Genomic DNA, 72,089 nt, shown 5'->3' on the forward strand with positions numbered 1-72,089 from the left:
ATAGAGATCCTCTTCATCCTAGGACATGCCAAGTTGCCACATTTCTCCCATTTGAGCTTCCAATCGCTTGCCTTCAGTGCACTTGGAGGAGGTCTTCCTAGATTACCATCCTGCAATTCATGATTTTTTGGAAGATACCTAACATGTCCTTGGTAGACATTCTTTCGTAATGCTTTTGAGTATCTTGAATCAAGTCGAGGACCACATAGAGGACATGCATTATAACCCGATATAGACAAACTTGAGCATTCTCCATAGCCAGGCCAATCATGCATTGTCCACATGAGAATACCTTGCACAGTTGCAAGTCTTTGGCCACTCTGCTTTGACATGTCCTTCACTTCAATTCCGTTCCACAAGGTGCGTAACTCATCAATAAGTGGTGCCAAATATACATCCATGTTCTTCACCTTGTACTTTCCTGGAACTATTAATGAGAGCAACAAATGACCTTTCTTTATTGCTTGTAAGATTCCTCCCCAGCCTCGTAAAATGTCCAGCATATTCCCCCTATAATCAATTCCCTCTTCAGAAATATAAGAGATCTCGTCTCTGCCTGTTTTGACATAGAGAGAGAAAATATTCTAGAGAGAGAATATTTAGATTTTGAATATTTTTGGATAGAAAAATATCTCATCTTATTAAAGTAAGTTCCCCTGAAATAGAAATTCAAAAAGAACTTTCCAATGTGCAATTGAAATTAATTGAAAATGGGTATGAAGGACCTTAGCCTAAGGGCCTAGATTTTTAGAAATTTTTGGATTATGGTCCAATTAAGGTTCCTTTGGGGCCAATAGGATCAATCCATGTGTGGGGAGGAGATAAATCCAATTTTGTAAAAGAAGATACCCAAAAATGAGTAAATGCTTACATAAGATGAAGAGTTGAAAATGTACAAGGTTTATTAGTAAGAAACTATGAGTAATATTAAAAATATGAGATATTTTGGATATAATGATTCTATTTTGACACCTATGGAAGGAAGGAAAGTCCCTTCAATTCTCACATAAGATGAAGAGTTGAAAATATACAAGGTTTATTAGTAAAAAACTATGAGTAATATCCAAATATGAGATATTTTGAGTATAATGATTCCATTTTTGAAACATATGTAAGGAAGGGGAGGGCCTTCAATGAGGCTCCTACTTCACATGGACAAATTGAGTTTTTTATCATCAAAAATTGAGATATTTTATCTCTCCTCTCTCCTCATTCAAGTCTAGTTCCAAAAAGTTAGCTTAACTGACCGAAAAATGGTCAAAAATTGACCAAACTGACTTGAAAAATTTTAGAATCAGTTTGTTTGGTTAGGAGCTCAGTTTTTCCTATAAATAGAACCTCCCCCTTGTTGAAAATATATAGTGTTTAAGGCATTGTTACTCTATTTCACCCAAGCTAAGAACTATGAATTTATTAATAATTCATTAGTTTTTGACATTTTCCTCTTCCAAAGATTGGTTGGCCACTCTTGTCCAAACAAGAGTTGAACCCTCAAATCAAGCCAAAGGAAAGCTTTCAAAGTCATTAGTAAGTTGGTGATTCTTCTTTTCACTTATTTTATGATTTTTATGACTTTAATGGTTCTTATGTTTTATGTCTTCTCTAAAAATGTTATACCTCATTACAAAAAGGTATTTCCCTCTCTTTTCTAACAAAACCAACCATTCTCTATCCTAGGTGAATGGTTAATTGATTAATGTCAAGTTTTTATAATGATTATTTTATTATAAAAGTGTTACTTTTAGCATAATTGAATTTCATGCATAGAGGTATGCATAAAAGATGAATATTTTATTATAAAAATGTTACTTTTAGCATAATTGAATTTCATGCGTAGAGGTATGCATAAAAGATGAATATTTTATTATAAAAGTGTTACTTTTAGCATAATTGAATTTCATGCGTAGAGGTATGCATAAAAGATGAATATTTTATTATAAAAGTGTTACTTTTAGCATAATTGAATTTCATGCATAGAGATATGCATAAAAGATGAATATTTTATTATAAAAGTGTTACTTTTAGCATAATTGAATTTCATGCATAGAGGTATGCATAAAAGATGAATATTTTATTATAAAAGTGTTACTTTTAGCATATTGAATTTCATGCATAGAGGTTGAAAAAAAATAATTATTTTATTATAAAATTGTAATTAAAAATGATTATTTTATTATAAAAATGTTACTTTTATCATATTGAATTTCGTGCATAGAGGTGAAAAAAATAAATAAATTATTATTTTATTATAAAAATATTACAAAAAAAATGATTATTTTATTGTAAAAGTGTTACTTTTATCACATTTGAATTTTATGCATAAGAAGATGCATAAAAGATTGATTTTAATTCAAAAGTGTCATTCTCATCTAAATTGAATTTATGCATAGGAAGATGCATAGAAGATTGATTTTAATTCAAAAGTGTTATTCTCATCTAAATTGAATTTATGCATAGGAAGATGCATAAAAGATTGAATTTGAATTCAAAGTGTCATTTTCATTTAAAATGAATTTATGCATAGGAAGATGCATAAAAGATTGATTTTATTTCGAAAGTGTTAGTCTCCTTAAATGGAATTTATGCATAATTAGATGCGTAAAGAAATCTTATATCAATATAAGAATTCCCTTGTATTCTATAAATAGATATGGGAAGGGATAGGATGTGATAAGAGATGTGTGAGATGTGATAAGATGTATATGAGATGAGTTAGGATATGACAAGATGAGTTAGGATGTGATAAGATGTATATGAGAAGGGTTAGGATGTGATAAGATGAGTTAGGATGTGATAAGACGTGTATGAGATGTGATGAGATGTGATAAGATGAATATGAGATGAGTTAGGATGTGATAAGATGTATATGAGATGAGTTGGGATGTGATAAGATGTATATGAGAAGAGTTAGGATGTGATAAGAGGTGTATGAGATGTGATGAGATGTGATAAGATGCATATGAGATGAGTTAGGATGTGATAAGATGCATATGAGATGAGTTAGGATGTGATAAGATGTATATGAGAAGAGTTAAGATGTGATAAGATGAGTTAGGATGTGATAAGAGGTGTATGAGATGTGATGAGATGTGATAAGATACATATGAGATGAGTTAGGATGTGATAAGATGAGTTAAGATGTGATAAGATGTGTATGGGATGAGATAAGAAGTGTATGTGATGGGATAAGATATATATGGGTTGTGATAGGGCGAGAATGGATGTGATGTAAAAGAATAGATGTGAAGGCGTATGGGGTTATATGAATGGAAATGTGGAAATGGATGTATGCATGTAGATGTAGATGTATGGATATGAATGAGAATGTGGATGTGGATATATACATGGAGATGTGGATGTATGCATGTAGATGTAGATGTATAGATGTGAATGAGAATGTGGATGTGGATGTATGCATGTAGATATAAATGTATGGATGTGAATGTGAATGTAGATGTGGATGTATACATGGAGATGTGGATGTATGCATATAGATATAGATGTATGGATGTGAATGAGAATGTAGATGTGGATGTATACATACAGATGTGGATGTATGCATGTAGATGTAGATGTATGAATGTGAATGAGAATGTGGATGTGGATGTATACATGGAGATGTGGATGTATGCATGTAGATGTAGATGTATAGATGTGAATGAGAATGTAGATGTGGATGTATACATGGAGATATGGATGTATACATGTAGATGTAGATGTATGGATGTGAATGTGAATGTGGATGTGGATGTATGCATGGAGATGTAAATATATGGATGAGATGTGGATGTGGATGTGAATGTATGGATGTGAATATGAATGGGGATGTGGATGTATGCATGGAGATGTGGATGTATGCATGTAGATGTAGATGTGTGAATGCGGATGTGGATGTATGTATGTGGATGTGGGATTGGATGTATGATGTGGATGTACGAACATGGAGGTGTATGTAGAATACTAAATGTGAATGTGTATTATAAAATAATGTGTTATCGATATGAGTGAATGGATAAGAATGAGTACACATATGAATGGAAAATGGAATAAGTAATGTGGACTGAGGAGGGATAATGTGGAAAGACGAGAGTCGATATAGAAACTGTATTTTGTGACCTGTTTGTAAATGGTTGTTTTATGTCAAGAATGCTGGGGAAGCATTTTGACCGTCTTGTGGATTAAGGTCATGGAGACCTAACTATTGAAGTTGCAACTGCTGACGGAGAGAATGGAGGACGTCTCGCGTAGCAAGGTCGGTCGAGGTCTTGACCAGCCTCGGTTCAATTTAAATGGTGAGCTTCCGATACGGTGGATGAGGGACCAAGGAAGCGGCCTATGAGTGAAGCGCTAGGTCACCTGCGAAGGATCCTAGAGGGTGCTGACCATCCGGTGCTTGGGCTCTGGGTCACCGAAGATACCCACACGTGCGTCGTGGAAGATATTGGAACAAGGAATAAGAGTTGTTTTCTGAAACCGGGCATGGATCTGGTTGATTGACCTTGCTGGTCCTCAACGGATGAGTCCATGGCTCTTTTATATGGATCTGTGGGTTGATCTTGCTGATCTTCCACGGAGATTCCATTCTATTATATGAATATATTGCCGGTTACTATGAGCTAGGAACTATGGAAAAGGCCCCTAAGTGAACAGGTGGTGAGCGTTCTGGTTGCCAATGATGCCATACTCCCCACCCTCCCTTAAATCTAAGTTGGGGTTAGGAAATTAAGAGGGGCTACCCCTAATGTATCACCTTAAGTGCCTTCTTCTAGAAAACATCTCTCTCTCTCTCTCTCTCTCTCTCTCTCTCATATAGCAAATTAATATGTAAAAAATCATTATATAATAATGGTTATAGACTTTTTTTCAAGTTGAAGATTAGTTTTTTAAAAGAGAAATACATTGAAAATTAGGTTTTTTATTTTACTAAGTGTTGTTATTCAAATGATTTCTATATATCATAGACAATATTGTACGATTATGTAGATAGCTACAGACACAGTTAACTTTGAGAGAGAGATTCAAAGTATTTTTTACTATATGTAGTAGAGAATATTGCACTATTATGTGGACACCTAAAGATACCCACATTTCGTTTTGTGTGTGTGTATGTGTGTGTAAGAGAGAGAGAGAGAGAGAGAGAGAGAGAGAGAGAGAGAGAGAGAGAGAAATAGATTTGGAGCATTTTTTAGAATACCTATAAGGTAAAACTTCATAAATTTCATCATCAACACCTCGGTCATAATATTTTAAAACAAAATGCTTCTTTACACTTTATAACTAAGCACTTTTATCTCCAACAATCTTTATATAAAAAGTGATGTTCATTAGTATGTCATTAGGTGTGGTGCGTGCCACGTCTATGGCCATGTATCCTACACCTTGAACCTCTTCTGTCAAAACCGCTTGCGCCCCCTCGGCCTCGCGTGTGACTTCGGCAGCATCGCACAGCTCGTCACCCATGATCCCAGTAAGTGCCCTGTTGTTTATATGACGTACATTATTTCTCTCTCATAATTTCATTAGTTTCTTACCATCATGCTCACTTGTTGCAGGCCACGGACAATGCCACTTCCCATCATGCTCACCTGTTGTTTATATGACGTACATTATTTCTCTCTCATAATTTCATTAGTTTCTTACCATCATGCTCACTTGTTGCAGGCCACGGACAATGCCACTTCCCTGTAGGTCCGGGTCCAGGACGCGTTTGAAACCGTGGCCATGAATTTATCACCAAACAATGATCTATCTATCTGATTTTGCCTTGTAGATGGAAGTTTTTTTTTGCCATTGTTAATCTACCATAGTACAGGCCTTTCTCGTTCTTTATCTCACTAGGGACTTTTAACACATTCTTATATAGCAAAAAAAAATCATTTTGCTAGATAGTTTACTAGAAAAAATGAACATATCTAGTTAAATTTAGGATTTAGGAAAAGTGAAACACTTTCTAATTCTTCATTCTAGGAAAGCTATATAGCACATAAACTAGCGAAAAATCCCTATTTAGTAAACTATGCAATAAAAATGCTATATAGCAAAAGTCATGAAAGCATTCACTATATAGTAATCGATCTAGGAAAACTTTCCTATATAGTAATCTATATAGAAACATATTGCTATATAGTAATCAATAATAAAAAAATACTATATAGTGATTTATCTAGTTAAATATTACTATATAGTAATTTATCTAATAAAATATTACTATATAGCAAATTAAAATGTAAAAAATCATTATATAATAAATCTACTCAATAAATTTATAAAAAATTAATTAAAAGGTGATAATTGGACCTCCTTGAGTATGGCATGCAATATTAAGCAACTCTGTATAGGTTCTAGTATTTGAATGACCACCAACATCTTCCATTGGTGATTAAGAGAGGTGTAAGAGTGGTCAAAGGGTGCACTTTCCCCCCCAAAAAGGGGGGGAGGGCAATTTTACAATTTTCGAACCTCCATAACTTCTACATACAAGCACAGATTTGAGCGGAGATTACAGATCTGTGATCTATGCATCAAGAGCTTTCCATAGATATGTTACATGATATGGTTTTATCCGCTAGATTTTAAATTCCATTTTCTGCCCAAAATTCAAATTCGAATAAAGTAGCCGTTTTGAAGCTTCAAATTAGAAAGCATTTCTTCTTAAGAGAAAAGGTTTGACTCCCTTAAGCTGCCAAATAAAAGGGCCCAAGAAGACTCCATTGAGGTCCTAATGACACTTTTATTATACTACATCGAGATTTAATCTAGGAATTGTTAGGTTACTAACCTATTGATAGTGTTGAGGTAGTACGATGGTATCTTTCTCATCATTCCAAATGAGAGAACCCATTTGGATATTTCTTCACGGTTGTTTGAGCACCTCTATATATCACCCTGAACCATTCGACATCAAAGATGAATAGACTAAACTCTCTAAATCCAACGTCAAGAATATCATGAATAGTTCCATAATACTCAAGAATGTCCTCGATGACATTGGTATCATGTCTACTAGCTTGACTTTCTTGCTCAAAAGTTGCCATCACCCCATGATCAAATGTGTTTCTATTATAATCCACATGATCCATGCGAAAGTGCCCTCCCTCTGACCATATTGCATTGTATAGATTATACTAACATTAAACAAAAGTCTATGACATTTAGTATAGTGCATTAAACAAGGTATATACGTGAGATAGAGATGAAGAATATACTTATTTGAGGGTCACATCCTCTTGCATTCTCATGCTCTTCTCTTGCCATCATCTCTCCATTTTGTGATGCCATCGATATTTGCATACGAAGCCATTCTATATTGATCACATTTGACAGAGGTTCCAAGGTAGGTGGGAATGGCAAGTGCCTATTTGTTCTTCTCTGAAAGCACTTCTCTCATCCTTTCGTCTATTTTTGATTGCATCCTTATATCTCCCAATCCACTTTTCCATGATGGGAATATTTACAATGCAAAATGTATTCACCTTGTGGTGTAATGCTTCATCTAGTCTTTGTTTCCTTCCTTTTTCGTGAGGCACAGTAGTGATTAGTTGATCATCCTCCTCATTGCTCCACAATTGTGGCATGGAAGAATCTATGCGAGATGTTTTGAGATATACACAAAAGATTTTTGCATCAACCATCCCTCTGCCATGCTTCCTTCTGGCCTTGCTTTTTGTCTCCCAAATTCATTTAAGCTTTTTAAGAACCTTTCAAGGAAAAACATCTATTGAACATGAACAACACCACACAACGCCACTTCATCAACCAAATGCACCATAAGATGTAATTGGCTAGTGAGAATTGTTCTAGGAAAGTTGTCCTCGACCATACACACTGACTCAATAGCATTGAGACGAGCCATCTCAATGGATGTAGGATCTATCTCCTTTAAGGATATGTACCTACATACATGGCAATTATGTGTACTATCTACCAATACATAGCTTGTGAGTACATGATAATTCCAAATAAGCAATATAACTTAGTGAATTGAAGAGAAGATTCATACCACACCAAGATTCCCATTTTGTAAATAGCCTCTCTTACCTTCTTGTCTCCACAACCAACTATAGCAATTGGAAGAATAAACTATGCATATAAAAAAATGGAAGTTAGTATATGATTTTACAAAGTATGTACCACAAAGAGATTCAAATGAATAAGCGAATATTTATATACCTATAATATCTTGTGCCAATGATGTGTCTTGAGGCCATATAATTGTTCCTCTCCTTTCTTTTTGGTCTTTTTGAAGGCACTCTTCAATGAATGCATTACTCCCATTTGTGTACAAAAAGAGGCAATCACACTTTTCACCTTATTGTGCTCCCTTTTGGTTAATCCCCATGGTGCCTTTGGTAGGACTATTTTTCCACTCACTTTAAAATAGCCATGCACTTTGAAAACGTCCAATGTTTTATAAGTCATCCCTTGCACCCTTTATACCTCTTCTACAAATTAAATGGTCCTAAATATTTGTTGCCACATTCTTGAAAATATGCATGGAATCTAAGAGATTATTGATCTTCATGTCACACCAATATGGAAGTCGAAATAAGATTGAGTGTCTATACATCCCATTTGGTGGTGGATTGGGAGTGCTTCTCCATGCCTCAAACCAATCTCTACCTATCATCATAGGTGGTGAGACATCATGTGGCACAAACTTGGTGGTGGATTGGGAGTGCTTCTCCATGCCTCAAACGAATCTCTACCTATCATCATAGGTGGTGAGACATCATGTGGCACAAACTTGGGATGTGAAGGAGGGAGAAATCCATGATGTTTGTCATACACCACATTCTTAATTGTAGAGGGTCTTTCTGAAAGAAGTGATGGTCCTCAAATTGGACATGCATGATGTCTGGAGGTTGCCAAACCTAATTTGAAATTGAGATGATTGAGATAGAGATAGAAACTTAAAGTTTAAAGGCTAAAGCCTTATGCATATAAGGTTGAAGTAGGTTTTTGAGCACTCCAAGAACCCGGGATACTCATGCATCATCCAAAGCAAAACTTGTTTCACCTCTGCCTCATGCTTATTTATTGGCCTTGAAACGTCATGGACTTTAATACCTCGCCATAGCGTCTCAAGCTCCTCAATCAAAGGCTTGAGATACACATCCATGTTTTCCATCTTATACTTGTCTCACACAAGGAGAGCAAGCGTGATATGACCTTTCTTGATTGCCACCCATGGAGGGAGGTTGTAATTACAATAGAACAAGTACACCATTATATGGACTTGAAGCCAGATGGTTTAACACCATCCGTGCCAAAGCCATGAGGTAAGTGATAACGCGCATTATTAAAATCTAGCCATTGATGATCCCCATGTTTCCATGCCAGTGAATCAACTACAATTCTCATGATGCCATTGGTCGAGCAATGAGTAGCATGCCATGTCATGAGTTCTACAATCCCCTTATATTTAACCATGTATTGGATGCGAGGAATGATAAGAAAGTGTCTAAAAAACTTTCAGGTAACTTTATCTCCTTAAATCATCTTTATAGTGGCTCTCTCCACATTGTAGACATTGTGTTGAATCTTTATTAACCCCTCTAAAAAGCATGCAACATTGGGACATGCATGTATTTTTCTCTAATCCATACCTAGCATAGAGAGCATTTTATGACAACCATGTCATGAGTTCGGTTATAGATTTTGAGGGGGAAGAATCTTCTTGAGAAACCTACAACATAACATAAGAAATCATCTATCAAAATATTAGCAATGAGATTATATAGAACATGAAACATTTTCTATTTGAGAGAATAGAATGAGGCGATCTTACTCAAGAAGACTTGTGACACTTCCATCACTCCATCTACAAGCTGTTTTGCAAGTTCAATAGCTACATGTTTTCTCCCAGTGTGGAGTACGAACATCCCTCATACAAAGGGGTGATTGCCTCTCTATGTAAGGTTTCCTCCTCTTGTGACATTGGAGCTTGCTCACTATCATCTATGACCTCCCATCCAAAGAAGTCATTCACCATGTCATCCATGATGAGATTCTCTTCCTCCTCATGTGGCAATGGTGGAGGCACTTCATTCATTGGTTGGAGAAGATGACTCTTAGCCATGCTTTCCAGCTTACACAATCTACCCGATGTCACCAAATGGTGTGGCATGCTACCTAGCACTCTCCTATGGTTCTCCTCCATGTCATTATCTACACTTGGTCGTGGCACTTCTTCATGAAGAGCATATGTCTGGATATGCTCATTTGGTATACGACATTGTCGTATATATTGGACCTTGCATTAATCACACACACACATCAAATGTTTTCTCTCAACCATGCCTCTCAGAAGCAACTTCTGGTCCTTGATGATCGCTCTCAAACATCTTCAACCTAGCCAAAACTGATTTAGGGTTCATACAAAACACACAACAACATCCAAAACTGTAAACAAAAAATTATCCAGGGTTTCGTTGCTACAGAGCGACCACAACAATGAAAATCCATTGCGTAGCAGCAAAAATTCACTGCTCCAGCAATGAAATTTTGGTGCACAGAGTAGCGACCTGCAGACTGTGACTCTCGCCAAAATTGCCGCGAATGGGTGTCAATACTTACATACTTCCTCTATCCTCTGCATATGCACAGCCTATCCCTGCATATGCACAGCCTATCCCTGCATATACATACTTCCTCTATCCTCTGCATATGCACAGCCTATCCCTGCAACCCGACTATTCCTCCCACCACACCTCTTCTCTCAATTATTTTGCATCAATCAAGTCTCCCTCTCCAAGGTAAGCACTTTCTTGCTTTCTTCAAGCTTTCATGGTTTTTTTCAATGTTTGGCTTCTTGCAAGCTTTCATGGAAAGCTTGGACATAGCTCAAGGTGAGCTTTTCTTCCCCTTCCTCTCTCTTTCCTTTCCCTTTCTCCCTTCCCCTCTCTTTCCTCTCCCTTGCCCTAACCCTAGCCTACTTTATAGATCTCTAATAGAGAGCTTTGATGGAGAGCTCTCCATCAAAGCTTCCTATTACGCATTCTATGCATAGAGCTAGGGTTTAGGCTTAACATAAACTAATTTTTTCATTCACTTGTGTATTAAGAGTAGGGTTTAGGATACTCACCTATTTTTGCTCTTGTTCTTTTTTCTTACTAATGTGTTAATGAGAGGACAAAGGTTTTTATTTATTATATTTCTTTTTTGTAGGTTTATTCAAGTGAGCAAAGGTTTGCGCATAGCCTCTCATACGGTAAGCCCTCTTTCTTCATTTTTTCTTATGCTTCTTGTCTTTGTGTTTTTGCACCCTTGGGTGTCGGGGATTAGGGTAAGGTCAATAGGAAATAAGCTTTATGCATAGCCTTATGCATAGGCTATGCATAGGCCTCTTGCAATAGGCTATGCATATGCCTTATGCATAAGCCCTATGCAATAGCCTTATGAATAGCCTTTTGCATAGGGCTCATGACAAAAGCTTCTGCTCTTGACTAGCAATTTGATTTGTTCACCAATAGGAACGTAATCAAATGCAAGCATGTCTTTTCTTGGAGCACCACAAATTTTACACTTCTCACAATAAGTTCCACAATTGCACTCTTGAGTTTCTTTTTATTGCCTTCTCCACTACAATTACAGTTCACACCATTTCCAATATTTTTTAATTAATGAAGTTTTGTTGTAAAAAGTTAGGGTTCTCAATCAAGGACTAAAGCTCGATCACAAGGGGTGTAGATCTTAATAACATCATCTCAAGGAGTACAAGCCATGGGATTCCAAGGAGTAGCCATGCATAGACCTGCAACAAAAGGAGGGATAGCAACACAACACCAAAGGAGGAGGTGCTTAAGCTCATACATTAGGGATATCCCCTCTTAATGTCCTTACCCCAACTTAGATTTAAGGGATGATGGGGAGGGGAGAGAAGGGAAGGGAAGCATAGGAAGGATATGGTGGGTGGTGCAATTGCAAGGCCTTGTTAATATTAGGTAAACCTTGCTAGCCCTAGGAGAGCTACACACTCATAGTATCTTAGTTCTGCAACAACTGAAACCTTGAACATTTTCCCCTATGCATAATAAATAGCTTAAGAAAACCATACTCCATGATGCAATGTTCCCAATTTTGATAACAAGTTCAAAACTCACATATGTTTTCAAAGGTTAACATTATTTACCTTTAAATTCATGACATTCGAATTTATTTCAAAGGTCTTAAAGAGCCCTTCAATAATCATCCCCCTCTCTCACTCTCACTCTCACTCTCACTCCCTCTCCCTCTCCCTCCCCTTCTCTCCATCTCCCTCTTTTTTCACTCACAACATTTAAAAAAATATTCCTTTTCTTTCTTAGTCACACACTCTCTCTCTCTCTCTCTCACACACACACACACACATTCATGAGTGGGGAAAAATGGTTGGGTCATCAACTTGAGATTAAGTCTTGTGTTTGAATATTACTCCTATTAGCTAGATTGATTTAGTCCCTTGGGATTGTTCCAATGATGTTAAAAACATTCTTCTTCTTTGGTCAAGGATCTTGACTTGAGCATTTGTGTGCACAAAGTGGAAGGAAAGAAAATCTATGTCTCTCTCTAAATATCTTCACCACTTCATGCATGCAAATAGAAGTGGAGCACATGCCTTGCAAGATAGAGGTGTGTACCTTTCAATATTTGGATATAGTCCTTTTGTATATGCTTTTTTTATATGGTTCTCTTCTTTGAAACATAGTAGTAATGACACATCACATAATATGCAATGCTTTGGTAGATATGTAATGCCAAAGCTGGTGCACTTGTAATAGCTTTGCATCCATTTTTCACCCTACCCTTCATTACAATGCTCAAGATTCGTGAGACAGGCTTGGTGTAGCTCCCTCAAGAGCTCGAGTGATTGGGCTCATTGACCTAGCTATATCTTTTTGTGGCAAGCCATCCCCCTTGTGCTACGGATGCAAGAAAGGAGCAGATTATGGTTAACCTGAGTGTAGGAGCAAAAGTTTCTTGAAAGTCAAAACCTTTAACTTGTGTAAAAGGTTTGGCAATGTTCAGTCACTTAGTTCCAATTACATTATGCCTAAGAGGATGATCTACAAGGTCCCAAGTGTGGTTTTTTTAGGATGGAGTCATATTCTATGTTTTTAGCAATTCTCTTTCAAATCCTCTTGTGTGCTTCAATAAAGGTGGTAGACTCTCGAAGCTTGAGTTCCTCTCTCATGAGCAAAATTGAAAACTGAGGCTCTATATCCTCATCTCCTCATCCCAAAGCAATGAGTTGAACTCTCAAATGTGAGAGTAGTAGGGTTGACACAAACATTCAAAGACATAACAAAACTATCATACTTTAGTGGCAATATCCTTAGATAACAAATGCGAGTGATATCTGCAAAGCATAGTCATGTTGATTGTAACCATATGGTAAAAAAGAACTTTGGTGAGAAATGCCTCTACTATTTCATTGTCATCAAGCTTCTTTTTTTGAAGCTACTTTTTGAGATTGTGAATCCATAAGGGATTTTTTGGTTCTGTATTGGCTTTGAAACTAGGTCCATGCCAAAAAGATTGGGAAAGGAGAGAGATCTTGATCTCTTGTAAGAACACCGACACTCACACAACAATGGATCACACACACAAAGATGGAAGGTTGAAATCTTCTTTTTCTTCTTACTTTCATAAGAAGGCTACAAAAGATAAGTGAAAACCCAACATAAGTACTAGAGTAATATGTACAAGGGTTTGATACTATAAGGGTTTTTTCAAATACCCATTTAACACACGTGATATATAAAATTTCTTAGGGGTGAACTCCCCGAGGTTGGGTGCTTGACATCTCAACACTCCTCCTTAAGCTCAACTCTATCTCCAAGACTCCAAGCATAGTGAAAAATCTGTGAAGCTTCTCTGCTCCTAAGTCCTTGGCGAGAATGTCAGCTACCTGCTCCTCTATGTTAACAGATATGAGATGAACATCTCTTGCCAATACCTTCTCTCTGATAAAGTGATAATCGACCTAGACTATATGTTTGGTCTGTGCATGAAACACTAGACTCTTGTCCAACTCTATGCTACTAAGATTATCACTCACGAGTCTTATTACATGTTTCAACCCATAGTAGTAGTCTCTCTTCATGGTAGCCTTTAAAACAAATCTCACCCAATAGTGCTCTATCTTCCTCACCCTAGTTTTGTTCAATCTTTCTCATCACAAAATGTGTTGCTCTTCCTTAGCTAATGTAGTTAAGATTGGGAAAGTTTACTTGAATGTTTTATGCACTCAGCTTTAAAACATAGTGAGTGACAAGGAAGCGTAGGCCTAACATAGTGAGAAATATTTGAATTAAGATTATCTAACTAGTCCTGATAATATATTTATAATATTTTTGTGACACACACAGACATGATAATAATCATCCTCACAAATGGAATCTAACTAGTTCATTCGCTCATCTTTCTCATCATTTCCATTCTTAAATGAGTGCCAAATGCCATTAAAAGCACTATTCTTATTAAGCTCTCAACTTTTTAAGCTTTCACATTAAGGGTTAGAGAACACAAAAATGGAAATCAAAATAATTCTTAAGTTCTATTGTGATGAATTGTTGCCAAAATATATCTTGAATTCCATGCGATCTTCTAGATCTTTTTGGTAGCTCTCTCTAATAAATGTGTTAAGCACTTTCAAATTTGATGACAAACTTATTATCAAGGCGATAATCAAAGCATCACATCTATACCCACACTGTATATGCAAGAACTCTAGGCACATTCATAACTAGTATAACGTGAAAATTTATTGTGGCCCAAATTTATGGAGATAAGAAGAGCCTAGGATTTGCAAATTGAGAAAGTAAATTCTATTAATCAAAATGAATCAAATATTGTGGGTCCATTGCATTTAATAAAACAATTCTTTTTTCAAATTAAAAGTTTGATCAGACATTAAAAAAATTCTCCTTGAAGAGGAAATATTACAGGTATGTTTCACTTCTTAAAGTTTGCACGTTGAAGTGATATATCATTGCTTCATTGTATCTTTGGCACTATAGGTTTTTGTCTTTGAGTGTAAGCATGACACACTTGTTAATTTACCATCCATGAAAGGTTATATTCTATCATCAAAGTGAACCCACAAGTCATGGCTGGTTATGCGTGAGATAGAAAAAACCTAAATAAAATTGGAAAGGCTTTTGCATGAATTTCCTTAGATAAAAGAGAGATGCTATGTAGTAATTTTACAAGGCACTTTATGCATTTATGCCTCAATGTTGATGATCCAAGATACATTGGTTGTCTTGTTGCTCACTTCTCTAATGCCAACATGGTTAGTTATTCGATCTTTAAAGTGTAGATCTTGGGGTTTTCTTGCATTTGTTAGGTGTGTATCCTTTCTTATAATAAAATCACTCAACATTTTTATTCTCTTTAGAAGAGTAAGAGTAGTTACCCTTGTTCTTTGTGCTAGCAGACTCCTCATCCACATATCATCATCCCAAAGCAATGACCTAAACTCTTCTTCATTCACATCTCCTCATCCCAAAGTAAGAGGAGCCAAGCGTGACATCAATATTCGAACATGTAACAAAACTATCATATTTAGGTGGTAATACCCATAGATAGCAATGAGCAAAACTCAAAGAAGTCCTATTAATATAAAAAATTGATTTTGGATATGAATGCCTCTAGTGCTTCACCTTCATTTTACTTTTTTGTGGTTAAGCTTATCCTATAGATTTTTGAATCCTTAAGGAATTTTTTATTTGGTGTTGACTCTATAATATCCTTTCTTCTAGTCCAAATTCCAATCACTATGCTATTATTTATGTTGCTCAACATAGAAAAATTGGGCTGCCGGGGAGCAAAATAGAATTTCACTACTAGGTAGCAACATTTAGCTACTACACCTGTAGTTTTGTTGCTACACTATTATGAAAATTTTCAAAGAGTTATTAAAGATTGATATTAGGTTATATGTAACATACATACAGAAAATGATGATAGTTTTTAAAAAAACATCCTTCGGAACCATTAAATCCATGTTTAAAAAACAAAAAGAAAGATAGTTCAAAACTTTTAAAGGGAGATATTTATATAAACAATGTCAAGATCATGAACCTATCCCATCTTGTAATAGATTCATTTGTGTTGCTTCATCAACCTCTATATCTAATGGAAGCTCAATAAAAAGTTTGGGTCCCATATCAATATAACTATCATTATCAAATAAAGCATTGCCATGATCAATAGGTGACACATCATATTCTTTAGATTAATGTTCCTGATTCTCTTCATCGTCCTCCTCAATTTCTTTCTTCATTTTAATCATCGTCTTCTTCCAATGACTTGATTTGAGGTAGTACTTGAATTTTAAGAATGCATTGGTGGAATGAATTTTAAGAAACCCATTTAGGTGTTTATGCATGGTTGCTTGAGACCCTATATATATCATCTTGAACCATTTGACATCAAAGATGAATAGACTAAATGCTCTAAAGCTAACATCAAGAATATCATGAGTAGTTCCATAATACTCAAGATTGTCCTCTTTGTATATCATCATGCTACAACAAATGAACAGCATGACTACCTAAAGTACCATGCAAATTACAAAGGATCTATAAATGGACAAAATTATTCATGTGGATATAAGTGTGGCTATGTATGTGGCTACAACAATGCATATATCTGCGCATACAATCCCGTGTACAGTAATACATATAGGCACGTCTATAGTCGCACATATAGCGGCTTCTACATAAGTGCATATAGTCTTCTCTACAACATCACATACAATTGTGTTCACAAAAATGCGTATAGCCGTGCGCGTCTATAGCTGCAGTTTTCTCAAAAAAAAACTCAGACAGAATGGGTGAGATATGTGGGCGAGACATGTCCCCCACATATCTCACCCATTTTGTCCCCATTTTTTAAAAATCATAATTTTTTTAACAAACACTTAAAACACATAAATAATTACAAAACAACAATGTCATGGTTTTTATTGCTTTTAAAGTATATACAAAGGAGCTCGACTTGAGCATTTGTGTGCACAAAGTGGAAGGAAATAAAATCTCTCTCGCTCTAAATCTCTCCACCAGTTCATGTATGTAGATAGAATCAGAGTGTAAGCCTTGCAAGATAGAGGTGTTTACCTTTCAATATGTGGATAGTCCTTCTGTATTTGCTTTTTTTAAAATGGTGCAATTCTTTGAAACATAGTAGTCATGACATTACACATGATATGCAATGCTTTAGTAGATATCTAATGCCAAAGATGGTGCACTCTTAATAGCCTTATGTCCATGTTTCACCCTACCCTTCATTACAAAGCTTAATATTCGATATGGGCTTGGTGCAACTCCCTCAAGAGCTTGGAGATTGGGCTCATTGATCTGGCTATGTCACTCTAGCAATTCATCCTCTTTGTGCTACCAATGCAAGAATTCAGTAGATTATGGTAAACTTGAATGTAGGAGGAAATGTTTCTTGAAATTTAAAACGTTTAACTTTTGCAAAACATTTGGCGATGTTCAATGACTTAGAACCAATTACCTTACCCCTTAGAGGATGATCTACAAGGTCCCAAGTGTGGTTTTAGGATGTAGTCATATTTTGTTTTCATGCCAATTCACTTTAAATCCTCTTTTGTGCTTTAATAAAGGTGGTAGGCTCTGAAGCCTCTCTCATGAGACAAGGCTCTATAACCTCATCTCCTTATCCCAAAGCAATGAGTTGAACTCCCAAGTGTGAGAGGAGTAGGCCTAACAACAACATTCAAAGAAGTAAAAAAACTATCATACTTTAGTGTCAATACCCATAGACAAAAAATGGCAAGGGAGATTTGCAGAGAGCATACTCATGCTGATTACAACCACATGGTAACATAGATTTTTATTGAGAAATGCCTCTACTATTTCACCTTCATCAAGTTTCTTTTGTTAAAGCTCACCTTTTCATGAGATAAAAGGATAGGCTTGACCTTGAACTTCCAAAGCGGATACCTAAGGACATTTAGCTTTTGATCAATAGCAAAGGGCAGTGGAGAAGGTTAAGTAGAAAAGTGAGAGGAGGATGCTGGGAATTTGAAAGCATTTTAGATCTTTTAATATCGATATAAGACAACAAGATTTTTTATGGAGCCTCAGCTAGAAAGGATTTTGCAAAATATTTGATGATTGACATAGCTTTTACAAAATCTGTGACTAATGATATAGCATTGGAGGTTAATGTAGGCTTTGCATTCTTGACCAAATAGTTAAGTGTTTTAATAATATTCTAAATTTTTTATTTATAAGTTCTGCTTCATCCATTGTTGGGGACAATCAGAGGAGTTTGGCAAAGACTTGATTTTATTTCTTAATGGTCTTACGTTCTTGTGCTAACGCTATGGACTCATTATTTTTTTTTCTCATGAATATATAAGATTTATTAAACAGACATTATTCACGTATAAACAAATACTTGAATAATGAATAATGCAATTTAGGTCATCTCATCGATCTTACTTCACTACTCTGTGAACCCTTTGTAGTATGTGACATCTCTCTATCTAGAGTCTACCTAAATTGTGAAGCTACTTGCCAAAGCCCAGTGTGGGAAGATGCCATCAATTTGTATGATTTAGTAATATTCACCATCTCTTTTGCATTCAATTATTTGTCTTAAAATAAGATTCTCTCATCTATGTGAGCATTGAAGTTTTATTTTTCTTTTGTAAACATCATATATAAAGAGTATTGAGTCACAAGTGCAGAATTGGTTTTATTTGAAATAATTTAATTTTTTTGAATCTAATATTTTTGCTTAGTATAATGTACTCAAGAATGCTAAGTTTATAGGTGACCAAATGGCTTGAAAATAAAGACTCTACAAAGCAATCAAAGATACCATTCAAAGAACTATAAGGAGGGATCAATTTACTTTTTATCACAATCAAGCTAGAGGTTAGGTAGTATGGTCCAAGGAATTAATTAATTCCATTTAATTTATGAATGGTGATCGAATACAATTGTTCACAATTCTAAGACGCTATGTTGGATCAACCCAGAAAACATCACTAAAGAGGTTGGTTGGTTTTTTCTCACAAGGAGGGAACATTTGGCGATGATCAGTGACAGATCCAATTACCTTACACCTTAGAGGATGATCTACAAGGTCCCAAGTGTGGTTTTTGAGGATGTAGTCATATTTTTTTTCATGGCAATTCACTTCAAATCCTCTTGTGTGCTTTAATAAAGGTGGTAGGCTCTTAAGCCTCTCTCATGAGACAAGGCTCTATATCATCATCTCCTCATCCCAAAGCAATGAGTTGAACTCCCAAGTGTGAGAGGAGTAGGCCAACATTCAAAGAAGTAAAAAAACTATCATACTTTAGTGTCAATACCCTTAGACAAAAAATGGCAAGCGAGATTTGCAGAGAGTATACTCATGCTCATTACAACCAAATGGTAACATAGAATTTTGGTGAGAGATGCCTCTTCTATTTCACCTTCATCAAGTTTCTTTTGTTAAAGCTCACCTTTTCATGAGATAAAAGGATAGGCTTGACCTTGAACTTCCAAAGCGGATACCTAAGGACATTTAGCTTTTGATCAATAGCAAATGGTGGTGGGAAAGGTCATGTAGAAAAGTTAGGGCAGGATGCTGGGATTTTGGAAGCATTTTAGATCTTTTAACATCGATATAAGACAACAAGATTTTTTGTGGAGGCTCGGTTGGAAAGGCTTCTACAAAATATTTGATGATTGATATAGCTTTTACAGAATCTGTGACCAATGATATAGCATTGGAGGTTAATGTAGGCTTTGCATTCTTGACCAGATAGTTAAGTGGTTTAATAATATTCTAAAATTTTTGATTTATGAGGTCTGCTTCATCCATTGTTGGGGACAATCAGAGGAGTTTGGCAAAGACTTGATTTTATTTCTTAATGGTCTTACCTTCTTGGACTAACGCCATGGACTCATTAATTTTTTTTCTCATGAATATATAAGATTTATTAAACAGACATTATTCACGTATAAACAAATACTTGAATAATGAATAATGCAATTTAGGTCATCTCATCGATCTTACTTCACTACTCTGTGAACCCTTTGTAGTATGTGACATCTCTCTATCTAGAGTCTACCTAAATTGTGAAGCTACTTGCCAAAGCCCACCAGTGTGGGAAGATGCCATCAATTTGTATGATTTAGTAATATTCACCATCTCTTTTGCATTCAATTCTTTGTCTTAAAATAAGATTCCCTCATCTAAATTGTGAAGCTACTTGTTGCCAAAGCCCAGTGTGGGAAGATGCCATCAATTTGTATGATTTAGTAATATTCACCATCTCCTTTGCATTGAATTCTTTGTCTTAAAATAAGATTCGCTCATCTAAATTGTGAAGCTACTTGCCAAAGCCCAGTGTGGGAAGATGCCATCAATTTGTATGATTTAGTAATATTCACCATCTCTTTTGCATTCAATTCTTTGTCTTTAAATAAGATTCGCTCATCTATATAAGCAATGAAGTTTTAATTTTCTTTCGTTAACATCATATATAAAGAGTATTGAGTCATAAGTGCAAAATTGGTTTTAGTTGAAAAAATGAAATTGTTTTGAATCTAATATTTTTGCCTAGTATAATGTATTCAAGAATGCTAAGTTTATAGGTGACCAAATGGCTTGAAAATAAAGAATGTACAAAGCAATCAAAGATACCATTCAAAGAACCTATCATGAGGGATCTATTTACTTTTTATCACAATGAAGCTAGAGGTTAGGTAGTATGGTCCAAGGAGTTAATTAATTCCATTTAAATTATGAATGGTGATGGAAAACAATGGTTCACAATTCTAAGACCTTACGTTGGATCAACAAAGAAAACTTCATTAAAGATGTTGGTTAGTTTTTGCTCACAAGGAGGGAAATTTTCGTGGTTCAATTCATGGAGTTTTTTTTTACAAAATGTTGGGGTGCTCAACTAAGGATCGAAGCTCGATCACAAGGGGTGTAGATCTCAAGAAGTACAAGCCACAGGATTGCAAGAAGTAGCAAACGAATAGACCTACAACAAAAGGAGGGGTATCAACACAACACAAAAGACTAAAGAACTGAGTGCAACTTTTGCTCCCAATCAATACTATGTCCCTCAACAATCTTTGTGAGTGCTCTGCAGAGAATCTTGTTAGTACTCTCAGCTTGACCATTGGTCTGGGGATGATAGTGTGGTGCAAAACATATGTGAATTACCATAAATTCTTGAAGTAAAAACTCTATGACCTCATTCACAAAGTGCACATCTTGATCACTAACGATTTCAATAGGTAAGCCATAGCATGTAAACATGTACTCATACAAGAACTTGGCTGTGGTTCTGGCATCATTTTTGACTGTAGCCTTTGCCTCTACCCATTTGGTCAAATAGTCAGTTGCCGACTATAATATATTCGGCATGCCTGTGAGACGAGTGTTAGGCAAAATTTTGTAAAGGTGTTTTGGGCTTCTGTACATATGGAATGCATGGCATACAAAAAAACTTTGCCCTGAATGCCCTGGCAGATGTACAGAGTGGGTGGTTTGGTAGTAAGCTAGTACATGCATGCTTTTTTTGGGAGCAGGTGCTTGAGATTTGAAGTTTTTTTATTTGTAGCACTGTGTATGGCTACCAGTGGGAAACGGCCTTATGATAGGTGGTGCTCTTGGTGGACATGTATACCAAGTGTGAGACAATAACTATGGTCGCCGGTCATAGCAAAAGATTCTTGGGCTAAAACTAGAAAGCACATGGATGCCTCTTGGCGGCTGGTAAAAGGATGAGCGTGCACACCAAAAAAGAAAGGGAAGCATAGAGAGAAGGTGCTTCAGGAAGATTTAGAGTGAGGGTATCCCACCGCCTGCAGTGACCATGCTGGTTTTCTTTTATGGTGTAGCTAACAGAGAACCTGTAGCAAAAAGAACCTGTGGCGGCTCTGCAGGAAAGGATGAACGTGATAGCGCAGCTCATGTACATGATCGCTGCAGTAGTTAAGGGCCAGGGTGATCTTGGTTGGGTAGTGATGGCGGTGGCTGGTGGCGCAGGAGATGGTTGCCTTCAGTTGAGGTGCAGCGCAGAGAACGTGTGGGTCGACCTACAGGCAGAGAAGTAGAGAAGGAGACTAGTGTCAACAATAGCAGCTTCGCCAATCTTCAAGAGAGACCTTAGCCAGTTTGGTTTGTGGGAGTTTTCGAGGTGTTTCTTGTTTATATTGTTGCTGTTTGCTCTGCTACTGCAGACTGGTGGCTGGCGATGACAGACATAGCCTTTTCGTGTGTGTACCGTGTTGGGGTTGTTGCTTCTGCTAACGAGGAGTTCAGAGGTATTGCTTTGGTTTTGCTTTATCACTGGCGGTGGCTGGTGGCGAAGGTGAGAGAGAGTATTGCTGCCATAACCAGGGTTTGTGTGTTTGGTGCTGTTGCTGATAGCGCACCAGATGGTTATCTCTTTGAGGTGCAGCTAAAAGGGTACATGTGGCGGATCAAATATGAAGGATGACTGTTGTTTTGTTGCCATGGATTGGGTTGCAAAGGTATGGCTCTCATATATAAGGGAGTGATGGCGATGGCTGGTGATGGAGAGATGTGTGCAGAGTTCATGTGTGGATTGTTTCGTTGGGTTACTGCCCCCTGGTGTCTCAGCCGAGGGGTGTGTGTTTTGTTGGTTTGCTGTGGCAGGTATCTGAGGCCAGCTCGAGGGCTGAGGTGATGATGTTTTGAGAAAAGGTGAGAGAGGGATTAGCCAAGATGAATGGGGGATAGCCTTGTGAGTATACATCTTGTGTGTTATTTTGAAAGTGTCGTGTATGTGAGATGGTTGTGTGAGGAAAAGCTTCTATGTCGGAAGAAGCTTGTATGAAATGTTGACTGGGAATTCAAGGATGAATGATACTGGTGATGTATCTGGCTATGGTTGTGTGTTGGTATCCTGTGTGTGTTAATTTGCAGGAGAAGGCATGATTGATGTGTTTGGTGGTGTAGTCCACGGGTTTACACGCTCACAGCACACTTTGTGCCAACCTTCGATTACCTCATCATGCACACGGTGGAAGTGTATGTGTTGCTGAGAATTTTTTTTTCCTATGGTGCCCCTGCTTTGTGCTATCTTTCTGGTGTGGGTGGTGTGGTGAATTGTGTGAGAAGTGTTCTAGCCAGTGTGCTGCTGGTGCCCCTAGCTCGTGGTGTTTTCCAAGGCTATTGGATGGACAGCTCTATAGAGGCAGGTGATTCCGTATCCGAAATTTCCGACAGCTTTTTGGTGCCCCCACTGAGGAGAGCTCAGGTATTTTTCTTCGTCTACAAGGGTGTATGCCCTAGGAGTTGAAGGTTTCAGGGAAGGTTTTTTTTTGGGATTTGAGGTGAAGCTTGGAGATCAAAATGATGTCGTACCCAGAGTTTTTTGGTAGTCCTAATGAAGATGTAGCAAATTTTCTTGAAAGAATGGAGGTTGCGTGCATAAGCAACCACATCAACGAGCCGGTATAGGTATTGCAGTTGCTGAATATATGTTTAAAGGGAGATGCGAGGGCATGGTTCAAAACTTTTGAAGAGTCGTTAAGGGATGCTGAGCCATGCATTCCAATGACCGAGGATGGATTGAAGACTGCATTGTTGAACAGGTTCAAGAAGGTTGAGGATGCAGACAGAGTCTGGCATGAAGTGCAGGGGTTGATACAGGGCGAATTGGAGCCAATTGATGATTATGTAAAGAAATTCTCTTTGCTATGGGAGACCTTGTGCAGGGCTTTGGGGGAGGATCAAGTACCTCTAGACATGATGAAGAAAGATCATTTTATTGCAGGATTGAAGGGAGGCATTCGCTGGAAGGTTGAATTAAAGAAGCCCAAATCTTATGAGGATGCTGTGGGAGATTGCCAAATCAAAGGATTGGAAGTTGCAACGGATGAACTAGCTGGGGATGGTTCCAGTGGCAGTGAGGCCTGAAATTAGAAGGGTAGAAGCAGTACTGATGAGAACCATGCTGGAAAGAGTGCAACCGACAGAAGCTCAAGTGAATAATGCCACACCACAAGGGACAAAGGTAGCACCCACAACTGTTACAGCTTCTGATGAAGGGCTTCAACAACAGGACATGAGGCAAATAGTTGATTGTATGAAGAATCTGAGTCTAAAAATGATAGGGAACACAGGTGGTGGTGGACGTGGTTGAGGTAGAGGTTATAATCAGGAAGGGGTTGAAGGTCAGACAAACTATGGAAGTGGCCATGGTTTTGGCAGGGGTAGACGGTTTATTCCTACATGTTGGAATTGTGGTGAATTGGGGCATATAAGTCCTGAGACTGTGACAAGCCGCCGCGAATGGGGGGTGATATGTATCCCTTACCCTCTCAGATTTTCAATAGGGAAAATGATTATGGAATTGAAATTAAAGGTGAAGCAGGGACCAGTGGGTTGACAAATGAGTAGAAGGGTAAAACAAAGGTGGGAATGTGATCACCCTTGAGAAGAAGAAGGAGACAGAAGCTGATGTAATGCCTTTGGGGAAACGGATGCCACAGGAAAGGGAAGGTAGGGATGCTGCAGGGCCTAGCAACAAGAAGAAAGGTAAAGTGAAGGAAGGAGGGGATGTAAAGGTCAAGCGGAAGAGCGGAAGTCTCATAGGAAGTTTCAAGTGACTGATTTTCCACTGGGGGTTGGGCAAGATAGCTACAATTTGTAGGAGGACATGGCTGGAAGGAAAGCTAATATTACTTTTGGTAGAGTTAGCTCCCAAATTGAAACGTCAATGGAAAAGACTTGTGAACCCGAGAGAGAAGGACCCTGCCAGAGGGATAGTGACTATTTTATCAGTTGAGGAGTTACCTGATATATGTCCTGTGGTGGATGTATGGCACAAAGGGAAGAATCTGGGAGAAGCATATATAGATGGTGGTGCACAAATTTGTGTAATCACACTAGCAGCTGTGGAGAGGCTTGGTCTTCACATTACTGAAGCGTCTAGTTTCCGTATTCGGTTGGCCAATCACCAGAAGGTCAAATGCTTAGGTGTGATCAAGAAGTTAGAACTGCATGCTTTTGATGTAAAGGCGCTTGTGGACTGTCATGTTATGCTGGCAGGAATGGGTGCATTCCCCATCATTTGGGAAGACCATGACTAAGAGCGGTGAAGGCTGTTCAAGATTGGAGGAAAGGGGTCATTACTCTGTATGACAGACGAGGGGATAAAAAGCAGTTTAATATGGATAATCAGAAGCCTGTTGATGATGAAGGGGAAAATGAAGCTGATTGGAGTGTTGATGATACGACTAGTAGCACCACTACTAGTGAGGGAACAGAGGACACTTCATCCAGTGAGGAGGATGCAGAGATGGCTGCCCTGGTTATTGATAAGGAAGTGTTTGGTGATAAGGTTGCCCAACAAGAAGAGGCCATACAGGAAGAATGCGAAGTAGCAGCAGCAGCAGCAGAGCGAGATTGATTTTATGACAGAGGATGCCCTTGAAGAGTATATGTTTTTTGAGGCAGATTTTCCTCAAGATCCTGATGTACTTCCTTTGGATGCTATGGTTAAGGTACAAGTGAATCATGGGCAAATGCATGCATGTGATGTGAAAGAGTATGCTTTTGAGTCTTTAGATGATGAACCTTTATGGGATGAGTGGGATATAGAAAGTTTGCAGGATGATGAGCCTGAGTTGGAATTGGATGATCAGATGTGCATTAATGTTAAGAAAGCCACGAGAAGAATTGATGCTATGAAAGAGGAGCAACACCAGAAGACTATAAATGATGTTGATGCTATGGATGAGATTATGGATGCTGTGATAGATGAATTTCTTATTGGCCTTGATAAAGGTGAGCATACAGGAATTGAGGTGGATGCTTTGGCAATGGTGCCTTTTAAAGGGGAGTTTTTTGTGCCTGTAGTGGTTGGCTTTGATGGTGATGTTTCTTATGTTAATGGACAAGAGAGTGCTTTGGGGCAACAGGTTATAGAGTCTTGTTCTTTGGGATATGCACAGCAGGTCTTTTTTGATGAAGTTTTTATCAGTTATTACCCTCAGCAGGAGTTACTTCACTGGTTCTCTAATATTAGCATTGATCATATCAGTGATTATGGAATTGAAATGAGACAGGATGCTATGTATGTCAAGAGCTTTGTTTCTAAAAGTTCTTATATTATGTTGTGGGATGTGGGATGCCAAACTACGTCTTGGGAAGATGACAGTGTTTTTTTGAACACATGGAATAGAGATGTTTTGGTTACCTTGTATGATGCTCAAAGGATTGACAACGGGAAACGTGGTCGTATGCTTTTTGCTGCTGATCATAAATGATTCAGTAGGCTAGGGGTTGGGCAAAGTATGTTAGGCAAAATTTTGTAAAGGTGTTTTGGGCTTGTGTACATATGGGATGCATGGCATACAAAAAAACTTTGCCCTGAATGCCCTAGCAGATGTACAGAGTGGGTGGTTTGTGTTGGAGATGGAGGCGATAGCAAGAGAGAGATGAGAGAGAAGCACACAAGACACAAGATTGAATCCCCAAAGTGTGTTCAATACACACGAGAGATTGGTCCTATATAGAGGAGACCCATCTATATATAGAGCACATCTATATATATAGTTCCAACACCCCCGCTCAAATAAGGGTCTCTAACTATGGATGAAAAAACCCTTGGGGGCTCAAGGGAAAAACCCACAGCTCTATATACACCTACCATTATATTAAATTATTTCAAGTTACAAAAGAATTGTTTAAAGGAGCTACATCACTCCCAAATATACAATGGTGGCCACAAAGGGTCACTTGAAAGATATAAAACATCTTGAAAGAATTTGTGTCATCGGCTTGAGTTCAACTTTTCTGTGAGTCATCAATTGAATATGACTTCTGCTTGTTATGACCTAGAATCATCGGCTTGAGTTCAACTTTTCTGTGAGTCATCAATTGAATACGACTTCTGCTTGTTATGACCTAGAAGCATCATAAACGCAAAACAAAGAATCCACGTAAAGTGTTATGGAAAGATTATGAATGTGAAATGCAATCACAATGTCGTAAGAGACGGTTCGCAACGCCGCTCCCAAGACAACATAGATACAAACGGTATGTAGATACGGACATAAATTGCAGAAACAACTAAATGATTTATAGCTACAACTAAATGAGAAAATAGATTCACTCATTGTCTTTGATATGTCTTTGTATTCTCTTTAAATTCAGGCAACATAGTTTGTAATCTCATTGTCTTTGTGATATGTCTTTACCTTCTCTTCAGATCTGGGCAGCATAATCTATAATATCATAAACTCAACAGAAAGTTGTATAATTATGTTATATACAAAATATCACAACATAAGCACAATGCCATAAGAGACGGGTCATGATGCCGCTCTATGGACAACATAGATACAAATGATACTAATGAAAAATGTGTGCATATGAAATCACAAATGTGTCATACAAATAACATATAGGAAAGGCAGCACTGAGATGAATATGAAAAGGGTACTATTGTCTTGGCACTAGAGATATCATTACTGAGATGCCACGAGTCAAAGTGACATAGTTAATGATATGATTACCAAGGCACCAAAATTACAAACTCACCAAACCTGTCAGAATCACCGAGTCTTGCATGCTTAAAATAATAATTGTCAAGTCCGTGAGACTGGTTGTAATGTAACAAGCAAAAGTAGAACACATGGCACCTTTAACTATATCTTGCAAAGGCTCCCGAGAAATAGTTGCATGATTACAAAGCCTCTCGAGCAGTAGCAGCATGCTAAGCATCAATAAAGTCCTCTTTACGCACAAGAGAAACTTCCTCCAAGCCATAGAAAGAACAAATACACAACTTTCTTGTGAGAACAATCAAACGAGAGATCAACATCACCGCCAAGATGACCATGAGCAAGTAACTGTAACGATTCTGAAGTCATGATATAAAACGATCAGATCATCACCGAGAGGACCATGAGCAAGGAACTATAACAATTCTTAAGTCATGAGATAAAAGGATAATGAGATCATCATCGAGGTGACCATGAGCACATTACTATACTCTTGTAGCAAAGATTAGAGAATACGAAACAAATTCAAACAAACATTATGAGATCTAAATAATGAGATCATCACACTGAGATGACCATGAGCAAGTCTGTAACGATTCTGAAGTCATGAGTTAAAACAATAAGATCATCATCGAGATGACCACGAGCAAGTAACTATAACAATTCCTAAGTCATGAGTTAAAACGATTAGATCATCACCGAGATTTGGTAAGAGAATCTGGTTGGAGAAGTTGACTTGGAAGATTGACCTATCAATAAACACTAAAATAGAAAATGTCATTCTAGTTAGTAAGTCATATCTTTGCCATGGGAAAAATCTATAACATAAGATCAAACCTCCAATAAGTGAGTCAAGATAATGAGACAACTATAACTTGGATCAAACCTCCAGGATGACATGATATGAAAGTAAACCTCATAAGATGACCGGACGAGAAATCAAACCTCTGACGTCCATAGGTAGGATGACGAGACATGATGAAAAAGCGAACCTCTGACATGAAACAATAATTAGGATGTAGACACCTCTGACGGGACGAAAAAGCAAACCTCTGACATGACGTACTTGAAAGTAAACCTCATAGGATGATAGGCCGAGAAATCAAACGTGTGACATTCACAATCAGGATAGTAAACCTCATAAGATGACGGAACGAGAAATCAAACCTTTGACATCCACAGGCAGCATGTAGCCAGGATGACATGATGTGAACATAAACCTCATAAGCTGATAGGACGAGAAATCAAACCTTTGATGGGAAGAGAAATCAAACCTCTGACATGTAGTCAGGATGACATGACGTGAATGTAAACCTCGTAAGATGACGGGACGAGAAATCAAACCTCTCGGGAAATATGCTCGACGAAATTTCTTGTTAGTTGCCATAGATTGAATTCCAAGACTTGACCACCATTGATTAGTCGCATAAGGATATAGACCATCATTCTGATCATGAAAAGAGCTGCTACTGACCTGTCCTCTCTCATGGCAAGGCAAGATCACCCATATAGCCATTTAGACCTGCATGGTTGCATTGTCTCGACCACAAAAGACATTGATAGACTTAAATAAACCTAGTCAATCTGATGAGCCAAAGCCAAGGCACGGTGCATCCAATAACCATGGCATCATGGTAACAATCCATGGAAACGTAGTCAACCATCATTCACGAAACATGTAACCATCATCACGGAACAACACCATGGTATCATGGTAACAATCCATGGAAACGTAGTCAACCATCATTCACGAAACATGTAACCATCATCACGGAACAACACCATGGCATCATGGATACAATCCATGGAAACGTAGTCAACCATCATTCACGAAACATGTAACCATCATCACAGAACAACACCATGGCATCATGGATAAAATCCATGGAAACACAATCAACCAATATAGATTAGCCAAGTGAACCAATATCAACGAAACATGTAGCTTGGAATGACCAACTTCAACGAAACATGTAGCTTGGAATGACCAACATCAACAAAACATATAGCTTGGAATGACTAACATCAACGAAACATATAACCATCACCATGGAACAACGATCCATGGAAACATAGTCAACCATCATCGAGGAAACATGTAACCATCATCATGGAACAACACCATGGCATCATGGATACAATCCATGGAAACATAGTCAACCATCATTCACGAAACATGTAACCATCATCACGGAACAACACCATGGCATCATGGATACAATCCATGGAAACGTAGTCAACCATCATCTACGAAACATGTAACCATCATCATGGAACAACAGCATGGCATCATGGATACAATCCATGGAAACGTAGTCAACCATCATCTACGAAACATGTAACCATTATCATGGAACAACACCATGGCATCATGGATACAATCCATGGAAACATGATCAACCAATATAGATTAGCCAAGTCATGTTACATGGTTGTCCTAGTCCACAAACTTGCCTTTCTGGAGAATCAGACTCAAGGCTAGTTAAAGCATCGGTTGATAAAGGAGAGAATAGTTCCAGCACTTTCTGATAGTAGTTATGCCATATTTCACCACCCATCACCATCCTTTGCGCAACTTTTCTCAAATATTGATGTATGAGGTTCTACATAAGATACTAAAGACGCCTCGCATGGCACTCATGGGTTACCCAATCACGCACACTATTGAACTTGTGCTGACCCGTGTGCATCATCACGCACATAGATGCACATGCAAGCAAGTGCAGAAACATGAAAGTGATGAAGTAAGAAATATTCTTTCTTACAAAACAAGAGAATAGCAATGGAAACAGAAGGCATGAAAAACCTGAAGATAACGGTGGAAATCCATGGTGTTGAGGATAACAGCACATTCATGAAGAAAGCATCATCCCTGTTGTCAAAAGTGTAAATCCTGTGTGGGAATGGCCCTCAACTTAAAGCTTATTAAAATCATAAGGTTAAAGCTTATTAAAATCTTTGGGCCTCGTGTCTACACACATCAATGGGGAACAAGTTGTGCAGGTGCTGCTATGCCCACACACAACCAGTACATCAAGAAAGCACGGTAAAGATATTATTAATCCATGGGAACAATGCCAAAAGAAAAGCTATCAAAGATCAATGGTATCAAAGGTTATGGTGCCCAAGAAGTATTATTTTCTTCTGCACATAAAACTAAAACGTTAGCAAAAAGTGCGCCTGCCAAAAGAAAAGCTAAAACCATACATAGCTACTGCTTGAAATAGAGAAGAAGATTTGGAGCACTGCTACTGGCCTCTGCACACTTCACACACGCACGCGTCCTTGCCTTGCTTGCATACACACTGCCTGCCTCCCTGCCTTCCCGCACTTCACACACATGCATCCTTGCCTTGCTCTCGCATACACACAGGCTAACTTGCACGTGCTAATTATAGCAAAACAGCAACCACACACATGTCTAGTGTGAGGCTTTGCTAAAAATAGGGGCAGCACAATGCCATGGGTTTTGCTTGCCCGCACACTGGTGAAAAACACCAAGGAAAAATAGTAGCATACCTGCACACGGTAGTACATAGCCTTGTGTGTGCTTGTATTTACACACACATACACACCGCTCTCTCTGCTTTGCAAAAGAAGTCTAATCTCTCTATCTCATGGCAGCAATTTCTCTCTCCCTTTCGCTCATCTGCCATCCAATAAGCTCAACACACACACACACGGCCATCCCTTCTCTTGCGTGTGGCCTTGTATGTGTGTGTATTCATACACACACATACGATATGGATGCGTGCCATGGAAAAGAAACATGTATGTTGTATGGAAAGAAAAAGAGAAGCGTGTTGAGACTTATCTTGCTTATCATATGGAAAGAAGAAGAGAACCGTGATCGTCATGAATTGCACACGCTCTGATACCATGTTCGAGATGGAGGCGATAGCATGAGAGAGATGAGAGAGAAGCACACGAGACACAAGATTGAATCCCCAAAGTGTGTTCAATACACAGTTTGGTAGTAAGCTAGTACATGCATGCTTTTTTTGGGAGAAGGTGCTTGAGATTTGAAGTTTTTTTGTTTGCAGCAGTGTGTATGGCTACCAGTGGGAAATGACCTTATGATAGGCGGTGCTCTTGGTGGACATGTATACTAAGTGTGAGACAATAACTATGGTTGCCAGTCATAGCAAAAGATTCTTGGGCTAAAACTAGAAAGCACATGGATGCCTCATGGCGGCTGGTAAAAGGATGAGCGTGCACACCAAAAAAGAAAGGGAAGTGCAGAGACAAGGTGCTTCGGGAAGATTTAGAGTGAGGGTATCCCACCGCCTGCAGTGACCATGCTGGTTTTTTTTTATGGTGTAGCTGACAGAGAACCTGTAGCAAAAAGAACCTGTGGCGGCTCTCAGGAAAGGAAGAACGTGATAGTAGAGCTCATGTACATGATCGCTACAGTAGTTGAGGGCCAGGGTGATCTTGGTTGGGTAGTGATGGCGGTGGCTGGTGGCGTAGGAGATGGTTGCCTTCAGTTGAGGTGCAGCATAGAGAACATGTGTGTCGACTGGCAGAGAAGTAGAGAAGGAGACTGGTGTCGACAGCAGTTTCACCAAGCTTCAACAGAGACCTCAGTCTTGGTTTGGTTTGTGGGAGTTTTCGAGGTGTTTCTTATGGTACATTATTGCTGTTTGCTGCCTGCACAGCAGCACCTGGTTGGCTGGCGATGAAAGACAGAGCCTTTTACGTGTGTGTATCGTGTTGGGGCTGTTGCTTCTACTAACGGGGAGTTCAGAGGTATTGCTTTGGTTTTGCTTTATCGCTCGCAGCGGCTAGTGGCCAAGGTGAGAGAGAGTATTGCTGTCGTAACCAGGGTTTGTGTGTTTGGTGCTGTTGCTGATAGCGCACAGATGGTTATCTCTTTGAGGTGCAGCTAAAATAGTACATGTGGTGGATCAAATATGAAGGATGACTCTTGTTTTGTTGCGATGGAATGGGCTGCAAAGGTAAAGGTGAGGGCTGGTGATGGAGAGATGCAGAGTTCATGTGGATTGTTTCATTGGGCTACTGCCCCCTGGTGTCTCAGCCGAGGGGTGTGTGTTTTGTTGGTTTGCTGTGGCTGGTATCTGAGGCCAGCTCGAGGGCTGTTCTGATAATGTTCTGAGAAAAGGTGAGATAGGGATTAGCCAAGATGAATGGGTGACAGCCTTGTGAGTATACATCTTGTGTGTTATTTTGAAAGTGTCGTGTATGTGAGATGTTTGTGTGAGGAAAAGTTTTTGTGTCGAAAGAAGCTTATATGAAATGTTGACTGGGAATTCGAGGATGAATGATACTAGTGATGTATTTGGCTATGGTTGTGTGTTGGTATCTTGTGTGTGTTGATTTGCAGGAGAAGGCGTGATTGACGTGTTTGGTGGTGGTCCATGGGTTTACACTCTCACAGCGCACTTTGTGCCAACCTTCGATTACCTCGTCATGCACACGGTGGAAGTGTATGTGTTGCTGGGAAATTATTTTGTCTATGGTGCCCCTACTTTGTGCTGTCTTTCTGGTGTGGGTGGTGTGGTGAATTGTGTGAGAAGTGTTCCAGCCAGTGTGCTCGTGGTGCCCCAGGCTCGTGGTGTTTTCCAAGGGTGTTGGATGGACAGCTATAGAGGCAGATGATTCTGTGTCTAGAATTTTCGACACAACGAGCTGGAGGTTTAATGGGACCGACAAAATCAATACCCCATTTGGCAAAAGCACGTGTGCTTAACATAGGCCGCAATGTCATATTGTCCTTTGTGATAGGAGGTTTGGTCCTTTGACAATCGTCACAACGTTTTACATATTCTTCGGCATCCATTTGTAAGGTTGGCCACCAAAGCCCAGACCACCTAATCAACTTAGCTGTGGTATTGCCCGAAAAGTGTCCACCCCCAACACCTGCATGTGCATGAGTCAAGATTTCCAAGTAGTCAGCTTCACATACACACATGCGGAAAGAGAAGGTTTGTCCATGATATATGCAGTGAAAAAGTTTCGCCATTACCTTTTGGCAAACAAATTTATATTTTTTGTGGACCATCAAGCACAGCTATATTTGGTGATAAGCCTTGTGCAACTCGAAGGATTGTGAGGTGGTTTGTCATCCTTCTTGAGTTTGATTTTGAAGTGGCAGTGCGAAAAGTAAAAACTCATCTTAGGGCAGATCATTTGTCCTGAATCACCTCTGGAGAAGCTCATGATATGTTAGATTCAACACTTTTCCTTGTAGAGACAGCTCCTAAATGGTCTGAACCCATCTTAGGAATTTTGACAAGTGGGCAGATACAACTAGCGGGTCCTAATGTGGACCTATGGCGACCATTCAAGTTAATCTTAGGGAGATTATATCGTCAAGGTAATGATGGAGTGTTGTGGCTTATACCTAACCCTGACCAATATGAGGAGATCTTGGAATGGGCACATGAGGGTATTGGTGGAATCCATGCATCAGCGCTACTTGTGTGCGACGTATAACTCAGGATGGGAAATGGTGGCCTACCATGCATGCGGATGCTGAAAAATTTGTTCGTAACTGTTCATGTCAAATTCAACAACCAATTCATAATGTCACATTATTCCAAATTTTAACTACACCAAGTTAGAGTAAGTATATTGTGGACTATCTTCAGCATGGTCATACTGATCGAACAATTCCTAAATATCGAAAGCATGCTATTGAAGTTGAAGTGGCCAACTATATGTTGATAGGGGGCCAACTCTACAAGAGGGGCAAGGATGATTCTTCTCAGCATTGTTCAACTGTCGACTAGCATATGAGATTGGGAAATCCTTATTATGTTCTCTCGCGATTGAGCCAAAATACATCCCAATTGCAAAGTTTGAAGCATCAATATGGACATGAAAGATTTGGTTCCAATCTGGTGCCCGTAAGATGGGTGCAGACACTAATGCTTGATTCAACTTTCAAAGGATTCCTCACACTCGTCAGTCCAATTAAACTCTACAAGAAGAGCATATAATGGTCTGGCTAGGATTTAGATGAATCGACGATAATAGCCACAATATCCCATGAATATTTGTACCCCTTTAGGGTTGATAGGATGAGGTAATGAGACAATGACATCAATTTTATCCATATGTGTTGAAATACCATTGCGAGAAACAATATGGCCCAAAATCTTCCCTTGTCTTACCATGAATTTGCACTTGTCAGGATTCAAGCATATACGATAAACTTAACACTTTTGAAACACAAGTCTGAGGTGTTCTATATGATCATCACGCTCTTGTGAGTGAACACATAAATCATCCATGAAGATCTCAAGAAATAGCCTAAGGTACTTCTTGAATACATGACTCATTAACCACTAAAAGATTGTAGGTGAATTTGTTAGACCAAATGGCATAACACGATAGGCAAAGATGCCATCTTTAGTAGCAAAGGCTGTCTTGTGTTGATCCTTTGGATCAATTAACACTTGATTGTAACCGAAGAATCCATCCAAGAAACTATATGCCTTTTTCCCTGCAACACGTTCCAAAACATGATCCGTGATTGGAAGTGGGTAATGATCACGTACAGTAGCTGCATTTATCTTCTTGAGGTTTACACATACTCGAAGTTTTCCATTTTTCTTGGGCACCACTATAATAGGGGAGACCCATTCAGTGTGTTCAATCTCATAGATAAATTTTGCCTCTAAGAGCTTGTCTATTTCTTCTTTTATCTTTTGTGCAAAATTCTCATTGGGGATGTTGCTTGGAAGGCTTTGCATCCTCTCGCAATGGAATTATATGCTGACATATGATTGGATCAACTCCTTTGAGGTCTTTATAACTCCAAGCAAAAACATTGCGATACTCCTTTATTGTTTGAATTAATAACTTCTTCTCATCTAAGGACAAGTCTGTGACAATCCACACATAGCGAGGCTCTTCTCCTGGCTCAGTGATATCAATTTTTTTTGCATCTTCTAGACCATTATATGAAATCCCTGGCATGCTTGGCTTTTGTCGCATGGGCTATTGAAGAACAATCTTCCGATCTTGAAGAGTGTACTATGTGAAGTTGGGGGGAACATTGAGACCTTGTTCTTGTCCACTTGAGTCATCAATAATTGAAGACCATGCGATTTTGAGCTCTCTTTTGCAATCTTGCATCAGAGTTTTTCGTTCAACCTTTATCTTTGCACTTTCGACACTCTCTTTTGAATCTGTTTGAGACTTGAGTTTTTGTTTTGGTCTCTTTGTTTTTTTGCAATTTTTGCTAACAGTTTTTAGCTTTTCTCTTGGTTGGAATCCATCTGATCGTTTTACTTGGTCTTTGATACTCTCTTGTGCTTGGACATAGTATAGATATCCATTCTTTCCTGAGAAGTGAGGTGGTGGTCGAGAGTGTTCATTCTTAAACTCCTCATTTTCTTTTTGTATTCTCTCACGTCGTTCCCTCTCATCTTGTTTACGGATTCTCTTATGGCTCTTACAGCATTTACGTTTGGGTCGGCTTCGAGGGATCTCTATTTGAACCTCCCTTCCTCTCAAGAGTAGGCGTGCCCCTCCTAACTCTTCCTCGGGGATTATCACATCATCATCAAAATCAGAGTCCCATCCATCTCCCTTATCAGCATCATTAGCATATTCGAATGTTAAATCCTCCACTGAGACTTCCTCTACATGCAGTGCTGTGGATGCATTCCCATAGTACAAATCATCTAGAAGGTCATGTGGTTGTACCATTCGTATAGGAATAATGTCATATCCATCTGAGTCACAAAATTGAATTGGCTTAGGTAAAGCACACATCGATAATGTTTCAAGGACGTGACTCCATTCTAGGGGATCAATTAAGTGCTCAGGGAAGGGTTGTGGAATGTATGCCTCATTGATACTCTTCGATTAAGTCTCTCAGTGTTGAAATCCTTACATGAGGCTCCACACATCCACAGATCTTCTCGCCCATCTGACAATGTAACTCTTGAGCCCTCAGATGAAGCAGAAACAAACTCATCTATTGGAGAACCGCATTACATCACGATATGAGTTATTCTTTAGGTTGACCCTTGTGATGACAGAATCATGTCGGAGGTACAAATAATTGTATCCCCAATCTTGAATCATTTGAAATTGTCGCATGAATTGTCTACCCAATATCACTTCATAGTTTGGATGCTTTCCAAAATCCACTACTGCAAATGTGTGCTCATATTCAATCCCACATGTGGTGACCAATATGTTCTCTAGCAGCCCAATGGGATGTTCTAAGCTTCCATCTGCTAGCTGCAAGCGCATCCTTGTACTCTTAATAACTGGTTTGCCTCACTTTTCCTAAATGGACCTTGTCACAATGCCCACTCCTGCACCACTATCAAGTATTGCAGTTGAAGCTACTTTTCGCACTTCTAATGGGAGGGTAGCATTTCCCTGATTGTCCTCATAAAATTTTCCTACTTTGTTGACAGGAACTGGCATAACATGCTTTGTCTCAGGGTGCATAGTACATTGATGGTGACCCTTTTGTAGCAATACTTGCTCTGACAAACATGTGGCAATATCATTCCACAACTCTGGTCAAAGCTTTATCAAATCAAGCAAAGGTAAGGTACAAGCCACTGGTGCTGACAAAATAGCTTGCACGATACCCATATCCATCTCCTTTGTCAACCTTCTATGCATGGAGGGTATCCTCAAGGTTTGAGAATAGTTCTCATATTCTCCCAAATAAGATGATAAGGTTTTCATTGTATGCTTATTTCTAGGAGAAACAATTGTTTGAACTTCCTCCTGGATGCTTGGGCATCTAAAGTTTTCTGTGCCCCTCGTAAAATCCACTTAAGAGAATGGAGATGAAATAATAGAGGACATATTCTCATTGACTTTCTCATGAACTGCTGCCCACATCTCATTTGCCATCTCATTTGCCATGTCCTCGTTAGCATCAATAACTTCATCATTGCATGGGAAGACAAGACTAGGTGGTGGCAAAATGCCTTCTTTCAATGGGGTGTCAATTGATGCAGACTTCTCGCTATGAGCTTGTAAGATCAGCTCACTTTTCATTTCCCAACTTGATGACACTTCTGGAATGGTTTCTAATGTTGGCTTAAGAGAGGTGGGGCCCCGAGGGATAGGTGGAGGTGGGCCCTCAAGTATTGATTGAGCTTCCCTAATGAGTTACTGATGTACAGCTAGATTGATCTTCTCCTCTCTCGAGGGTTTGGGTATTCTTGAAGCTTCTTGGGTAGCTCAGATAAAGCTACAATACGACTTCTATGAGCATCAATGATGGCATCTAGAGTCTCGTTCACCGTATCCACAAAAACAGAACCCCTTGAACTATCCTCGGTTGTAATAGCCTCATCTTGTTTAGCACTAGGCCCAGGTTGAGGTTGATGCTCCTCATGCACTTCTTGGGATGTAAAAGCTTGATCCTTCATGTTTTGTTTAGAGACTTCTTGAGAACTAGTGGATGCACTCTTAGTTTGCTTGTTGCGGTTCTTTTTTCCTCCTAGTGGTCCTTTCTCTATTGGAATGTAGGGTCTTGTCCACTAGATTTGCCTTTGCATCCCTAGTTCGAGGTGTCTCATCAGTCTGCATTTTGGCATTTCGTGTCTGTGATCTAGTCATGACTGTAGGTGGCATGACATCCTCATTCTCTGATGAAGGTGGCGATGGAACTGCCTCTACAAAGTTAAGTGAGACCTTTGGTTGAGAGGTGCCTTCCTCATGTGGTTTTAGCAAACAATCCTTTGGAAAGTGTTCTACACAACACCCTAGACAATATCTTTCAATTGGTGGAAACTGTGGTACTGTTGTATTGGATCGAGCTGCTTGCCTTTGGCGATGTGGAAAATCACGAGCCCAATGGGCTTCTTCGCACTCATAACAGGGGTCCATTAGTTTGGCTTCTACTTTCCTTTGCTGTCATTGACCTGAGGGGCCTGGAGTCCTAGGTTGCTAGCCGCCTAGCAACATCAAAGAATTTTGTTCCCTCGGTTGTTGAGGCTCCAGTGCTTTGCTTGGATATGCGGGACTTTCAACAAAGAGATTTTCCTTGAATGAATATGATGCATATTCCTCCTCCACATAGCTTGAGTTTACCAAGTCTCTACACATATTTCAATTGTCATAGTCAACAAACCTCACAGGAGCAGTCTTAGGAGTAGGATGTTGAGCTCCAAGTACAGGTCGTGCTTGCTCTTGTGCCATCGGTGGCTTACATTCAAAATTAGTATACTGTTGATGCATTTGTGGAGCCACTGCACCCCTTTGCTGCTCACGCTCTTGTCTCATTCTTGCAATGCGAGTACATTCGTGTGTGGTGTGGGTATAATTCCAAGCATAGGCCTGGCACCACTTCTTTGTGGGTTGATTTGTGACTTCTAGAGGAGAAAAGGTATAACATTCTTCAGCTTTATGGTTACCGCCACATGCTCCACAAAGATGACGACCTGTAGGTAGTACACTCCTCATTCGGTGCTGCTGTTGTTGTGGCTGCATGGGTGGTCGATAGGTTTGTCCCAATCTCCTTAGTACTAGGTTAGCTATCTGGTCTAGATTTACTAGTGCGCTAGACCTTGAACTTTGGTCATCACCCCACTGATCTCTAGGTTGCACCTCAGGGCCAGTACCATCTTGGAATTTGAAGTTATCTCTGAAATCCATAGCATCATGGCAACACTCATTGAAATTTGTATGCTTCTTTGCATAGAGATGTGTGTGCAGTGTTGAATTTTTGAGTCCTTTTAAGAAGAGAGAAATTAATCTTCTCTGGGTGGGCTTCTCATCTTCTAGGAAACGACGATTAATGTACTGTTTCATCCTATTTACACAGTCTCTTAACACTCTCGGTCTCGCCTTGCTTGAAAGAGCAGATGTTTGCTACTGTGTCATGCTGAATCCCCATCAAGGAAAAAGCAGCAATGAATCTCTCTTCCAAAACTCGTAAAGAAGATTTGTCTAAAGCCTCTAGTGCCTGAAACCAAGCAAGGGCCTTTCCCTCAAGAGTGAGCCCAAATCCTTCAATTTGTGTATGCTTGTCCAGCTCGAACTGCTTGCCTAAATGCTGCTACATGGTCATATGGATCTCTCGACCCTTCGTACTTCTTTACCAGTTTTTGAAGAGTTGATGACCTTACTCGTCTTGAATACTCATCATCAGGCCTACGGCCTCTCACTCTCAGTGGTTCCTCTCTTTAGTAAGATGGTCCATATGCATCCCAAATTGGTGTGGGTCCCCTATTACCTGCCTCACCAACCCTCTCCAAAGATCTTGTTACCCGCATTTCAGGAGGTGCATTTATGGGATGCCGAGTTGGCTCCCCTACCCTCCGATTGTCATAGTGAGAGAAACGTTGTTGTGGTGTGATTTTTGGTCCCACTTTTGGTGTAGGATAATATCTTGGTGCTAGAGTTGGGCTACTTGCAGTGGTCCACTTTGATGTTGAGGGTCCCTCTCTAGTGAACTCTCGTAGGGGAGGAGCAACAGTTTCTCCAAGAAAGGCTGTATCTCCTGGTTTAGCTGTATTAGTTGAGAACACTTCCATGAATAATGGTTGTCCTCTCCACGTGAGCTCACAAATCTCCTTCCAATCTAAAGTTCGGTATTCATTGGCCCATTTATCAACGATTCGGATCTTGTATCCTGCAAGCTTCTCAACTACCACCACAAGTGCTAGAGGAAGATCTAGCTCTGGCAATCTAGTTGTGGCATAATATCCTTTTACTTTGCATAGGGGACTCTTTGGGCACTCTGTGAAAAAATAGTGGGTTGTAACACACCGTCCTGCCCATTCGGCAGGAAGATTATTAAACCACTTAATAATCTGGGCAAGAATGCAAACTCTACATTAAACTCCAATGCTATATCATTGGCTAGAGATTTTTTAAAAGCTATATCAATCATCAAATATTTTGCAAAAGCCTTCCCAACTAAGGCTCCATAAGAAATCTTGTTGTCTCATACTGATGTCAAAAGATCTAAAATGTTTCTAAATTCCCAACATCATCCCCTCACTTTTCTACTTGACCTTTCCCACCACCATTTGTTATTGATCAAAAAGCTAAATGTCAATAGGTATCCACTTTGGAAGTTGAAGGTCAAGCTATCCTTTTATCTCATCAAAAAATGAGCTCCACCAAAAGAATCTTGATGAAGGTGAAATAGTAGAGTTGTTTCTCATCAAAATTCTTTGTGACCATACGATAGTAATCAGCATGAGTATGCTTTCCGCATATCTCACTCCCATTTGTTGTCTAAGGGTATTGACACTAAAGCATGATAGTTTTTTTTACTTCTTTTTGAATGTTGTTGTTAGGCCTACTCCTCTCACATTTCATAGTTCAACTCATTGCTTTGGGATGAGGAGATGAGGATATAGAGCCTTGTCTCATGACAGAGGCTTAAGAGCCTACCACCTTTATTGAAGCACACAAGAGGATTTGAAGTGAATTGCCATGAATACACAATATGAATCCATCCTTAAAAAAACCACACTTGGTAATTGGAACTAAGTGGCTGGACATCACCAAACCTTTTGCACAAGTTAAAGATTTTGACTTTCAAGAAAATTTTGCTCCTACACTTAGGTTAGCCATAATCCGTTCCATTCTTGCATCGGTAGCACAAGGGGTATGTCTTGTGGCCAGAGAGATATAGCCAGATCAATTAGTCCAATGACTTGAGCTCTTGAGGGAGCTGCACCAAGCCTGTCGCACCAAGCCTGTCTCGCGAATCTTGAGCTTTGTTAATGAAGGGTAGTTTAAAACATGGATGTAAGGCTATTGCAAGTGCACCAGCTTTAGCATTACATATATACTATTTTATATCATTCAATGTGTCATTAGTACTATGTTTCAAAGAAGAGCACTGCATAAAAAAAGCAAAATACAAAAGGACTATATCCACATATTGAAAGGTACACACCTCTATCTTGCAAGGCTTGTGCTCCACTTCTATCTACATGCATGAAGTGGTGTAGATCTTTAGAGAGAAAGAGATATTTTATTTCCTTCCACTTTGTTCACACACATTCTGAAGTCAAGATCCTTGACTAAAGAAGAACAAGAAGAAGAATGTTTTTAACGTCATTGGAGCAATCCCAAGGGACTAAATCAATATAACTGATTGCAGTAATACTCAAACACAAGACTTGATCTCAAATTGATGAGCCAACCATTTTTCCCAACTCATGAATGTGTGTGTGTGTGTGTCACAGAGAGAGAGAGAGAGAGAGAGAGAGAGAGAGAGAGAGAGAGAGAGAGAGAGAGAGAGAGAGAGAGAATGAGTGACTTAGTGAGAAAGAGGTTTTAATGTCATAATAGTATGAGTGAGAAAGAGGGAGATGGAGAGAAGGAGAGGAAGAGAGAGAGAGTGAGAGTGATAAGGAGGGATGATTATTGAAGCGCTCTTTAAGACCTTTGAAATAAATTCCAATGTTATGAATTTGAAGGTAAGTAATGCTAACCTTTGAATACAAATGTGAGTTTCGAACTTGTTATCAAATTTGGGAACATTGCATCATGGAGTAGGGTTTTCTTGAGCTATTTATTATAAATAGGGAAAATATTTCAAGGTTTTGATGGCATAGCAAAGATACTATGAGTGTGTAGCTCTCCTTGGGCTAGCAAGGGCTACCTAATATTGACAAGGCCTTACAAGTACACCACCCATCATATCCTCCCTATGTTTCCATTCCGTTCTCTCCCCTCTCCACCCTCCCTTAAATCTAAGTTGGGGTAAGGAAATTAATAGGGGCTATCCCTAATTTATGAGCTTAAGTGCCTCCTTCTTGAAAATGTTCAATCAAGGTAGATCTTTGGACAGAGGTTTATATTTCGGTGTCAAGGTTGTCATCTGACTTTTCTTCTAAAAATGAATGCATTGAGTGTGGTGGAATCTATTAATGCCGCCATTGTACATGTTTAATAGTATAAACTGAGTGCAACATAAGTGCACACGCTACCTATCGGGGCAACATGTTTTCTTGTGCCGCTTGCCTTCCAAGTGGCCATAATGGAACACCTGCCACCTAATTATATGGGTATGCATAGGCTATGCATAGCCTATGCATAGCCTATGCATACACTATGTATAGGCTATGCATACGCTATGCATATCCTCTACATAGCCTATTCATACACTATGCATGCATAGGCTATGCATAGGCTATGCAATAGAGTATGCATACTCTATGCATAGCCTATGCATAACGTACACATAGCCTATGCATAGGGTCCATAGGCTTTTGATCTAAACCTAATCCCCGGCACCCAAGTGTGCAAAAACACTAAGAGAATAAGTATAAACAAAGAGGGCTTACCTCTACTAGGCCGATTCCATATAAACTGCTACATGGTCGGAACTATTGGTGGTTGTTCCCGAAAATAGACCTATAAAAGTTTATCATAGTAAATCAAAACATTAGTTCATTAGTTCATAAGCACTATGCATAAGCTATGCATAAGCACTACGCACAGGCTATGGATAAGCACTATTGCATAAGTCTATGCAGAGGATATGCATAGGCCTATTGTTAAGGCTATGCATAAGCTTATTGTTAAGCCTATTGCATAGCCTATGCATAAGGCTATGCATAAAGCCCTATGGCATAGACCCTATGCATAAGTCTATGCATAAACCTATTGCATAGGGCTTATGCATAATCCCTATTGCATGATCCCTATGTATAAGGCTATGCATAAACCTATTGCATAGGGCTTATGCATAATCCCTATTGCATAGGGCTTATGCATAATCTCTATTACATAAGGCCTATTCATATCCTTTTGCATAAGGCCTATGCATAGCCTATGCATAAGGCTATGCATAAAGCCTATTGCCTATTGACCTAACCCTAATCCTGGGCACCCAAGGGTGCAAAAACACGAAGACGAGAGGCTATGCCCAAACCCTTGCTCACTTGAATAAACCTAGAAAAAAGAAACATAATAAATAAAAAAGTTAGTCCACATTAACACATTAGTAAGGAAGGAGAACACGAGCAAAAATAGATGAGTACCCTAAACCCTGCTCCTCCCTCATGCGAGGGCGTTACTTAAAATTAGAGGTCAAATTGATGTCTGGGCCATCTTTCGGGTGCTCAATGCGATTATATTTCTTATGTGAAACCCTAGATGAGTATCTTTTAGAATAAACCACTCAGTAGGACCCTCTTATACATTATCTAACATGGTTAAGTATAGAATCAAAATCACATACAAATGACACCCCAAAACATGCATAAAAAGTCCCAAAATTGACCCTAAATTGACATATCTAAACTACTAAATTTGTGACCAAACTTAATCTTTTATGTTGTCTAAGTAATTCCTACTATTCAACATTTAATATAGATGCTAAAATTCACCGAATCAAATGGATCTAAAAATACATACATATGAGTATGTTACATTCTCCTCCCGAGCTTAAAAAAAGAGTGCTGTTCTCAGTGCATGAACTGAGGATAGTGAGTCCTCATATGATCCTCAGACAACCAAGTGGCATCTTCAACTGGATATGTCTTCCATTTGATTAAGAGATTGACTATGTCTCGATGTGTCTAAGCTTCTTAATCCTGCCATCCGAAATTGCGTCTAGTTCTATCTCAAAACTACTCCTCCACTATTGTACTGTCACCCAATAAGTGATTTGGATTAGCCACGTACTTCTTCAATAAGCTAATGTGAAATACATTATGTGCTTTAACTCCTTCTGGAAGTTGTAGGCAATAAGCTTGTGTTCCAATCCTCTTAAGTATCTTAAAAGGTCTTGCATATCTAGGTGCCAATTTCTTAAACTTCCCAAGTCTTAAAGAACTCTTCTTTGGTTTCACCTTTAAGAATACCATTTCACCTTCATTGATTTCTCTTGGCTTTGTTCTCTTGTCTGCATAACTCTTTTGACGACTTTGAGCGATTCTTATGCATTCCCTTATGTCTCTTATCTGCATCTCCCTTTCATCAACCATCTCTTTACTTATCTCAACCCAATAGCATCATACCATAATACAGGTGACAAGCAATCTTGCCCATATAATTCTTTGAATGGAGACATTCCAATAGTAGACTGTGGACTACTATTGTATGGAAATTCCACCATATGTAAGCATTCATCCCACTTTCCAGGTTTATCCATGCAATACATTCTTAACATATCCTCCAAGATTTGATTCACCCTCATGCGAGGCCGTTACTAAAAATTAAGGGTCAAATTGATGCCGGGCCCCGTTTCGGGCACTCGATGCGATTATATTTATTATGTAAGCCCCCATATGAGTTTCCTTTAGACTAAACCACTTACTGGGACCCTCTTATACATTATCTAACATGGTTAAGTATAGAATATAAATCACATACAAATGACACCCCAAAATATGCATAAAAAGTTTCAAAATTGGACCTAAATTGACATATCTAAATTACTAAATTTGTGACCAAACTTAATCTTTTATGTCATCTAAGTAATTCCTACTATTAAAAATTGAATATAGATGCTAAATTCACCGAATCAAATGGATATAAAAATACATACACAGGAGTACGTTACATAAGATTAGGAAATCAAGTAAATAGGCCCATACAACTTTCCATTAGGAAAACTTACTACACCTAAGGGTTTTGAGAAAACTTATCTTTCATCTTATCGGGAAGGAAGTGTAAGGGAGACTTCTATGCCATCGAGATAGGTAAGTGTGATGCAATAATTGGGATGGATTGGTTAGTCTCCAAAAAATCCCTCATTAGTTGTGTAGATGGGATTGTCAGTTTTGATAGTGAGAGGGAAGAAACCCAAGTTATTCAGGGGAAGAGAGGAATAGTGAGGCCTTTCTGATTTTAACCATGATTCAACTTTTGAGAGGGGTTAGGGCAAGGGTGTGAGACATTCTTAATCTTTGCCGAAATGCTTAAGGAAGAGAGAGAGAAAAAAGACCGTCCCGAGTATGTAAAGAAACTCCCACGAGCGTTGTCACACCGTTGCGTTGCCCTACGGGTACTCATCCCTCCTCTTACCTCACTTCACTCACACACACTCACTAGCATGCATTAGGGAGATATAATAGCAAGAGGGTTAGCAAGAGCAAGACTTAATTGCACAATGGGAGAGTATATTGTATTATGAGAGATATTCATTTATGTACATGGCCATAAGTGTTCACACTCAATTAAATTGTGGCCGACCGGGCACTTTAGGCTCATAAGAGGTATAACGCTATTACAATGACTACTCTCATAATATATCCATGAAGTACATCATTTAGGACTTCATCCTTGCTTGCTACCACATGCACTTGAAGTGGGAATCACCATAAATACTCCGTCATACCATTTTACGGGCGCTCGTCCAAGTTGTAGCTTTGGACACTATTGCTTCATATCTTGAATGTATGACCCTTTGTTGGTGTATCTAACATGACTCCTTGATATAAGATAATGGCGGTAGATCTTGTTAACCCTAGAATTGGGTTAACAGCTATCCCTAATTTATGCGCTTAAGCTCCTCCTTCTTTTGTGTTGTGTTGCCATCCCTCCTTTTGTTGCAGGTCTATTCATTGCTACTTCTTGACATCCTATGGCTTGTACTTATTGAGATCTACACCCCTTGTGATTGAGCTTTGATCCTTAGTTGAGCACCCTAACATTCTGTAAAAACAAACTCCATGAATTAAAGCACTAAAATTTCCCTCCTTCTAAACAAAAACTAACCAACCTCTTCAATGATGTTTTCTTGGTTGATCCAATGTAACGTCTTAGAATTGTGAACAATTGTATTCCATCACCATTCATAATTTAAATGGAATTAATTAACTCCTTGGACCATACTACCTAACCTCTAGCGTGATTGTGATAAAAAGTAAGTAGATCCCTCCTTATAGGTTCTTGGAATGGTATCTTTGATTGCTTTGTACAATCTTTATTTTCAAGCCATTTGGTCACCTATAAACTTAGCATTCTTAAATACATTATACTAGGCAAAAATATTAGATTCAAAACAATTCAAATTTTTTCAAATAAAACCAATTTTGCACTTGTGAGTCAAAACTCTTTATATATGATGTTTACGAAAGAAAATTAGAACTTCAATGCTTATATAGATGAGAGAATCTTATTTTAGGACAAAGAATTGAATGCAAAAGAGATGGTGAAAATTACTAAATGAATCAAATTGATGCAATCTTCCCATAGCGTGCTTTTGCAAAAGTAGCTTCACAATTTAGGTAGACTCTAGATAGAGAGATGTCAAACACTACAAAGGGTCCAAAGAGTAGTGAAGTAAGATCTTTGATGATGTAAATTTCATTATTCATTATTCAAGTATTTGTTTATACGTGAAAAATGTTTGTTTAATAAATCTTATATATTCATGAGAAACAAAATTAATGAGTCCATGGCGTTAGCCCAAGAAGGCAAGAACATTAAGAAATAAAATCAAGTCTTTGCCTAACTCCTCTGATTGTCCCCAACAATGGATGAAGAAGACCTTATAAATCAAAATTTTTAGAATATTATTAAACCACTTAACTATCTGGTCAAGAATGTAAAGCCTACATTAACCTCCAATGCTATATCATTGGTCATAGATTCTGTAAAAGCTATATCAATCATCAAATATTTTTCAAAAGCCTTTCCAGGTGAGGTTCCACAAAAAATCTTGTTGTCTTATATCGATGTTAAAAGATCTAAAATGCTTCCAAATTCCCAGCATCCTCCCCTCACTTTTCTACTTGACCTTTTCCACCACCATTTGCTATTGATCAAAAGCTGAATGTCCTTAGGTATCCGCTTTGGAAGTTCAAGGTTAAGCCTATCCTTTTATCTCATGAAGAAAAGGTGAGCTTTAACAAAAGAAATTTGATGAAGGTGAAATAGTAGAGGCATTTCTCACCAAAATTCTATGTTACCATATGATTGTAATTAGCATGAGTATGCTCTCTGCAAATCTTGCTTGCCATTTTTTGTCTAAGGGTATTGACACTAAAGTATGATAGTTTTTTTACTTCTTTGAATGTTGGTGTCAGGCCTACTCCTGTCACACTTGAGAGTTCAATCTTTGCTTTGGGATGAGGAGATGAGGATGTAGAGCCTTGTCTCATGAGAGAGGCTTAAGAGCCTACCACCTTTATTAAAGCACACAAGAGGATTTGAAGTGAATTGCCATGAAAACAAAATATGACTACATCCTAAAACACCACACTTGGGACCTTGTAGATCGTCCTCCAAGGTGTAAGGTAATTGGATCTAAGTCGCTGAACATTGCCAAATGTTTTGCACAAGTTAAAGGTTTGAAATTGCAAGAAACTTTTGCTCCTACATTCAAGTTAACCATAATGTGCTACATTCTTGCATTGGTAGCAGAAAGGGGATGGCTTGCTAGAGCGATCTAGCCACATCAATGAGACCAAACGTGCGAGCTCTTGAGGGAGTTGCACCAAGCCCATATCAAATTCTAAGCTTTGTTATGAAGGGTAGGGTGAAACATGGACGTAAGGCTAATATTAAGAGTGCACCGTCTTTCGCGTTAGATATCTACTAAAGCATTGCATATCATATGTTATGTCATGACTACTATGTTTCAATGAATTGCACCATTTAAAAAAAAGCAAATACAGAAGCACTATCCACACATTGAAAGGTAAATGGCTCTATCTTGCAAGGCTTATGCTCCAATTCTATCTACATGCATGAACTGGTGGAGATATTTAGAGTGAGAGAGATTTTATTTCATTCCACTTTGTGCACACAAATGCTCAAGTCAAGCTCCTTTGTATATAATTTGAAAGCAATAAAAACCATGACATTGTTATTTTGTAATTTTTTTTGTGTTTTAAGTGTTTGTTAAAAAAATTGTGATTTTAAAAAATTGGGGACAAAATGGGTGAGATATGTGGGGGACATATCTCCCCCACATATCTCACCCATTCTGTCTGAGTTTTTTTTAGAGAAAATCACAGCTATAGATGTACACGGCTATATGCATTTTTGTGAACACAATTGTATGTGATGTTGTAGAGAAGGCTATATGCACTTATGTAGAAGTCGCTATATGTGCGACTGTAGACGTGCCTATATGTATTACTGTACACACAATTGGATGCGGAGATATATGCGTTGTTGTAGCCATGTACATAGCCACACTTATATCCACGTGAATGTTTTTCTCCATTTAAAGATCCTTTATAATTTGCATGGCTCTTTAGGTAGTCATGCTCTTCGTTTGTTGTAGCATGATACAAATGTCATAGAGGACAATCTTGAGTATTGTAGAACAACTCAAGATATTATTGAGGTTAGCTTTAGAGCATGTAGTCTATTCATCTTTGATGTCAAATGGTTCAAGGTGATTTATATAAGGTCTCAAGTAACCACCATGAAGAAACATCTAAATGGGTTTCTTCAAATTCATTCCACCAATGCATTCTCTTCAAATTCAAGTACTACCTCAAATCAACTCATTGGAAGAAGACACTGATTAAAATGAAGAAAGAAATTTAGAGGAGGACGATCAAGAGAATCAGGAACATCAATCTAAAGAAGATGATGTGTCACCTATTGATCATGGCAATGCTTTATTTGATAATGATAGTGATATTGATATGGAACTCAAACTTTTCATTGACCTTCCATTAGATATAGAGATTGATAAAGCAACATAAATGAATCTATTACAAGATGGGATAGATTCATGATCTTGACATTGTTTATATAATCATTTCCCTTTAAAAGTTTTGAACTATCTTTCTTTTTGTTTTTTAAACATGGATTTGAGGGTCTTGAAGGATGTTTTTTTAAAAACTATCATCATTTTCTCTATGTATGTGACATATAACCTAATATCAATCTTTAATAACTCGTTGAAAATTTCCATAACAGTGTAGCAACAAAATTACAGTGCAATAACTAAATGTTGCTACCCATTAGTGAAACTCCGCTTCACTCCCCGGTAGCCCAATTTTTCTATGTTGAGCAACAGAAATAATAGCGTAGTGATTGGAATTTGGATTAGAAGAAAGGACATTATAAAGTCAATACCAAATAAAAAATTCCTTAGGGATTAAAAAATCTATAGGATAAGCTTAACCACAAAAAGTAAAATGAAGGTGAAGCGCTAGAGGCATTCATATCCAAAATCAAATTTTTGTATTAATAGGACTTCTTTGAGTTTTGCTCATTGCTATCTATGGGTATTACCACCTAAATATGATAGTTTCATTACATGTTCAAATATTGATGTAACGCTCGGCTCCTTTTGGGATGAGGAGATGTGAATGAAGAGGAGTTTAGGTCATTGCTTTGGGATGATGATATGTGAATGAAGAGTCCGCTAACACAAAGAACAAGGGTAACTACTCTTACTCTTCTAAAGAGAATAAAAATGTTGAGTGATTTTATTATAAGAAAGGATACATACCTAACAAATGCAAGAAAACCTCAAGATCTACACTTTAAAGATCGAATAACTAGCCATGTTGGCATTAAAGAAGTGAGCAGCAAGACAACCAATGTATCTTGGATCATCAACATTGAGGCAACAACGCATATGACCAGTTCTAAAGGACTGGTATTCCTCTCTAAAGCATGTGGGAGATGATATCATGGTGGCAAGGGGAAACACTGGAAAGTGCCTTGTAAAATTTTTAGGTAGCTTCTCTCTTTTATCTAAGGAAATTCATGCAAAAGTTTTTCCAATGTTATTTAGGTTTTTTCTATCTCACGCATAACCAACCATGACTTGTGGGTTCACTTTGATGATAGAATATAACCTTTCATAGATGGTAAATTAACAAGTGTGTCATGCTTACACTCAAAGACAAAAACCTACAATGCTAGAGATACAATGACACAATGATATATCACTTCAACATGCAAACTTTAAGAAGTGAAAAATACCTCTAATATTTCCTCTTCAAGGAGAATTTTTTATGTCTGATCAAACTTTTAATTTGAAAAAAGAATAGTTTTCTAAAATGCAATGGACCCACAATATTTGATTCATTTTGATTTAATAGACTTTAATTTCTCGATTTGCAAATCCTAGGCTCTTCTTATCTCCATAAATTTGGGCCACAATACATTTTCACGTTATACTAGTTATTAATGTGCCTAGAGTTCTTGCATATACAGTGTGGGCATAGATGTGATGCTTTGATTATCGCCTTGATAATGAGTTTCTCATCAAATTTAAAAGTGCGATACAAAGGCCTACGCTTCCTTATCACTCACTATGTTTTAAAGCTGAGTGCTTAAAACGTTCAAGTAAACTTTCCCAATCTTAACTACATCAGCCAAGGAAGAGCAACACATTTTATCATGAGAAAGATTGAACAAAAACTAGGGTGAGGAAGATAGAGCACTATTGGGTGAGATCTATTTTAAAGGCTACCATCAAGAGAGACTACTACTATGGGTTGAAAAACGTAATAAGACTCTAAAGTTGGAACTTCTTTTTCTTAAAAAATGTCACCCTTACTAGGCACCATTATGCAACAATTGATAGATGACTACACATGACAAGGAGACACTTGTAAACAAGAACTAGGGATTTGACTACAACCTTTAATGGATCGTAAATCTGCCCATGTCAACTCTTGTGTCATGCTTAAACTCAAACCCAAAAACCTATAGCACTAGAGATACAATGGACCAATGATATTTCAATTAACATTCAATCTTTAAGACATGAGATGAGCCTAAATTATTTCCTCTTTAAGGTGTAAACTTTTTATCTTTAATTTAACCTTTAATTTGGGAAAAATGGTTTGTTAACATGTAATGGACCTGTGAATATTTGATTCATTTTGACCAACTCATCTAAATGAAAAAATAAATAAATTACAAATCCTACTCATTTCTTATCCTCATAAATTGGGGGCACAACACATTCAAAATGCCACACCATGTTCTACTATTTCTCAATGTGCCTAAAGTTCTTGCGTATATAGTGTGGGCATAGATGTGATGCTTTGACTTTAGCCTTGCTAATGAACTTATCATGAAATTTGAAAGCGCTTGACATGTTGAGTAGAGAGAGGTGCCGAAAAGCTTCTGAAGATTACATGGAGATCTACAATTCATGAAAATAAAACTTAAGAATTCTTTTGATTGGACACCATTTTTGTGTGTGCTATCCTTAATTATTAAAGCCCCAAAAGTTGAGAGCTCACCAAGGGAGTAGAAAAATGCATGGCACACCATTTTTGATTGGACACCTCTTTTGTGTGTGCTAATGCTAATTACTAAAGCCCCCAAAGTTGAGAGCTCACCAAGGGAGTAGAAAAATACATGGCACTTTTGAAGGCATTTGGCATTCATTTAATAATTATGCAAATGATAATTAGTGGGCATCCATTTGTGAGGATGACTAACATTTGTTTTATCATGTGTCACAAAAATATTGTCTGCACTAGTTAAGTCATTATAGCGCCGCGGCTAGTTCTAGTTAAGAATGGAAATGATGAGAAAGATGAGCAAATGTACTAGTTAGATTCCATTTGTGAGGATGATTATTATCATGTCTGTGTGTGTCACAAAAATATTATTATGGACTAGTTGGAAAATACATTATAAGGACTAGTTAGATCATTACATCTCCTACCAAATATATTATCAGGACTAGTTAGGTAATCTTAATTCAAATATTTCTCACTATGTTTTAAAGCTGAGTGCATAAAACGTTCAAGTAAACTTTCCTAATCTTAACTACGTTAGCTAAGGAAGAGCAACACATTTTGTGATGAGAAAGATTAAACAAAAACTAGGGTGAGGAAGATAGAGCAGTATTGGGTGAGATCTGTTTTAAAGGCTACCATGAAGAGAGACTCCTACTCGTGTCTTATCCTCATAAATTGGGGGCACAACACACTCAAAATGCCACACCATGTTCTAGTATTTCTGAATGTGCCTAAAGTTCTTGTGTATATAGTGTGGGCATAGATGTGATGCTTTGACTTTAGCCTTGCTAATGAACTTATCATGAAATTTGAAAGCGCTTGACATGTTGAGTAGAGAGAGGTACCGAAAAGCTTCTGAAGATTGCATGGAAATCTACAATTCATCAAGATAAAACTTAAGAATTCTTTTGATTGGACACCATTTTTGTGTGTGCTAACCCTAATTATTAAAGCCCCCAAAGTTGAGAGCTCACCAAGGGAGTAGAAAAATGCATGGCACACCATTTTTGATTGGACATTATTTTTGTGTGGGCTAACGCTAGTTACTAAAGCCCCCAAAGTTGAGAGCTCACCAAGGTAGTAGAAAAATACATGGCACTTTTGAAGGCATTTGGCATTCATTTAATTATTATGCAAATGATAATTAGTGGGCATCCATTTGTGAGGATGACTGACATTTGCTTTATCGTGTGTGTCACAAAAATATTGTCTGGACTAGTTAAGTCATTATAGCTCCGGCTAGTTCTTTCGAACAGTTCAGCTCTTGGTCGCGAAGGGAGCCTGAAGCTGGGCGACGGTGTCGGTAGAGACCTTGAAGTCGGTGGTTAGCTCCGGGTCGCTAGCGCCCGCCATCTGGGGCCATAGGAGAACAACTATGCTTTGAGACCTATGTTATCGCGTGGCCATATATAGCACTTAGTTTATAGCATTCTACATGTACAATGTCAAGCAATAGATTCCACCACACTCAATGCATTCATTTTCAGACGAAAAGTCATGTTCACTAGATTACAACCTTGACACCTAAATATAAACCTATGTCCAAACATCTACCTTGATTCAACATTTTCACGAAACTCATGTTTAAGAGATTTCAACCTTGGCACCTAATTATATGGGCAAACCATGGTGCAAGCATCTACATTGTGATTGAACAGCATGCCTAGGTCCTTTCTTTCGATTATTACTCTTACTAAAAAGCCATCTTGGAATTTAAATGTTAAGAATAATTATCAACTTGAAAGTTCACTCACACTTGGATGGCAATATCATTAATGCAACTTCAAAGTTCACTCACACTTAGTGGCAACCACATGACACCTTTTTGATACATCATTCTTGCAATCTTCTAGACCTCTACTATTGCGCAACATACACCTGGGAACATATGCAAGGATGCTCATTTGTATTTTTAGCTATTGTCCTCTTAATGTGAGTGGCAACCACATGACCTACATCATTCATGCGATCTTCTAGACCTCTACTATTGCACAACATACACTTGGGAACAAGATGGAAGCATGGTGATCTATATTCTCAGCTATCGTCCTCTTCTATGAAGCGCTACATAGAGAAACCAATTTTTAATTCTTTATGATTGCCTCATCAATTTGAGAATGAGAACATATATGAAGGGTAAAATATGTGCGATATGGAGGATGTTTGACTAAGGTCAAGGAATAAGCTCCACTCTACAAGACGAAAAAGGCATAGCCACGTCCATAATGGTGTTATAATAAAGAAAATTTAAAATTAAAAAAAAATCTTAGGCACGGCTATATACATGACTTTACACATGGCTAGGAGCATGCGGTTGGATAGCCGTGATGTAGTCTGTATAAAAAAATGAGATAGGGGCCCTAATGGGAAAGAAACAGATATTCTTCTCTTCCATTCTACCCTCATCTCTTTCTTAAAACAATTCACACATGAACAATACAGTAACAACATATTAAAAATAATAAAATACATATATAAATAAGTGTTATTCAAGAACACAAACATATATTGAGAGTCCACAATCACTTATACATAAGATGAAAAAAATACCTTTATATTGTGAATAAATGAAGCGTATACAAGGTGTTTCAGAACAGTGTAATAAAAAGAAGAAGAAGAAGATCTACTAGCATATACAAGGTGTTTCAAGATAGTGTAATAAAAACAAGACAAAAGATCTACTATAGGGGGTTTAAGTTCTCCTTTGGAAGTGGTGTTTTTACATGGAGCAACAAGAAAAATTGAACCGTTGCCTTATCGACGACAAGCATAGAGACAGAGTACTAGGGTGTTGTGATGGTAGTATGTGAGCTAGCTTTGTTATGTAAGCTACTTGGAGATTTGGGGCTACAAGTGGACAAGTAGGTCATCATCTATCCTGGTAATCTTAGTAGCATAGAGTTGGCCAACAGTCTAGTGTTTCATGCACAGACCAAACACATAGTCTAGGTCCATTATCACTTTATCAGAGAGAAGGTATTGGCAAGAGATAGTCATCTCATCTATGTTAACATAGAGGAGCAGGTGGCTAAGATTTTCGCCAAAAGGACTTAGGAGTAGAGAAGCTTCACAGATTTTTCACTATGATTGGAGTCTTGGAGATGGAGTTGAGCTTAAGGAGGAGTGTTGAGATGTCAAGCCCAACCTCGGGGAGTTCACCTCTAAGAAATTTTATATATCACGTGCGTTCAAGGGGTAGTTGAAATAACCCTTACACTATCAACCCCTTGTACACAATACTCTAGTACTTATGTTGGGTTTTCACTTATCTTTTGTAGCCTTCTTATGAAAGTAAGAAGAAAAGAAGATTTGAACCTTCCATCTTTGTGTGTGCGATCCATTTTTGTGTGAGTGTGGGTGTTCTTGCAAGAGATCAAGATCTCTCTCTTTCCCCAATCTTTTTAGCATGGACCTAGTTTCATAGCCAATACAAAACCAAAAAATCCCTTATGGATTCAAAATCTCAAAAAGTAGCTTCAAAAAAAGAAGCTTGATTGACAGTGAAATAGTAGAGGAATTCCTCACCAAAGTTCTTTTTTACCATATGGTCACAATCAACATGACTATGCTCTGCAGATATCACTCGCATTTGTTGTCTAAGGGTATTGCCACTAAAGTATGATAGTTTTTTTACGTCTTTGAATGTTTGTGTCAAGCCTACTACTCTCCAATTTGAGAGTTCAACTCATTGCTTTGGGATGAGGAGATGAGGATATAGAGCCTCAGTTTTCAATTTTGCTCATGAGAGAGGCACTTGAGATTCAAGAGCCTACCACCTTTATTGAAGCACACAAGAGGATTTGAAGAGAATTGCTAAAAACATAGAATATGACTCCATCCTAAAAAACCACACTTGGGACCTTGTAGATCATCCTCTTAGGCATAATGTAATTGGAACTAAGTGACTAAACATCGCCAAATCTTTTACATAAGTTAAAGGTTTTGACTTGCAAGAAACTTTTGCTCCTACACTCAAGTTAACCATAATCTACTCCATTCTTGCATCGGTGTAGCACAAGGGGGATGGCTTTCTAAAAAGATATAGCTAGGTCAATGAGCCCAAGCACTCGATCTTTTGAGGGAGCTACACGAAAAGCGTGTCTCAAATCTTGAGCGTTGTAAAATGAAAGGTAGGGTGAAACATGGACGCAAGGCTATTGCAAGTGCACTAGCTTTGGCATTACATATATACCGAAGCATTGCATATCATGTGATGTGCCATTACTACTATTTTAAAGAAGAGAACCATATAAAAAAACATATACAAAAGGACTATAGCCACATATTGAAAGGTACACACCTCTATCTTGCAAGGCATGTGCTCCACTTCTATCTACATGCATGAAGACATAGATTTTCTTTCCTTCCATTTTGTGCACACAATTGCTCAAGTCAAGATCCTTGACTAGAGAAGAAGAAGAAGAAGAATGTTTTTAACGTCATTGGAACAATCCCAAGGGACCAAATCAATCTAACTAATGGGAGTAATATTCAAACACAAGACTTAATCTCAAGTTGATGACCCAACCATATTTCCCCACTCATGAATGTGTGTGTGTGTGTGTGTGTGTGTGTGTGTGTGAGAGAGAGAGAGAGAGAGAGAGAGAGAGAGAGAGAGAGAGTGACTAAGTGAGAAAAGGAATATTTTTTTCAATGTCGTAAGAGTATGTGAGTGAGAAAGAGAGAGATGGAGAGAAGGGGAGGGAGAGGGAGAGGGAGAGGGAGTGAGAGAGAGGGATGATTATTGAAGGGCTCTTTAAGACCTTTGAAATAAATTCGAATGTAATGAATTTAAAGGTAAAGGAATATTTTTTTAAATGTGGTAAGAGTATGTGAGTGAGAAAGAGGGAGATGGAGAGAAGGGGAGGGAGAGGGACAGGGAGAGGGAGAGGGAGAGGGAGAGGGAGTGAGAGTGAGAGAGAGGGATGATTATTGAAGGGCTCTTTAGAACCTTCGAAATAAATTCGAATGTCATATGAATTTAAAGGTAAATAACGCTAACCTTTGAAAACAATTGTGAGTTTTGAATTTAAAGGTTAATAACGCTAATCTTTGAAAACATATGTGTGTTTTGAACTTGTTATCAAAATTGGGAACATTGCACCATGGAGTATGGTTTTCTTTAGCTAATTATTATGCATAGATGAAAATGTTCAAGGTTTCAGTTGCATAGCTAAGATACTATGATTGTGTAGCTCTCCTAGGGCTAGCAAGGTTTACCTGATATTGAAAAGGCCTTACAATTGCACCACCCATCATATCCTATTCTTCGCTTCGCTTCTCTCCCCTCCCCATCATCCCTTAAATCTAAGTGGGGGTGAGGACATTAAGAGGGGATATCCCTAATGTATGAGCTTAAGCTCCTCCTCCTTTGGTGTTGTGTTGCTATCCCTCCTTTTGTTGCAGGTCTATGCATGGCTACTCCTTGGAATCCCATGGCTCGTACTCCTTGAGATGATGTTATTGAGATCTACACCCCTTGTGATCGAGATTTGGTCCTTGATTGAGAACCCTAACTTTTTACAACACTCCATTAATTGAAAAACTAAAATTTGCCTCCTTGTGAGCAAAAATCAACCAACCTCCTTTATAATGTTTTCTCTTCTTCAAATAACACATAGCATGTTGGGTACTTTAATTGATCCAATGTAACATCTTACACTTGTGAACACTTGTATTCCCCCACCATCCACAATTTAAATGGAATTAATTAACTCCTTGGACCTTAATCCTTAACCTCTAACTTGATTGTGATAAAAAGTAAATAGATCCCTCCTTATAGGTGGTTTGCTGTGATGCCTCATAATTTCGTATAAATATTTTTCAAAAATTCTTGTTGTAGAAAGTGTAGAAATTTTTGTTAGGACACCTAACATTTTTTGACAAACTTTTGTGTTGAAGGAAATGTTTGGCTTGGGTCATTTTCAGGTAGTTGCCATTTTTGTGGGTGAGTTTTGATTAGGTTAGAGGTGCAATTAGGAGAAGTTTTGTGTTAAAAATGTGCCTAGATTTTTGTGTCGAGAAATTGCATGTCCTAAACGAAGGTCAAGAATAAAGATTTTGCCTCGAATGAAGAGATACAAAGTTGAAGAAGAGGATGGAATACTCGAGATGAGCTATTGAGCATCCGCATCGAATCACCGAGGCGCAAATGGTGCACCATGGAAAAGGGTTGTTTTCCTAGTGTTAAAAAAATTGTAATCTCATGGAAATGATGTGTGTGAAGAAGCTTCCGGAACACGCTTTTTTACAAAAAGGGCATGTGTGAGTTTGAGTGTGAGTTTTTCATGAAAGTGAGAGCGAGTGAGATAGCTCGAGGGTGAGCGGGTGGTTCGAGCTCTTTTCTCCAAGAATGCTTCATATCAGATTGTTGTAAGATTTCTTGATTATATACAGAATTGTTCTCTTTCTGCCTTAAAAATTTGTGCAAAATTCTATTTTCTTGAATTATATTGTGATTGTTGAGCCGAAGCCTCACAAGTGGTATCAGAGCAGTCGTATCCTTCATCGTGCTTGAAAGATGGCTGATAGTAACGCACTTCAACAAAGATTGGCCAAGCACGCTCAGCTTATTGAACGATTGACCATAGAATTAAACAAAGCTAAAGGAAAAAACAGTAGTAGCCAACCCTTTAAATCAAAACGAGAACGGTTCAAGTGTGCAAGGATTTATGTAGATATTCCACCTGATGTTAATCGTGAACCGAAAAATCAAAAAAAGAGCTAAAGCACAGGAAGATGTGGCCAAATATGCCCTAAAGTAGGTTTTTAAGAAAGCAAAACTCTCAAAATTTGATGCTGAAAAGAAGACAGGAGAAGATCTTGAGGCTTGGCTTGAAGAATTGGAGGATTTCTTTGGCCTTCGAGAATTCGATGAGGAGGGAAAGGCTAAAATTTCCTCACTACAATTGCGCGGTGTCGCAAAATTATGGTGGAAGTCCCATGTACAGATTTAAGAGAAACCAAATGAACCAATTACTTTGGCTGAATTCCGAGCTACTGCTGAAAAGAGGTATTGTTCTCCTCATTGCTATATAGGAAAAGAAAATGGAATTTTACAATTTCAAGCAGGTCCAAAGAGGGAAAACATGATCTTTCTGTTGATGAGTACAACGAGAAGTTCCTTCATTTGCACAAGTATACACTTGAAGTCTCAGGTGAGGCTCTTACTCACAAATTTGTAGAGGGCTTGAAGGAGGAACTCCTGTACATGATGAAGGGAACAGGATCGCGGGATTTCTTAGATGTTGTATCCAAAGAAAAGAATTTTGTAGGATGAAAGCATACAATCATTAAAATGCTACAAAATCAAGGTTAATTCCAACTGGGACATCGTCCTCAAGGTTTTCAAAACTCAAGTATTCCACGTAGATCTGAATTTTCTAACGATTCAAGTTTCAAGGATGGCATAGTATGCAGCAAAAAGATGGAAATTATGATAGTGGGAAAAACCGAGGATCTACACTCTTTAATCAGTAAGGTAGGAAAAGTCTAGATTTCTAAAATTATGGAAATCAAAATGAGTCCAATAATCAAAACACTGGGAATTAGAAGAACCAGAAACTAGCAACATGGCAAAATGAACCCCCGTTCATTGAACGAGCAAGGAGGCTCGGGTTGTGCTTTAGATGTGGGGAGAAGGGACATTGCACATTTGAGTGTCCCAACAAAGCTAAATTCAACTTTGGGACTAGACCAACGATGCAAGCAAAGTTCACTAAGATGGATCCAACAATCAAGGAAGCGAGGAAGCAAGGTGAGTGCCTAAACCTATAATGAAATGTATGGGTTCTTTTGCATCTCACGCACATGCTTCCGTGACAAGAATAAAAGGAAAGATTAGAAATCGAGATGCTTTACTTCTCCAAAACTTGTGAAATGACAACACTTAAGATTAGCAAATCAAGTAAACAAGCCCGTATAGCTTTCCAATGGGAAAATTTACTACACCTAAGGGTTCTTGGAAAACTTATCTTTCACCTTATTAGGGGAAGGAAGTGTGAGGGAGACTTCTATGCCATCGACATAGGTAATTGTGATGCAATAATTGGGATGGATTGGTTAGTCTCCAAAAAATCCCTCATTAAATGTACAGATGAAATTGTGAGTTTTGCTAGTGAGAAGGACGAAACCCAAGTTATTCAGGGGGAAGAGAGGAATAGTGAGTGTGTGAGACATTCTTAATCTTTGCCGATGTGCCTAAGGAAGAGACAGAGAAGGAACACCATCCCGAGTATGTGAAGAAACTCCCACGAGTGTTGTCACACTGTCGCGTTGCCCTACGGGTACTCATCCCTCCTCTCACTTCACTTCACCCACACACACACCAGCATGCATTAGGGAGATATAATAGCAAGAGCAAGACTCAATTGCACAATGGGAGAGTATATTGAAGTATGAGAGATATTCATTTATATACATGGCCATAAATGTTCACACTCACTTAAACTATGGCAGGTCAGGCACTTTAGGCTCATAAGAGGCCTTACACTATTACAATGACCACTCTCATAATATATCCATGAAGTACATTGAAGAGCAGTTCTCTCTACCGTGCAATATAGTGCTCATAGAGTACTACCGATCAACAAATGTGTTAAGAAACACAATGTCAATCCGAGGACTCGACCCGATTAGTGCATGAAGGCTTATCCCTTGAGGGAGAGCTCACATACACAAACCACCACTTGACGATTCAACCATTCAAACACCTCAATCAATCTCTCAATCCCTTAACCCCACTACACTAATCAAGAGAACAAGCAATGCATGGCAATCTCATAATCCCATTCAAACATTGATTAAATCTTAGCTTTCCCTAATGCAAGCAAACCCATAAGCGTGCATCTACTAGCCCACAAGCTTAAGCAAGCATAGAATGTAACATCCATAAACCCAGAAGCTCATAGAGAGAGTCTTTCCATGAATAACTCATTGCCAATAAAGTGGGCAAGAGCTTTCATCAATGGAGACTACACACACACACACTACAAGCATGCATACACAAGAGAAAGAAAGAAGCATTCAACTAATCATAGATTAATCTACTTCAATGATGCTAAAAGAGATTAAGAGAAAGAAGTGGAGCTTGATGCTCATTAGAGTACAATAGAGAGAGTTAGAGAGTTGCCATAGCTTGAGATCTCAAGAGCTTCACTCAATAGCTTATGAGAATGGCCAAAAACGTGCTCTTTCTTTAGCTAACATCTCTTTTATAGAGATGTCACTAACCCTAGGCCTCTTTCACACATGGGCGGACAACCCCATAAGTGAGCCTTGCTTAATACACTTAGAACTCTCATTTAGAACCCACATTGGCCTAAAACGATTTACATTGCACTTTGGCACAAAAATATGGAAAAATTATGTGCGTCTTTATGTTCCCATGGCTACAATCCTGCTCTCTTGCATTGATTGCTTCCGGCCTCCTTCCATAATCGGTGTTCCCGTGAGTGTTCCCATAGAACATTCCCCCCTTCCTAAATCGCGCACATCCTCGGGTGCAGTAGAAACAAAAGCTGCAAAAAACAATGGAAGACAAGTAAAGCCTTTTATTGAAAAAAAACCAAGAATGACAATTTCACATGTGAGGATGCAAGTGAAAGGCCGATTAGAGTTTTAAAGAGTGCTAAAAGAAGCGAGTAAAGACTTAGGGTGTATAGTACATTGATGGTGACCCTTTGGTAGCAATACCTGCTCTGACAAACATGTGGCAATATCATTCCACAACTCTGGTCCAAGCTTTATCAAATCAAGCAAAGGTAAGGTACAAGCCACTGGTGCTGAAAATAGCTTGCACGATACCCATATCCATCTCCTTTGTCAACCTTCTATGCATGGAGGGTATCCTCAAGGTTTGATAATAGTTCTCATATTCTCCCAAATAAGATGGTAAGGTTTTCATTGTATGCTTACTTCTAGGAGAAATAATTGTTTGAACTTCCTCCTAGATGCTTGGGTGTCTAAAGTTGTTTTCTGTGCCCCTGGTAAAATCCACTTATAGAATGGAGATGAAATACTAGAGGACATATTCTCATTGACTTTCTCATGAACTCCTGCCCACATCTCATTTGCCATGTCCTGGTTAGCATCAATAACTTCATCATTGCATGGGAAGGCAAGACTAGGTGGTGGCACAATGCCTTCTTTCAATGGGGTGTCAATTGATGCAGACTTCTCGTTATGAGCTTGTGAGATCAGCTCACTTTTCGTTTCCCAACTTGATGACACTTTTGGTATGGTTTCTAATTTTGGTTTAAGAGAGGTGGGGCCCCGAGGGATAGGTGGAGGTAGGCCCTCAAGTATTGATTGAGCTTCCCTAATGAGTTGCTGATGTATAGCTAGATTGATCTTCTCCTCTCACGAGGGTTAGGGTATTCTTGAAGCTTCTTGGGTAGCTCAGATAAAGCTGCAATGCGACTTCTATGAGCATCAATGATGGCATCTAGAGTCTCGTTCACCTTATCCACAAAAACAGAACCCCTTGAACTATCCTCGGTTGTAATAGCCTCATCTTGTTTAGCACTAGGCCCAGGTTGAGGTTGATGCTCCTCATGCACTTCTTGGGATGTAAAAGCTTGATCCCTTGAACTATCCTCGGTTGTAATAGCCTCATCTTGTTTAGCACTAGGCCCAGGTTGAGGTTGATGCTCCTCATGCACTTCTTGGGATGTAAAAGCTTGATCCTTCATGTTTTTGTTTAGAGACTTCTTGAGAACTAGTGGATGCACTCTTGGTTTGCTTGTTGCGGTTCTTTTTTCCTCCTAGTGGTCCTTTTTCTATTGGAATCTAGGGTCTTGTCCACTAGATTTGCCTTTGCATCCCTAGTTCGAGGTGTCTCATCAGTCTGCATTTTGGCATTTCGTGTCTGTGATCTAGTCATGACTCTAAGTGGCATGACATCCTCATTCTCTGATGAAGGTGGCTGTTAGGGGTTAACTTTACCTAAGTTGGAATATCCGAATTCTATGTATGTGAATGATCCTTTTGGGTAGTTGCTTAGGAATTCGTGAGAAGGGAGAGATATGAAGGGATGTAGTTAGTTGATCATGGGAAGGCGCATAACGGATATTCAGAATTGTAGAAGATGAAGAAGCGGAAATGTAATCCCTTACATGATTATGACATGAAATTCAGAAAGAATTTTCCAATGTACAATTGGAATTAATTGGAAATGGGTATAAAGGACCTTAGCCTAAGGGTCTAGATTTTTAGAAATTTTAGATTATGGTCCAATTAAGGTTCCTTTGGGCCAATAGCATCAATCCATGTGTAGGGAGGAGATAAATCCAATTTGTAAAAGAAGATACCCAAAAATGAGTAAATGCTCACATAAGATGAAGAGTTGACTATGTACAAGGTTTATTAGTAAGAAACTATGAGTAATATCAAAAATATGAGATATTTTGGGTATCCAAAAATGAGTAAATGCTCACATAAGATGAAGAGTTGAAAATGTACAAGGTTTATTAGTAAAAAACTATGAGCAATATTAAAAATATGAGATATTTTGAGTATAATGATCCCATTTTGACACATATGTAAGGAAGGGGATTTCTTTAAAGGAGGTGCATATTTCACATGCTTGAATGAGTTTTAAACTCATAAAAATTGAGATATTTCATCTCTCCTCTCTCCTCATTCAAGTCTAGTTCCAAAAAGTTAGCTTAACTGACCTAAAAATGGTCAAAAATTGACCAAACTGATTTAGAAAATTCTAGAATCAGTTTGTTTGGTTAGGAGCTCAATTTTTCCTATAAATAGAAGCCTCCCCCTTGTTGAAAAATATATAGTGTTTATGCATCGTTACTCTACTCCACCTAAGCCAAGAACTGTGAATTCATTAATAATTCACTAGTTTTTGGAGCTTCCCTCTTTCTTCAATCCCCATTAGTGGCTCCATCAACATACTTAACCAATTGATTGGTTGGGGGCCTCTACCGTGAACAAAGAATCAAGCAATTTGTAAGGTAATTAGTGAATTTTGATCATTTTCTATAATTTCTCAATGTTTCTCTCTTCTCAACCCCTCTCAAGCTTGAGAAGCTTAATTGGAATGGTTTTTGAATGCTATTGAAGTTAATTGATGAATGGTAGTGAAGAGTCATGAATGAATTCTGATCATCTATTCAGGGTTATTGTGTGTAGCGGATTTTCTTTATGATGTTTTGTATTCCGTTTTATTGCTATGATTTTCTGCTAAAGGGAATGTCTTTGTGCTAGTGTTTGTTCTTTTATGAGATTTCCATTACCAAGTATCAGGCATTTAGTGCCCAGATACAGTGGCGATGGATCTGCCTCTACAAAGTTGAGTGAGACCTTTGGTTGAGAGGTGCCTTCCTCATATGGTTTTAGCAAACAATCCTTTGGAAAGTGTTCTACACAACACCCTAGACAATATCTTTCAATTGGTGGAAATTGTGGTACTGTTGTATTGGATCAAGCTGCTTGCCTTTGGCGATGTGGACAATCACGAGCCCAATGGGCTTCTCCGCACTCATAACAGGGGCCCATTAATTTGGCTTCTACTTTCCTTTGCTGCCATTGACCTGAGGGGCTTGGAGTCCTAGGTTGGTAGCCGCCTAGCAACATCAAAGAATTTTGTTCCCCCGGCTCCAGTGCTTGGCTTAGATATGCGGGACTTTCAACAAAGAGATTTTCCTTGGATGAATATGATGCATATTCCTCCTCCACATAGCTTGAGTTTACCAAGTCTCTACACATATTTCAATTGTCATAGTCAACAAACCTCACAGGAGCACCCTTAGGAGCAGGAGGTTGAGCTCCAAGTATAGGTCGTGCTTGCTCTTGTGCCATCGGTGGCTTACGTTCAAAATTAGTATACTGTTGATGCATTTGTGGAGCCACTTCACCCCTTTGCTGCTCATGCTCTTGTCTCATTCTTGCAATGCGAGTACATTCATGTGTGGTGTGGGTATAATTCCAAGCACAGGCCTGGCACCACTTCTTTGTGGGTTGGTTTGTGACTAGAGGAGAAAAGGTATTACATTCTTCGGTTTTATGGTTACCGCCACATGCTCCACAAAGATGAGGACCTATAGGTAGTAGACTCCTCATTCGGTGCTGCTGTTGTTGTGACTGCATGGGTGGGCGATAGGTTTTTCCCAATCTCCTTAGTACTAGGTTAGCTATCTGGTCTGGATTTACTAGTGCGCTAGACCTTGAACTTTGGTCATCACCCCACTGATCTCTAGGTTGCACCTCAGGGCCAGTACCATCTTGGAATTTGAAGTTATCTCTGAAATCCATAGCATCATGGCAACACTCATTGAAATTTGTATGCTTCTTTGCATAGAGATGTGTGTGCAGTGTTGAATTTTTGAGTCCTTTTAAGAAGATAGAAATTAATCGACTCTGGGTGGGCTTCTCATCTTCTAGGCAACGATTAATGTAATGTTTCATCCTATTTACACAGTCTCTAACACTCTCGGTCTTGCCTTGCTTGAAACAGTAGATGTTTGCTACTGTGTCATGCTGAATCCCCATCAAGGAAAAAGCAGCAATGAATCTCTCTTCCAAAACTCGTAAAGAAGATTTGTCTAAAGCCTCTAGTGCCTGAAACCAAGCAAGGGCCTTTCCCTCAATTTGTGTATGCTTGTCAGCTCAAACTGCTTGCCTAAATGCTGCTACATGGTCATATGGATCTCCCGACCCTTCGTACTTCTTTACCAGTTTTTGAAGAGTTGATGGCCTTACTCGTCTTGAATACTCATCATTAGGCCTACGGCCTCTCACTCTCAATGGTTCCTCTCTTTGGTAAGATGGTCCATATGCATCCCAAATTGGTGTTGGTCCCCTATTACCTGCCTCACCAACCCTCTCCAAAGATCTTGTTACCCGCATTTTAGGAGGTGCATTTATGGGACACCGAGTTGGCTCCCCTACCCTCCGATTGTCATAGTGAGAGAAACGTTGTTGTGGTGTGATCTGTGGTCCCACTTTTGGTGTAGGATAATATCTTGGTGCTAGAGTTGGGCTACTTGCAGTGGTCCACTTTGATGTTGAGGGTCCCTCTCTAGTGAACTCTCGTAAGGGAGGAGCAACAGTTTCTCCAAGAAAGGCTGTCTCTCCTGGTTTAGCTATATTAGTTGAGAACACTTCCATGAATAATGGTTGTCCTCTCCACGTGAGCTCATGAATCTCCTTCCAATCTAAAGATCGGTATTCATTGGCCCATTTATCAACGATTCGGATCTTGTATCCTGCAAGCTTCTCGACTACCACCACAAGTGCTAGAGGAAGATCTAGCTCTGGCAATCTAGTTGTGGCATAATATCCTTCTATAGAGTCCTTATAGATCTATTGAAGTGGGTCATCCTAAAAGACCTTTGTCACTGGAATTTGTCGTACAAACTCCCATTGATTCTCAGTCCCCTGATCCATTTTGCTCTTGCCTTTCCTGTCCCTTTCCAAATTTAGATCTACAAAAAGTAAATCATCTATGGATGGCTTTGAGGACTGGGCATTGGATGGTCCAGGCATGTCCGGCTCAATGAGCCAATCATCTCTAGACTCCCTTGCTCCGGAAGGCTTTGATAAATCTAGGAACTCACTCTTAGAGAGCCCTCCTAATTTGTCTACATTCTCTGGATGATAGGTGACTTTGTAGAACACCATCTCCACTCATGTACATGTTACCTTGGTCATTGACTAGAGGTGCTCTATCAAGCTCTGAGAAAAAGTCTGCAATCTTAAAACGAGATACCATTGTTGTGGATCCCTAAAGATCTCAGCTCCTTGAGCATTCGTCGTGTAGACATATTGAAGTCTCACATTGAGTGGTAACCTCATGATGTCGGCTTCAAATGGATTAAAAGATCTTGTGGGTGTCCTATTTGGGGCTAAGGGATGACTATTTGATGGCCCTAGATTGTCCATAGACAATGAGCTAGTTGTCCTTCAGATTGGGATTCCGAAAAGGTTTCAGCAATATCTACCAAATTTCCTACCGATTGGGTTCCACTTTCCTGCATAGGTACTCTAGAAGGTGCCCTAGACCCTATGGCAGTGTCTATATGACGTCCCGACCGCAAGTGCATAAGGTTAAATTTTAAGGCTGGTTTTTTTTAAATCTTTTTATTTATTTATTTATTTTTCAAAAAAATCCAAAAAATTTCAAGTTGGCTCAAACTTTGCCAGAATCCATTTTAAACCCTCTCGAACACATTAGGCCAAAAATAGCGTATTTTTCAGGATCAAAAATCGCCTAAAATTTACCAATTTTCCATACTGAACTCACTATGGGAAAATGGTTCTGGGACCAAAATTTCGACGATGGGTGTTTTCTAACTCCTCTCGAAAAGTTAGAAAACCTCCCAATTTTTTTGCACCAGAAAATGAAAAATTTTTCAGAATTTTTTTTGGGCACCCCTTTATCCGATGCGATGGCAGTCTTTATGGTGCGGTGTGTGGGTCTCTCCGCGCAGTGCACTGTTCACGCACAGTCGCCTTCTTTTATTATTTATTTTTTTTCTTTTTTGAAGTGCGTGCTCAATGCGTGTGCAGTGAACTCAATGCGTGTGGTGCAGTTGTGAGATTTGCAGCAAATTCAATGCGTGTGGCAGGGAACTCAATGAGTTTGCAGCTGTGAGATTTGCAGGGAATTCGAAATGTTCAATCTTCATGTGTGTGTACAAATTTCAGTTTCTCTACAGGTGCAGGTTCAACAGAGAACTAAAATGCACAAAATTAAAGATGCAGAAAACTAGGCTAAGAACAGAAAATAAAACGAACATGCAAAAAATTAAAACTGTAAAAATTAACCTCAGACAGCAAAAATTATCCTCAAACAGATTGACATAAATGCAAATCAGGCCTCTCTCTTTCGCACACAAATAGAAATTGGTAGGTTTAGCACCTACCTCCAATCATGCCCGTGTGTTGAATCCTTGTCCTGACCTCAGGGGAGAGGCGTAGCTAGCCAATCGCACTCAAATTGCAAGACAATAAAGAGAATTTAACAAAAGATTAGTCTTAAATAAGTACCAAAATAAGTCCCAAAGCCTGCTCTCCTATCCAACGGTTTTGCAACCGATTGGAGCTTAACAAGGAGTGGTACTGTGTATATGGTGCTCAACTAATGTAGGCACTCGCTCCCGAGTAGCGGTGCCATGGAAGAGCGATTCTCTCTACCGTGTAATATAGTGCTCATAGAGTACTACCGATCAACAAATGTGTTAAGAAACACAATGTCAATCTGAGGACTCGACCCCATTAGTGCATGAAGGCTTATTGCTTGAGGGAGAGCTCACATACACGAACCACCACTTGACGATTCAACCATTCAAACACCTCAATCAATCTCTCAATCCCTTAACTCCACTACACTAATCAAGAGAACAAGCAATGCATGGCAATATCATAATCCCCTTCAAATGTTGATTAAATCTTAGCTTTCCCTAATGCAAGCAAACCCATAAGCGTGCATCTACTAACCCACAAGCTTAAGCAAGCATAGAATGTAACATTCACAAACCCACAAGCTCATAGAGAGAGTCTATCCATGAATAACTCATTGTCAATGAAGTGGGCAAGAGCTTGCATCAATGGAGACTACACACACACACACACTACAAGCATGCATACACACGAGAAAGAAAGAAGCATTCAACTAATCATAGATTAATCTACTTCAATGATGCTAAAAGATATTAAGAAAAGAAGTGGAGCTTGATGCTCATTAGAGTACAATAGAGAGAGTTAGAGAGTTGCCATAGCTTGAGAGCTCAAGAGCTTCACTCAATAGCTTATGAGAATGGCCAAAAACGTGCTCTTTCTTTAGCTAACATCTCTTTTATAGAGATGTCACTAACCCTAGGCCTCTTTCACACATGGGCGAACAACCCCATAAGTGAGCCTTGCTTAATACACTTAGAACTCTCATTTAGAACCCACATTGGCCTAAAATGATTTACATTGCACTTGGGCACAAAAATATGGAAAAATTATGTGCGTCTTTATATTCCCATGGATACAATCCCGCTCTCTCGCATTAATTGCTTCCGGCCTCCTTCCATAATCCGTGTTCCCATGAGTGTTCCCGTGGAACATAGATCATTTATGACTTCATCCTTGCTTGCGACCACATGCACTTGAAGCAGGAATCGCCATAAATACTCTGTCATACCATTTTATGGGCGCCTGTTCAAGTTGTAGTTTTGGACACTATTGCTTCATATCTTGAATGTATGACCCTTTGGTGTATCTAACATGACTTCTTGATATAATATAATGGTGGTAGATCTTGTTAACCCTAGAATTGGGTTAACACCTATCCCCAATTTATGAGCTTAAGGAAGAGACAGAGAAGGAAGACCATCCCGAGTATGTGAAGAAACTCCCATGAGCGTCGTCACACCGTCGCGTGGCCCTATGGGTACACGTCTCTCCTCTCACCTTACTTCACTCACACACACTCACTAGCATGCATTAGGGAGATATATTAGCAAGAGCAAGACTCAATTGCACAATGGGAGAGTATATTGTATTGTGAGAGATATTCACTTATATACATGGCCATACGTGTTCACACTCGCTTAAACTGTGGCCGACCCCACGAACTTTAGGCTCATAAGAGGCCTAATGCTATTACAATGTTTACTCTCATAATATATCCATGAAGTACATCATTTAGGACTTCATCCTTGCTTGCTCTACCACATGCACTTGAAGCGAGAATCGCCATAAATACTCCGTCATACCAACGGGCGCCTATCCAAGTTGTAGCTTTCGACACTATTGCTTCATATCTTGAATGTATGACCCTTTGGTGTATCTAACATGACTCCTTGATATAAGATAATGGTGGTAGATCTTGTTAACCCTAGAATTGGGTTAATAGCTATCCCTAATTTATGAGCTTAAGCTCCTCCTTCTTTTGTGTTGTGTTGCTACCTCTCCTTTTGTTGCAGCTCTATTCGTTGCTACTTCTTGCAATCCTATGGCTTGTACTTCTTGAGATCTACACCCCTTGTGATCGAGCTTTGATCCTTAGTTGATCACCCTAACATTTTGTTAAAAAAAACTCCATGAATTAAACCACTAAAATTTTCCTCCTTGTGAGCAAAAACTACCCAACCTCTTTAATGATGTTTTCTTGGTTGATCCAATGTAACGTCTTATAATTGTGAACAATTTTATTCCATCACCATTCATAATTTAGATGGAATTAATTAACTCCTTGTACCATACTACCTAACCTCTAGCTTGATTGTGATAAAAAGTAAATAGATCCCTCCTTATAGGTTCTTTGAATGGTATCTTTGATTGCTTTGTACAGTCTTTATTTTCAAGCCATTTGGTCACCTATAAACTAAGCATTCTTGAATACATTATAGTAGGCAAAAATATTAGATTCAAAACAATTTCATTTTTTTCAACTAAAACCAATTTTGCACTTGTGACTCAATACTCTTTATATATGATGTTTACAAAAGAAAATTAAAACTTCAATGCTTACATAGATGAGAGAATCTTATTTTAAGACAAAGAATTGAATGCAGAAGAGATGGTGAATATTACTAAATCATACAAATTGATGGCATCCTCCCACAATGTGCTTTGGCAAGTAGGTTCACAATTTAGGTAGACTCTAGATAGAGAGATGTCACATACTACAAAGGGTCCACAGAGTAGTGAAGTAAGATCTTTGATGATCTAAATTGCATTATTCATTATTCAAGTATTTGTTTATACGTGAATAATGTCTATTTAATAAATCTTATATATTCATAAGAGAAAAAATTAATGAGTCCATGGCATTAGCCCAAGAAGGTAAGACCATTAAGAAATAAAATCAATTCTTTGCCAAACTCCCTTGATTGTCCCCAATAATGGATGAAGCAAACCTCATAAATCAAAATTTTTCAAATATTATTAAACCACTCAACTATCTCATCAAGAATGCAAAGCCTACATTAACCTCCAATGTTATATCATTGGTCACAAGTTTTGTAAAAGCTATATAAATCATCAAATATTTTTCAAAAGCCTTTCCAGCTCAACCTCCACAAAAAATCTTGTTGTCTTATATCCATGTTAAAAGATCTAAAATGCTTCCAAATTCCCAGCATCCTCCCCTCACTTTTCTACGTGACCTTTCCAACCACCATTTTCTATTGATAAAAAGCTAAACGTCCTTAGGTATTGGCTTTTTAAGTTCAAGGTCAAGCCTATCCTTTTATCTCATGAAAAGGTGAGCTTTAACAAAAGAAACTTGATGAAGGTGAAAAAGAAGAGGCGTTTCTCACCAAAATTCTATGTTACCATTTGGTTGTAACCAGCATGAGTATGCTCTCTCCAAATCTCGCTTGCCATTTTTTGTCTAAGGGTATTGACACTAAAGTATGATAGTCTTTTTACTTCTTTTAATGTTGTTGTCAGGCCTACTCCTCTCACACTTGGGAGTTCAACTCATTGCTTTTGGATGAGGAGATGAGGATATAGAGCCTTGTCTCATGAGAGAGGCTTAAGAGCCTATCACCTTTATTAAAGCACACAAGAGGATTTGAAGTGAATTGCCATGAAAACAAAATATGACTACATCCTCAAAAACCACACTTGGGACCTTGTAGATCATTCTCTAAGGTGTAAGGTAATTAGATCTAAGTCGCTGAACATCGCCAAATGCACAAGTTAAAGGTTTTAAATTTAAAGAAACTTTTGCTCCTACATTCAAGTTAACCATAATCCGCTACATTCTTGCATTGGTAGCACAAAGGGGATGGGGCTTGCCAGAGAGATATAGCTATATCAATGAGCCACGAACTCTTGAGGGAGTTGCACCAAGACCATATCGAATCTTAAGCTTTGTAATGAAGGGTAGGGTGAAACATGGATGTAAGGCTATTAAGAGTGCACCATCTTTGGCGTTAGATATCTAGTAAAGCACTCGGGGGTTTCACCTAAAAATATGTAAGTATACCACGTGAGTTCAAATGAAGGGTTTTTTTAATTCAAAATTTTAAAGTAAATTTACAGAAATATAGTTACTAAAGGGGTTTTTTAATCAATTTTGAAAACAAACCGTAAGTCCATAAAGAAAAAAGGGTCATTTTATTCATGAAAAATTCACAAGTAAGGGTTTTTTTAAATACCGCTCGAATGCACGTGATACGTAGGGTTTCTTAGTAGTGCACCCCCTGAGGTAAAGCATTACATATCATGTGTTATCTCATGACTACTTTGTTTCCAAGAATTGCACCATTAAAAAAAAGTAAATACAAAAAGACTATCAACAATGCTTTCAAATTCCCACCATCCTCCCCTCACGTTTCTACTTGACCTTTCCCACTGCAATTTGCTATTGATCAAAAGTTAAATGTCCTTAGGTATCTGCTTTGGAAGTTTAAGTTCAAGCCTATCCTTTTATCTCATGAAAAGGTGAGCTTTAACAAAAGAAACTTGATGAAGGTTAAATAGTAGAGGCATTTCTCAATAAAATTCTATGTTACCATGTGGT

This window comes from Cibotium barometz, chromosome 45 (genome assembly GCF_041138505.1).
Source record: "Cibotium barometz isolate CiBa-2024 chromosome 45, ASM4113850v1, whole genome shotgun sequence".
NCBI classification, from domain to species: domain Eukaryota; kingdom Viridiplantae; phylum Streptophyta; class Polypodiopsida; order Cyatheales; family Cibotiaceae; genus Cibotium; species Cibotium barometz.